We start from the raw sequence: 64,781 nt of genomic DNA, 5'->3' as shown, positions 1-64,781 counted from the left end.
TTAAGTGTTGCATTTAAATTGTTTAATAAATGCCTTTCATCTGTTACAGTTCTTCGAGTGACAAAAGTTTTGAAGTTGAAAGTATATTGTAGAAATATATTGTGCGTTCAAGTGAAAATGATAAATGGTGCCTGGGAGAGAGGCAGTAAAATAAATAAATAAATAAATAAATAAATAAATAAATAAATAAATAAATACAGACACATCTATCTATCTATCTATCTATCTATCTATCTATCTATCTATCTATCTATCTATCTATCTATCTATCTACAGTATCTATCTATCGCAATAATTGTGTGTCAAGTATAATGTATACAGTCATTTTAATAAAGGGGGCCAATAATTCTGAAAGGCACTCAAGCCATGAGACTTTTCCTAAACAACACTTCCATCTGCAGGAAATATACATGTCGTATCCATATGTTACACATCTACGGTCACGAGACCCGAGACAGGATTACAACATGGAACACGCTGTAACATCATGTGGCACAACATTACACAAGACATCATTATGGTGATGCATATAGATAACGATCTGAGTCTCAAGATACAATTCCACACTTCAACAGCTTCATTTACATTTATTCTCTCGGCAGATGATTTTATGTAAATATCTTTACAATTATGGCGATAACATATTTCATACTAGTATATACTGTTGGTTGCACGTAATTAGACTAATTAATGAGTTGAATATTTGTGTTTAAAGCAAAAACTGATTCGGGTAACATTTCAAATTACAGCTATACACAAGCGAAAAAAAGAGGTTCAAGCCTCAAGTCTAGGCTGTTAATGAAAAAAAAAGCAGAACTCGGTAAAATTGATGTTTTAATTAATACATCTTTTTGTTATACATACCACTGAACATAAAACTTCTTTCACATTCATTCGTGTGGATGATGTGTTTCAGCTGAAACTGTTGAAGCTTGTCAATCAATGGACTCTTTAACCTCGATGACCGGCTTTCTTTGGATGTCTGGCCTTTGGTAAGATCTGAAAAAAAGTCTGGATCATTCAGCAAACAAGTGTCAAAAGAAACTGTCTTAATAACTCACTTTTAGGTATTAAAAAAAACACACACACAAAAAAAAAGGAATAAATAAATAAATAAACAAACAAATAAATAAATAAATAGAAATAACTATTATTCTTATTATTCTTATTATTATTCTTCTTATTATTCTTATTCTTATTATTCTTATTCTTATTATTATTATTATTATTATTATTATTATTATTATTATTATTATTATTATTATTATTATTATTATGCACTATATTAGAGTTTTTTTGTCTATTTACAGAGAAAACACACCACATTAGCTGTAGGAAGATTATTAACTGTAGGACGTTTATATATATTTAGGAGTCACAAAATAAAGCAAAAAAAGTGTTAATGACACAAAATAACTACATAAAGTAGAGAATACAATCTCTCTGCAAAGCTTAAGGATGAAGCATGCTCTCTCTCTCTCTCTCTCTCTCTCTCTCTCTCTCTCTCTCTCTCTCTCTCTCTCTCTCTCTCCTTATCCTCCCTAATAAAGCTAAAAAATGTCCAAACTTAATATAAAACAAGGCCAAATCCCATCTCTGATGAATCGAAAGTAAATGATTTATCTGCGTGCCCTTCCTCCGCTCTATAAATGTAAATTTCCCTCCTCCCCAGATGAGGCACGAGGTCCTCATTACTTTTAAAGAAGGTTAATCCATTTAGCTTTTGCATATTGATATGCCAATTATATCTAATTGTAGAGAAGGCATCAGTCAAGGTAATAGTGCATAAACAGAGGGCTGCATTAAGAGCAGGGCATCGTGGGTAACAGCAGCGGTGTTAATTGGGGGAGAGGAACTCAGGGCAGTGAGGTGTGCAGTACCAACAGTGACACATCAGTCATCTGCGCCATCCACAATACCGTTCTCCGCCCCCATGCCGGGACGCCTAGGAGTCTGTCCAAAAAAATGAGACCGAGGATAAGTGATGGTGTGTGAAAGAAGGTAAATCATGTGTCACATGACTCACGCAATGAGTTGATGGCTTACCTCTGCATATCAATAGCTCATTTGCAAAGAGCAGGCCATTTTATAGGCATAATTATGTATCATTTACATACGGATTATATTTATTTTCCTTAGGTTGATGACTAATTGTTCATGGTTCCTGAAGTCTCGCATATAGAACGGTGGCTTGCTTGATTTTTTATTTAACCTTTAAACATGTACACCTAAAGAATTTTGTGTGTGTGCGCATATATATATATATATATATATATATATATATATATATATATATATATATATATATATATATATATATATACATATATATATATATGTATACATATATATATATATATGTATATATATATATATATATATATATATTTTTTTTTTTTCCCCGAGGTACTGAAGATTTATGGCTAGACCATTATTATTATTATTATTATTATTATTATTATTATTATTATTTTTTTTTTTTTTTTTTTTATTATTATTATTTTATCTATTATATTTTATTACATTTAAAGTGTATAGCTCAATTCAATTCTATTTATTTGCATTGCGCTCTTAACAATTCACATTGTCTCAAAACAGCTTAAAGTGAGAGATCAGAAAGTCCAAAGAGAACCGTTGAAGAGAGACTGAAGAGTCCATAAAGAAACGCTGAGCCAAATTGTGGAGACCACAGACTCCAGGAAGTCTAGAGAGAACCATTGAGGAGATACCAGAGAGTATTTATCTCTAACATCTATCCATAAAGAACAAGCCTGAGGTGACGGTGGAAAAACTTCCTGAGATGATATGAGGAAGAAACCTTGTGGTTTATTAAAAGCGCTATATATATATACAGTATATAGGATATAAAGGGACGTTTAAAATGTGAAATTAATCGATAAAACGATTGAATTGAAACGATAATGAAAACAATGTAAAGTGTAAGTATTTTACGTTCAAGTAAGTGCTTTACAAATTAAGAACTTTGTGGAACTTTAGTTCCACAATAGTCTAAAAATAATTCACACTAGGACATTGAAATGAAATGAAATGAAATGAAAATAATGTAAAGTGTAAGTATTTTACGTTCAAGTAAGTGCTTCACAAATTAAGAACTTTAGTCTTTTTATTATTATTTATTTTGTTGTACAACTTATATTCTTTGATATAATTTGAACAAATTTGAGCCAAACTCAGGATCATAGAATCTGGCTTATCTCAAATCTTCCATTTAAGGAGCCCAAGCCTGTTCAAGCACGACAATGCAGCCATGCACAAAGCAACAAATAATCATCTGTTAACTAGAACATCTCTAGCCTGCTTATAAAAGAATTACTCCATGCTCTCATGTTGTTTGATCAAAACATTTTGTCCACTCAGTTGAATATTTAAGCTACGTGAACTTTCTTTGCCGTTCGGGTTTAAGGTTCACTCTCGCCTTCTTCGCAGCCTGACCACGCTTTCTGGAGAATGTGGGATTTTTTATCAGGCACAGAGTCAGAGGTATTGGTAGGCTTACCATGATTGAAAAAAATTAATTGTCCTGTCTTGCTACTTTTTATATCATCCTGTAGGTCTATGTAATGTTTTTGTTCTGTGTTGTCTAAGTTTTATCTTGCTATGTACTGTGCCAGCTGTATATCTTTGAAATGACAAAAAGAACTTGAGTGTCCTGCTCAGATTCCTGACCTCAACTCTTTGCACTTTAGGCTCTGGGTTTGAAATTGGAAAATCAGCTGCTATGGTTGGGCTCTTGAGCGAGGCCCTTAACCTGCTCTGCTCTAGGTGTGCTGTATCATGGCTGACCCTTAGCTCTGACTCCAAAGTGATGAAAGAATCACAGTCAGAGAAGAGGATTTTATGACAACAAAGAAGGGATTCATTCTGTAAATGGGATGATAACATGGATGGTTTTAGTATTCAGTTGCAGTCTGGTGTCTGATGATACTGTATAACTTTGGCTTTACAGTCTGAGCTAAGAAGAAATCAGCCCCAGTCTGTTTTTTTTCCTCACTACACTAGTCTTGGTTCCACAATAGTCTAAAAATAATTCACCCTAGGACATTGAAAGGAAATGAAATGAAAACAATGTAAAGTGTAAGTATTTTACGTTCAAGTAAGTGCTTTACAAATTAAGAACTTTAGTCTTTTTTTTATTATTTATTTTGTTGTACAACTTATATTCTTTGATATAATTTGAACAAATTTGAGCCAAACTCAGGATCATAGAATCTGGCAAATCTCAAGTAGGTTTTAGGTATGAAATGACCATGGATAAAGATTCTTCAGCCCAAATATTAGCATCATCTCACTCACTTCCATGTTTTAAATAGTCTCGGACTAATTTTAAGGGATCGTTACTGATGTCAACAGGTTGAGAAACATCTCTTTGGTCAGACACCAGGAGCATTGTCAGAGATTAGAGCTGTCTGGGTTGTTTGCTAGCTTCCAGAGCTGCTCCTAGCACAGTGATGAAGCGATGTACATCAGCGAAGGAGTTGTAGAGAGGAACAGGAGCTACACGCAGCACATCCGGTTCCCTCATGTCACACTGCAGAATGTGAGAATTAGGTTATTATTTTGACAGATTGTATATTTCCGGTATATATGCATATTATAGTCTACACATACTGTAACTATTCAACATGTTACATGACATAGAACAAACATTTCATGAAGAAAAGTAGCTTAAACTTTATCTGGAATTAGGAGAGGCTACAAGGAGTTAAGAAATCACGCTCCTGCTAAGCACGCTCTTTCTTGTGAATTAGCATGCTAGCATACACAAAACCTGACCATCATACCCATATGTGGCTCTTCAACAGGTCTAAAGCACAAATGTGTATAGGATGGATTTTCATTCAAAAGCTTCCATTTAAGGAGCCCAAGCCTGTTCCAGCATGACAATGCAGCCATGCATAAAGCAACACATAATCATCTGTTAACTAAAACATCTCTAGCCTGCATATAAAAGAATTACTCCACGCTTTCATGTTGTTTGATCAAAACCTTTTGTCCACTCAGTTGAATATTTAAGCTACGTGAACTTTCTTTGCCGTTCGGGTTTAAGGTTCACTCTCGCCTTCTTCGCAGCCTGACCACGCTTTCTGGAGAATGTGGGATTTTTTATCAGGCACAGAGTCAGAGGTATTGGTAGGCTTACCATGATTGAAAAAAATTAATTGTCCTGTCTTGCTACTTTTTATATCACCATGTAGGTCTATGTAATGTTTTTGTTCTGTGTTGTCTAAGTTTTATCTTGCTGTGTACTGTGCCAGCTGTATATGTTTGAAGTGACAAAAAGAACTTGAGTGTCCTGCTCAGATTCCTGACCTCAACTCTTTGCACTTTAGGCTCTGGGTTTCAGATTGGAAAATCAGCTGCCGTGGTTGGGCTCTTGAGTGAGGCCTTTAACCTGTTCTGCTCTAGGTGTGCTGTATCATGGCTGACCCTGAGCTCTGACTCCAAAGTGATGAAAGAATCACAGTCAGAGAAGAGGATTTTATGACAACAAAGAAGGGATTCATTCTGTAAATGGGATGATAACATGGATGGTTTTAGTATTCAGTTGCAGAACCTGGAAGATTTCCTGCAAATCTTTAAAGTCTGGTGTCTGGTGATACTGTATAACTTTGGCTTTACAGTTTGAGCTAAGAAGAAATCAGCCCCAGTCTGTTTCTTTTTTCCTCACTAGTCTTGGTTCCACAATAGTATAAAAATAATTCACCCTAGGACATTTAACTCCTTCAGCAATTTTTAAAACCTAGTTTTCCAATTTAAACCCCACTCACTGCGACTCCTCTCTTCTCAAGCTCTTGAAAGACGGCTCTGATGGGGACCGAGAATGAGAGCGAGAGCTGGCAGCCTCTCTCTGCAGGGTTGCTGGGCGTAATGACACGGACGTAAGGTTTCCGTGGCTCCGACTTGTCCTCGCTGTAGTAGTGCTTCAGGAGGTGCTCCAGATATCCAGTCAACAAGATAGACTTCTTCCTCAGGTCACTCATGGTGGTTTTGTTAAAGATCTGATAAAGAAAAGCAGTGATGTTTTAGAGTAACAAAAGGACACATAACATTTTCTGAAAATTAAACAATATAAAGCATTTCTAGTAAAATTTAAGGCTTGATGGGGAAAAGCAGCAGTAAATATTATATATCAAGGTTCCTGTTAGGATCTTTTCTTGCAGGTCCAGTGTCCGTAGTAATAATAAATATGGTAAAGTGTGTAGCGTCGTGCACCAGTCATTTTAGATTTCATGTCCCAGGCACCCTAAATTTCAACATCTACTCCTCAATTAACCGATGAGCAACCCAGTTTTACACCCACACCTGGCTCCAGAATGTCTGGAGTCTCCACAAAGACCAGATAACCCCATGCGGCACATTGGGGCCTGCAAACAGAACTCTCTCTCACACACACACACACACACACACACACACACACACACACACACACACACACACACACACACACAACACAATGAGACATTCCGTTTACTAATAAAACCCAAGATAAGGTACTCTAAGGTTCTCATTCTTATAACCCTTTTTGTAATGTGTTTCTTCTTTTAAGGCTTGCCTGACTTAAAATTATTTGCTCCTTAATTTCCTGACAAGGGTGTATTTTATTCATGTGTCAGAAAACAACATTGTATTTTAACATCCGTTATACTCTATCATCATATCTTACTGATCATGGCATGTTAATGTATACCTGTTCTAATGCCGTATGCCCCTTTAAGGTCTGATGTCAGAATGTATACGAAGCTATCGTTTTCTTTTTACTTCCCTAATGAAAGTGCATCTTGTTCATGTTTCATTTTTGTTTCTTTGCCTTTATCTTTGTCTTGATTAATGATCTATGTATGTAATGTACCGCTGCCTTCATACTGTCATTACCCTTCATGTTTAGTATCCAAATGACCACAAAATTATCGGTTACTCATTTTTCAAGCACTGGTGTATTTTATTTGAGCACGAAAAGCGCCATAACATCTTAATACACCCTGGATCAAACTTTAAAGTCATCTAAAAGTTTGATAGCTAAACCACGCCCACAGACACCTGAAACAAAGGGAGTTTTTCCCTTCAAAATCCTGACCGAAGTATTGGTCATCTTCCCAAAGATGGGTGGAGTTCGTGACCTTTAAATTGTCACAAACACCACTAATCCGTGGTCAGACTTTCGGAACAGCTTCAAGACGACTCCATCTTCCTTCAACGAAGTTCCAGCAAGCTTCACTTCCAAGAACGACAACTGCTCTGATCTTCAGGGGAACTTGGAAGAACGTCTGACCCCACCCTAACTGACTTTTCAGAGATTTCTCTGTTGCATCCGGACTCTTGTGCAGTAAGCCAATGCAAGTAACCGTTTCCTCTACCAACCAATTTAGATGCGTAATTTTAAGTAGGAATCTTTCATTGAATCTTAAGGTGAATTTAAGTTTCTGTGACGATTTCCCAGTTAGGGTGTGATTTAATTTTGAAGTCTAAGCTTGCCATTCCTTTCCTTCCTTTCTCTAATTTCTTCTTTCCAGTTTCTTCCTCCCTTTCCCCAATTTTAATTTCTTTTGTTTTATTTTATTTTCATTTCCTTTTTCCCTATTTCTTTTGTTTGTTTGTGTAGTTAGTTTTATGTTGTGTTTGTCTCATTCATTAAATGTCATAATTTTGAGCCACAGGTGATTTGTCTCTGAGTCTCGCTCACAAATTAAGGTACCTGCAATATCTGGTCTGAACTACATGCTCTATTAAGTTAATTTAATTTAAATTACGGTATAAAGTAAAAGGGAAGCGAATCTTTCTTGGCCGGGAAGATACCGCCTTCATAGAATTAATAAAGGTTACACGGCCTGTTCGCCGGACGAACAGACCAAATAAGCGTAACGTTAATTCCAGTACCGTTAATTTCAACTTAGGTTAAAATATTTGGAAGTCACTATAACACGTTTTAGTTGCTTATAAATATTTACCTTGCTTCGCGAGCCAAAATCGCTACAAGTGTATGTAAAATCTCCTTGAGACGATATTAGGATGAAACTTTGTTAGAAATCAGGCTCAAAGAGAAGCCATACTCATCTGTGTGATACTGTATAGTGCAATTGTTAATAATTTCCCTTGTGTAACTGGACAAAAAAGCGCAACTACATTACCAGAAAATTCATTTTCTTCTAACAGTGAATACATACAGTATGTAATAAGTATATACAGTGAGTATCGCCTCACCTCTAGACTGGCCTGTAGGGGACACACCAGTAAAATGGGTTGATTTGAAAGTCTGAATCCATTAACTCCAGGCTGCAGGCTCATCACTGCACAAATGGTCATGTCATGGAACAGACACAAGAGACGGTCAGTAATCTTATATTGCAGTTACCATTTTTCACCACCAGGAGGAGCCTTTAAATTGTCAAATCAAAATTTTGAATACCATTGGTCATCTGGAATCTAGTGTCCAACTTGTGTCCCCACCAACCGAGAAGCCTAAAAAGAGACAGAAAAAGAGAGAGAGAGAGAGAGAGAGAGAGAGAGAGAGAGAGAGAGAGAGAGATAGAGAGAGAGAGAGATGAGTGATTTGACTCACACTCATTTTATTCTTTTACATGAAAGATATGTTACTGTATGTTTGATTCTCACGCCGGTTCGACCGTGGATGCATGTTTCTCGTGTATGTATGCTCCGGCTAAGCCACCGGCTCCAGAGTTCACGTACTGAGAAGAACACAAGACGAAAAAGATGTTAGACATTAGATATGACATTATTTGATTAAAGATGACATTATTTGTCTCATATACAGTATATTTCAGCACAGTGAAACACTTTTCCTCAGATATCCCAGCTTAGGAAGATGGAGTCAGAGCAGAGGGTCAACCATGATGCAGCAGCTCTGGAGCAGAGTTAGGGGCCTTGCACAAGGGCCCAACAGTGACAACCTCACAGTGCTGTGGCTCCAACCTTTATTTAATAACATATAAAAAATTACTAACTAAATACAGATGCTGTTGGGGAGAAACAGGTGTGAGTGATTAGTGGGACACGTGACATGGTCAAATGACATAATGGGGCTGATGAGTTCAGCACTCATTAGTACACAAACATAAAAAAATATGTGACAAGTGCAATATCTTTAGGTTTGTTTGTCTTTATTTTGATGGGTGGATTTCGGGTCCGAAGACACGCCCACTGCCAAAGTCGCCTGCTTTATTCTTTTTAGTTTTCAGTCGCGTAGCATGGTGTTAATAGTTCAACCTCGTTTGTGGGGTAAGAAACTTTATTGTGGGTTCTTTTTGAGGAGAGAAACTTTTTGAAATGTTTTATTTGTTTTTTTTCCAGGTGTGGCCAAAGAGCGCTAGCTGCTGTTTCGTTAGTTGCGGTTCTGCTTACTGCTGTTTTTCTGTTTTTGTTTTTTTATGTATATTTGTCGGAGCTGTTTTCTAAACTTGATTCATTACTGATTTACATTCTGGGCCGTGTGGAGGTGGCGGCGGCGGTGAACCGCTGATTTACAGAGTGTTTTTAAAGGTTGATCTGCCCCAATGACTTGTATGATACAGTATGTCAGTAAAGCATTGATGGATACTTATCCCTAGTACAAGTTAATCCAATTAACCGGTTTTGTATTCCTGCTCTGTTATGCAGCTTCGGTGCTTTTTAAATTAATCTGGCTTTGCCGGTTACGTTTGGACTTTTGTATTCTTTATTCCTTTTTTTTTGTTTCCTTTGTTTCTATAAGAGTATGTCCGCGTATACACTAAATATCCACCTGCGACTATCTGAGGATGAACTGATTTTTGAGGCTTAACAGAGGGAGAGCATTTGTGTCTTATGTTTGGTGTATCCCTTTTTTTGGTTTATCAATGTGTTGTAGACCCTGGTCTGAAGTTTGTTATTAATACTTTTCTAAGCGATCCGAGTTCCGGTACTTCCGGGACCGGGTCTCAAAGTGGCCACTTTCCCCCATAGACTCCCATTATAAACTTTGGAGGTTTATAACTCGGCAAGCTTTCAAACTATCTACACCAAACTTGGCCAGCTCCTTTAGGATGATACTCTGAAAAAAGTTTTAAATTGGTGTACCGACTGGCCTTCCGGTTGTTGTGGCATAGTCAGTTCTTTTTCATTCTTAATACTTTAACCAAAGGTTACACAATAAAAAAAATACAAAAATTATTGAAAAACGTTGTAGTAAAAATAAATTACTGAAGGACACAGTCAGTAATTTTTTAATTTTCATTTTGTATCATAGTATCAGGAAAAATGGAAACAAATTCTTCGGATCTAAACTCACTTTGTAGGTGCACCAGCAGGCGAAGTCGACACCCCAGTCATGTAGTCGCAGCTCAGCATTACCCACAGCATGTGCACAGTCGAACCCTACATAGCAACCCTAAACACACAAACAAGGCTGTTAGAACTGTAGTTCAAAGCCCATTACGGGATGTTTATGATGTAGTTTGTGCATTATTTCTTAGTTACTAAGAACATAAAGCTGCAGGAATGACAACATGACAGCTTTTATAACATAAGTACCAACTTGTTTAATGGATGTTCCAGAACATTAGATGTAACAATAAATGGCTTAAAAAAAATGAAATGCTTTCCTACCTATATCAGTAAATTCTATTTTTATTATATTTTGTCATGATATATATGACATGTACTCTTTAAACAATGCACATCATATTCTATATGGTTGTAGATGTGACCAACAAAATTTGTATTCTTTCTTTAAAAAAAAGTCATCATCAGAAAAAAGCTGTGGTACAATAGGAATAAAACACATCATGACACAATGTTACTATGAAAATCATTAACGTCCGAAGGGTTATCTAACCTGGGCCTGGCCTGCTTTAGTTATGACCTCCATATCGAACAGCTGGCCAGTGTAGTACTGGACTCCACCCAGCATCACCACGGCAACAGAGTCTCCCTCTCGCTGGATTGTGGAAACGATGTCCTCCGTCCTCAGGGTTTCCTCTCCCTGAACCAGACAAGGACGTGAATCTCAGATTTAGTACTTTAAATACACAGGTGGAGCCTGACATGACAGAGATTCAATACTGAACATGGACACATTCGAAAAAGGCAATTTTTTGGTGTCTGGTAATAAGAGTTAAGTGAGTGCATGTGTGTAGGAAGTGGTAAAGAGTTACCGCTCGGGGATTAAGAAGGACCATGCTCTCGCAAGGGTCAAATCCTCTGAGGCGTATTTGAGATTCCACAGCATACTGTATAACACACAGCAAAAATAAAAATGATGATTACTGAATGATTAAAAGGTAAAGAAGGATGATGTGTACGTAGGAAGAATGTGCAGATGTGACAGTTCTGCTTACATGGTCAGAAGGAAAGGCCATTGCCTCCAGAATGATTTTGTGGCGTTTTGCGGTAGGCTTGTAAAATGAAAGCTGTTAAGGATAAAAACACAGAACTAATTAAATGAGTAATAAAATGTTTGGATATTTTTCAGAGAATAGATTTACATAGATGCTTACCATCAGAAGGTGCAGATTGACAGTCAAACCGTTTAATAAGGCCACTTCCTCTGGTTTAGCACCTTATTTTACACACACACACACACACACACACACACACACACACACACACACACACACACACACACACACACACACACACACACACACACAATAAAAACAGCTGAAGCATTGCCCTACAGTTTCTTTAGTATACAATTGTTGTATAATATAATCATTAATATTTATTAATGAATAATTATTATTATAAAATATAAATTTTTAAATATATTTTTATAAATAAAAATAAAACAAAAAGAATTATAAAATATTCTACAATCATAACATAAAACACTCCATGACATGCAGTTCTTAGAAAAATTTCTTTTTAATATTGTAAATTATTTTTTTTATCAATTTACAAGATTGTCTCGACCAAATGGTTTATTGATTCACTGAATCGTTTGAGATTAACATTTAAGGTTTAAGTGACTCATAATCAGGTTACAAGTGGTGATTTACAGAATAATTACCTACAACATTTGCCATGAGAGCCTCCAGATTATTCTCGGCCCAGGCCCAAGGGCGCGACCCCATCACATGTCCATGGACCCCCCTGTGAACAAGCATTCACTTTAATCTCATTCGAGAGGTTGGATGATTTTATCAATAGGCTCCTTCCACCCTAGTCACAAACTGTTCAATTTCCTTTCATCCAAGAATAAATACAGGACCATCCGCACCAGAACCGACAGGTTCGGGTACGGTGTCCGAGAAATGCAAAACACATTAACAAATCCGAAAACACATTAACAAATCCCCAAAAAAAATTAACAAATCCGGAAACACATTATCAAATCCGAAAACACATTAACAAATCCCCCAAAAAATTAACAAATCCGGAAACACATTATCAAATCCGAAAACAAATTAACAAATCCAAAAACAAATTAACAAATCCGAAAACAAATTAACAAATCCGAAAACAAATTAACAAATCCGAAAACACAAAAAGTCAGACAACCCGGAAACGTTAGGTATCGTTTTTGAATAGAAACTTACCGATCATTGGACGAGACACCTGTCACTCAAGATATACAGCTATGGAATCTTATGTGTAATGTGTAAAGATCTCTGTTTAAATATAAGAAAATAAAATTAATCCACAGTAATCCATTCCATCCATCCATTCTAACTTTTCCCTGTGACAGACTGTTGAACTTCATGTATACCTTGAGTGACAGGTGTCTTGTCCAATGATCGGTACGTGTTCCAATCACAAACTATACCAACCTCTTTCGGGTTGTCTGAATTGTCATTGTGTTTTCGGATTTGTTAATGTGTTTTGCCAGTTTTTTCCCCACAACCGTAAACCTGCTGAACTCTACACTACACCGCTAGGACCTTGATGTTTCACGAATACTTCACTGCCTGTAATCACCTTACAGTTCTGCTCAACCCGCTACATCCTTTTACAAATTTCTGATTTAGCTATTCAGAAAGTGTTTGGCCATTCAGAACACTGCAAGCATGGAATCACCTCTAAATAGATACACAACTTACATTTTGGCCCATTTCTCCAACTCCTCATCAATGTATTTTTTGGCATTTTTGGGTTGTAATCCTAGAGAATTGCCTACAAAGTAAATGCAATCTTCTGAGCCATCTACGAGTGTCAGGTCAGCTGAAGGAAACAAAAAATATATAGCCACTAGTCCACCATTATGTACTAGATCATACTACTATTTTTTGGCAATGGAATGGTTTAAATATTATTTAAGGAAAAATATACCAAATTACATTGAGGAAGATCGGCTACTTTCGGAACCAGGAATTCCTGACGCAAATCCCGTAGCTTGTCATGTCGATCGAAGTATTCAGCCACGTCGCGGGAAGTCGTGCTGCATCCCAGCTTCTCAGAGACCCTCTCTATAACTTCTTGTGGGGAGCTGGCTGCAAAAGGATCCATGTATAACCTATACACAGCAATGAATTGAAATTAATTCCTTTTCAAAGGAATAGCTTATTGCTTGTCCAAGGGTCGGCAACCTTAAACACTCAAAGAGAAATTGGACCCGTTTCCCACAGAAAAAAAAACACAGGGAGCAACAAAACCCTTTTGACATCTAAAATGAAGATAACACCGCATATATCGTTTTGTACCTTTATGGAAAGTATAGAAAAATCTGTAGTGTGTTGCATTTATGAAAACAGTGAACTGCTACCGACTAAACGAAATTTTATTTCTGCAGGCAAACAAAAATATTTTGAACAGTTTGAACTAACCATAACAAAAAAGACGCTGGGTTGAAGGTTACTTTCAAATAAAATGTTCAATGTCTAATTGAGTCCTCTTCGTATTCATGACCAGGGCTCTCAAGTTTTGAAGACAGGCAAATGTGACATCTCCAACCCCCCCGCAGCCCCAATTTTTTTATTATTTGTTACGTTAAATCTTACACAGATAGTGCTGTTTTCTGATTGGCTATTGTGTAGCCTCTTTTTTTTTTTGATTGGCTGATAAGTGTCAGGCTCGACTAAGAATTGAGATGCGCTTGATTCCTGCCCGGTTCCATACAGACAGCAGTGCAGACAGATATATCGGTGCTGCGGCTTATTAAATATAGGGCTGCACGATTTAAGGAAAATGTCATAATTCGATAATTGAGGCCAATATTGTGATTGCGATATGCGATTGCGATATAATAAACAAATGGTATCATGAGTCAACTTGCTTGGTTCTCAAGGAAAATGCACACACAGATTACTGATAATGCTGAAATTTGTATTTCCAAACTCAAACTAGCAACAACGACAACAAACAAATGCAAAACGTTTGCAATTTAATATGTAAAATAACACATTAATGCTGATTAATGAAAAGCCTAAGATCAAAACTGTAGGTGTGTATATATATATATATATATATATATATATATATATATATATATATATATATATATATATATATATATATATATATTAAAGTATAAGTAATATACTTTATAAGTATTATAAGTTTAATAAGTAAATTTCCAACTTAATGCAAGTTATACATGGTATTGCACACATCATTATTGATGATATTTAGAGCAATATTACATGTAATTATTAAACTTGATTCCCTTACATATACATTTGCTTTTAAGCCTAATTATTAATTTTGATTATGATGCGATTGTGACAGGGGCGTGGGAAGAGGTTTCAGGTTGGGGGAAAAGAGTTTTTTCTGTCACCACTTTTGAATAAGAAACAATATCAAGGCTATAAAACCTGTCAAAACCCCACGAATCACAAAAGTATCAGTGCATATGTAGCCGGTCTGCCCTTCTGTGTCGTATCTGGCTACCGTTCTGCGTTGTGATCTTGTGAGATGTATAATAAGAGGCCAGAGTCATCTGCTGATTCAATGTGTGCTTTATCCAAAATTGCTGCATAAATCAGAAACATGCAGTTATAACCGTTGCACACTCGTCGCCTGCCCCTGCTCGCTCTGCTCAGGTCTCATTCAGACTGAAGCAAGAGCGCGCAACGCTGACGTCACAGACGAAACGCCCACAAAACTTAAAGAAATAAAATAACTTTACTGCTCCCTTTTCCCTTTTTATGTTTCGAATACCTCATTATTGATCCCAACCAAAAACAAGGATTTTGCGTGAATTAAAAATAAATGAATTAATGCACATCTCTTAACACCGGTTACACATACACTCGAACTTGACTGCACATCACATTTTTTACTTTATTGATACTTCATCGGGACATAAGCTGTCATGTACAATAAAAGCGCCTGCACAGCGACAGGAAATATAATTTAGCACAAAAAGCCGACCTAGACGGTGGCGCTCAGGATTTTTTTTATTTTTTATTTTTTGAGCGGCATGGAATTTTTTCTACGCACACACTATTTTAATTTCTTGGTAACAGACCACTGCTAACTATAACACACCGTTGCCATGAAAAACAGAGCGTTGGAATGGACACACAGGATTCTAACCGTAGAGACGGAGCGCACTATTTTCTTCAGCGGAAGCAATACAATTGTTCAGCAGTTTCGTGTTGCAGCCACAGGTATATGAGACCTGTAACAAGCAACAGCGCAAAGCCGCGAACTCGTTCTGAATATTTTAAAGGCGTAACAGCTGATGAAAAAGCAGAGACAGTAAAATGAAGAGAGATTTTATCTTAGTTTTTATTTTATACAAAACATTTTCGTCTCGTCTTTTTTCGTCAACAATAATGCATGTTAATTTATCTTAGTCAGCGTTTTTGGACAGTGGTGAAGTCTTGTCATCGTCTTGTCTTAGTCATGAAAAAAAAAGGTTGTTGACGAACATATTTCGTCGACAACTTTTTTTTCATGACTAAGACAAGACGATGACAAGACTTATAACCTCAAAGCAATAGTCTGCTCAGCATCCATCTTCACCCGTTCTGCGCTGCACACCGGAAAAAGTCAGGACATGACCATACACGCCACACGTGCCACTGCCTAAACTGAAACTCACTGGTCTTTTTGTTTTTAATTATTATTAGCAGATAGCGGTGTAGTGTATGAAATAGGCAAACAGCTTTCAGAGAGAATGGGTTGTCATGTCCACACATGCATTTATCTATTATTTATTTATTTCATGAAATCGCAGCATTTTGCGTCATATAATCGCACAGGCTTGATATCGCGATTGCGATATGATTAATCGTGCAGCACAATGATAAATACAAACAGTCAAACAGTTTTTCTGCATGAGAAATACGACATTGTGACATTTGACAGCCCTGCATGACATCAAAATGTTAACTTACCGTTTGCAGCAACCCAAAACATGCGTCTGCTTCTGTGTGTCGGATTTCGCAAGTCGGCAGTTATGACACATATTTTGAGCGACAAAAAAATTAACACGGTTTATTTTAATGTTACAAGAGCATCATAATCTTGCCACTTGCGGCTCCGGAGCCGCGGGTTATTGCCGATCCCTGGCTTAGGCAAAAATAAAATGCAAATAAGAAAGAGGTTTTTCTGGAATAACACAGTGGTCTTAGCCAAACTCATTATTAATCTTTTTTTTTTCTTTTTCATATTACTAATTATACAATGGCTGTACTGCTACTCTTTTATATGTTTTTGTAATATTGCAACCTGGATCTGGAACTTTTTCCAAATAGCCTATAATGCAAAAGGGCAAAATGATTTAAAAACAACAATAATTGAATTTATGGTTGTATAAGTAGTCTGTGAATTCCCTAAATTATTAGTATAACTAGTTGCTATCAGTAATGTCACCTGATTTCTATACACAGTGAATACCATTGTTTCTGTAAGCATCAATCTAAATACCAATCATTGTTTGTTTCCCTAACATGAACTTCCCACACAGCATAATTAAACATGTTCATTTTTAATGATAAGTTCAAAATACAGTATTTTCACATCACTTAGAGTCTAGAGTGGTGCCAGTGAAATATGGTGCTGGTACTGTAGCATTATATCCTAGGGCTTCACGGATCAGTACATCTCAGAGTAACAACAGGGTATGAGCTAAAACCCCAGGATTCCAATTTTCAAAACATTTGAGACATCGCTTCCACCACATGTGGAAAATGACACAAAGCCTTGTTTTAAGCTTTTGTGCTTTTGTCTTGTTTACAGTCAATATTTAAATATTTGAGAAAAAAATTGAAAATTTTGCAGATGGTGAAAAAATTTCAATATTTGAGAAAAAAAAATGAACATTTTGCAGATGGTAAAAAAAAATTAAATATTTGAGAAAAAAAAATTGAAAATTTTGCAGATGGTGAAAAAAATGGTCGTCACAAATCTAAATCATGTTTAAATACAACCCGAGACCAAATATCTTTACAATAAATGCAAATTGTCACTGCCCTCATAATCACCCTGTCTTTATATTTATTTATTTTGGTTTTCATTTAAAAAGAAAAAGTCCAATTATATCATATTCTTACATGTTAATGCTATGTGTTCTTGATGAATATTAAAGTACCTTCCAATAGACTATTTAAATATTATTATTATTATTATTATTATTATTATTATTATTATTATTATTATTATTATTATTATTATTATTATTTAAATACACTAAATGGTTTAAATATTGCACTTACTGTACCTTAGAGTAGAGTAGAAAATTCCTCAAAAATGTTCCTCAAAGATTTGAACGCTGCATAGCCCGGATGGTGTTTTTCTAAATGTGACCTTTCACTCTGTGTGTAGATATCATGTCAAGCTAATGATTGACAGTCAGGTCTATGTGAAGTGCATAATACAAAATATAGTGAATGCATTTCAAATTTCCCCAAAAGCTTCTCTTTTTTATTTTTCTTATATAATAGTATTACTGTATAATACATATCAGAACACACAGTACCTCAGCTAACAATTACAAGTACATTCATAAGGTTTGTTTTTAAGTTTAGTAAGAAAAGATTTCTTTACAGAAGCAGAACATTCTTTTTATGTTTGCAGAATGTGTTTTTAACTTTGCAGAACGATCCTTTAAATATTATCACATTATTACTAGCTTACCGTTAGAACCAAAAATCTAGATTAAAAAACTTTAGAGAACCTACTGTTTAGTTAGGTTAGGTAATATTCTGGTAATGTTAGTTTTTGCAACCACGAATATTCCCAGAACTCAAAATATTCAAATGATATTAAAGTTTTTTTTGGCTACCCAGAAACGTTTTCATTACAGAAAGTTCACCTAACATTCCCCTAATGTTTCTTTATATTCTTTTAACTTTCTCTCAACCTTAAATTTCATCATGTATTTATAGTTTAAAGGTTATAAAAAATAAAACCTGTGAGAATAATTGTCCAGAATTACTTATCCTTTTAATGTTGTTATGCTGTTAATGTTGAAGACTTTCTGTACAGAACACAATGTTCTTTTCTCACACACACTCAAATACACACACACAAGCTCCACACACACACATTACATCCTTGCCCTTCTTTGTACTACTATATATTCATGTTTGACATAATAAATTTTGGACTTCTCTTTGAAAGACTGACTGGCATGTTTCATTGAGACTTCCCCGAGTACTCACCAGAGAACCAGGGGCTCAGAAATCCTGCCCAGGCGGCAGACGATAGAGAAATAATTCCTTACAAAACCTAAAAATAGGCATTTATGCTAGAAATGAAAAGAAACTCTCTATATACACAGAAAATGTTCCTAGAACTTTATTATTAATAATACCTAAAATAGGAACCATATGCTAATATCATGTGAACCTTCTTTGTTTGCTGCACCAAGACTAATGACTGACTTTCATTTAACTTGAGATTTATGTTGGTAGTACTTAAGGATTATATTTCATATGATCTTAACCAATTCTAATCATCAACTACACTCATTCTGTGCTCATTCTGACTTTCCCTTTAACAGGTGGTGATCAACTTCAGCAATGAGCAGTTTCATATTAAACTCCCTGATGGCAAAATGATGAGCTTCCCAAACCGGTTTGGAGACGACAGCTTTGAACACCTCTTTGTGGATGGTGACGTCACAATAAGCAGCATCAAGATGAATTGACATGGTCCAGACCACTCCGATCACTCTCATAAAGACATGCATTAAAGAATAAATAATTATTCAATAAATAATCAAATGATATGATTTAAACCGAGCAAACTCTGTTTCAGGAATATTATTATACCTTTTCTGTATGTGTGTGGAGTGATTGTTTTTCTTATTCATATTTTTATAACCTTGAATGGACTTGAAATAAATATTACTATTTTAAAATGTGTAATTTTGATTGTCTTAATAAATAAATAAATAAATAAATAAATAAATAAATAAATAAATAAATAAATAGACACATACATACATACATACATACATACATAAATGAATGAATGAATCAATGAATAAATAAATACATAAATAAATAATAATATATTTCAGTATTATAACTAGACTTGTTATAATTGAATTTACATTAAAATAATCAAATTAATTCATGTCAATGTATTATTTTTATAATGCTCGTCTAATCACTTTATTTATTTATTTTAGTTATTTATATTCATTAATATATTCAAACAAAATAAAATTGCAGTGTCTCATCTTGAACACTAGATGGACACAAAAAAAAAACTCTATATTTTTGACTCCACTGATTTCAGCTTCTTGCTTCTGATCTCTTTAAGTTAGATAAGTCCTAAAATTAGAATGATGTGAATTAGCAATGTTCAAGTATGTTGCTGAATGAAAAACAAGAAGAGCAAAGAAGAGTTTGCTGCTAATACTCTGTATGGAGCCTGTTTTTATGAATTATTATAATTTAATTCTTTCTACATATGCAAACTATTCTGGGTTCCCCAAAGACTTCTAAGTAAATGATTAAAATAATATTTTCTTTCCATTAACCCTAAAACTAATCCTTCCATTTATGATAAAGGTTCTTCATATAACTATACAACCATTTAGGAAGCTTTTTTTTTTAAAGTGTGTCAATAAGACTCTTCGAAGAATCATTTCCTGGGATGGTTACTGGGAAGACCAAGATCCTAAAGGACACACTGCTTTTTTTTTTTTTTTCTCTCTCTCGCTGGATGAATCGCCGCTGTCATAGTCTGAGATCCTACCTCTGGTTGGTGTCTCGTCACCCGGTGGTCACCCTGCTGGGGATTGATCTGCATTGTCGGCCAGTGACTCATGGGATTGCTGTGGATGGCGCCTTTTCGAACCATTGTTGTATCAGTCAGCTGTATGGTCAGGTCTTTATCAGACTCTAGGAAGGAATTAACGTTGGGTCTATGGTGATCTCAGAGTTTGCGCTAACCCATGAGTTCCTCAGGAGCTCTCGGTTGCGCAACTACAAACTGTTGTAGAAAGGACGTTATTTACATTGACATTATTTCCTGCCCAGGTTCCCTTCTGAGTCTGGTTCTTCTCAAGATTTCTTCCTCATATCATCTCAGAGATTTTCATCACCAACCAGAACTCTGCCTCTGTCGAAAATAGTTCTGAATACAAATGTTTAAAGAAAAGAAATGACCGTAATGTGCATCATAACTGGGAAAAAAAGACTTTGTCTATTGGTGAAAACTGTGTCAGAAATTTCAGGAAATCTTAATCTCATGGGATTTTAACACATAGCAACTCATAAAGGTTACTTTAATAATGTTTCAGTCATTTTATCAATATTCACAGGTTGATAGCAGTTTTAATAATTAATTTCTTTTCTTATCAAGACTTGTGTTACACGGTACTCATTAAGGCTAGACTGTCCCTTTCCCCGTGTTCCCATTGGATAAAAGCTGACTTGCTCACACCTCTAGGTTTGTCATAGCATTATATATAAAGGACAGTTACAAGTTTACAACGTTCTCTGTTGAAACCCTCAGCACATCGGCGACAAGATGGTAAGTAGATGCAGCAAACTTATCACTAATTCATGGTTTATTAAAATAAAATTTGGAGTTCATATTAACTTTGTAATAATAGCGAATGGTGTAGAATAAATGTTCCCATGTGACCTCAGGTGTTTATAGGATTATTCTGAATGTAAACCTTTTAAAGCATTGAGTCAGATGTTATATGTAATATGTTATATGTGTAGTTCAGAATGCAGAATATCATGATAAGCAGATGTGGGCTGAATAAGAGAAAGAACAGGGATCTGAGACAGGACTATGACCGAGGCGTGGTTAAAAAACAAACAAAATCAGACGGATACTGATTAAACAATATAATCATACTTTAATTAAATATATATATATATATATATATATATATATATATATATATATATATATATATATATATATATATATATATATATATATATATTTATGAGATATTTTTAGATTTTTTTTTGGATTTATTTTCCATTTTCGAATTTATTTATTTATTTATTTATTTATTTATTGATTCACATGCACAATAGATCTGTGATATCAAAAATATTATCAGTTCAGTATTTGAACAGCATGTCTTCCTGTTCTCTGTAAAGTCACCTGACCCCATGCAGTAATTTATGTCGATCATTAACGCTGGGCTTGGCAGGATACAGATAACCCAGTGTCCTGTCTCACTACCGACCCCATATCACACACTCAATAAACCGTTCCAGAAACCCCTAGTAACAGCACAGTGATCCTTTTATGCTCTTACCCACCATCCTGGAGTAATACAGAATATCACGTTAACTTTTTGACCATGTTGTTACATCGTTTGTGATCTTTTGTGTTGTATTAAAGACGAGCTGCTCATTTTTTTTTTTACACTCTCATTTTCATGCTTATACCTGTGCAGGTGTTCACTGTTAAGGACATGACCTTCAAGGCTGGTCAGGAGCTGACCATCTCTGGCAAACCCAAATCTGATTGTAATTTGTAAGTGCACTTAACATTAAATCAATGAGTTATTCTATCTATCTATCTATCTATCTATCTATCTATCTATCTATCTATCTATCTATCTATCTATCTATCTATCTAATCATGATGAATCAGCTCAACGTTTGAAAAGGACAACAGCAAAAAGTTTGTCACAAGGAAAGTAAGCGATCGATCGTAAATATTACTGATATGATGTGAGGTGTAATAAACTAAACATAATAAATCTTCAGTTCCTTTGAACATAAATTAAGGTTAAAAAATGAAAAAAAAAACCCAGAGTTTTTAAAAACATGGAAGCATGCGGAATAATATGCATATTAGGAAGCACTAATACTACTGCATTAGACAGCTGCAGCTTTTACGCTCGAGATAATAGGAATGTTTGTGATATAAGGTTGTTGGTCGAGAAAATTATATCTGTAATGGGCCAAAAAGTAAAAGAGAGAGAGAAAAAAGTGTGTCTCCCCTCTTTTTTTTATTCAACTAGCAAAAATTGTTGGGCTACTTTCAAGTCTTTGGTTGTTTTTGAATGTAGTTGTACATTTATCAGATATCTGGCAACCCTGAAAAAGAGTGAATGATTAGCCAGAGAGTTACGTATTAATTTCTTTTTCTTTATTATTATTATTCAATATTAATGCACATCTATCTATCTATCTATCTATCTATCTATCTATCTATCTATCTATCTATCTATCTATCTATCTATCTATCTATCTATCTATCTATCTATCTATGTTCAACGTTCAACTTTAGTATCACTATTCAAACACGGCCACATTTACTCATCGAAGATGAAATCTTTGATAAAGAACAAACATCTCTAATCTCTGTGCAGATTCTCCATCAATATCGGTCATGACTCTGATAACATCGCCCTCCATTTCAACCCCCGCTTTAACCACGAGGGCGACAGCAACACCATTGTGTTTAACTCTAACCGAGGGGGATGGGGCGAGGAGGTGAGGGAACACAGCTTCCCCTTTGACCAGGGCGAGAGCTTCAAGGTGAATGAAACATTTCAAATTTATGAAATATGTTATATAAAATTAAACGCAACGCATCATACATACATGAAATGATTACATGCTTATACAAGAAATATATACAAATGAGCAAATGATGGTAAAGTCTATGATTATTTGAAGCTCCCAGTTTTTTTTACTGCTTTTCTTATCAGTGATGTCAATCAAGACATGTTTCATATAGCAAGACCTTGCTCGATGTACTTTTATAAACACTTCTCTTTTTTCTGTGAGATATTTATGACATGAAGTAAACCATGAACTCATGTTCGTTGCACTCTATAGTAGTAACCGGATTACGATTCTGATTGCATACTGTGAGGTCTGAGAGCATAAAGCTTTACAATCCATTTCAGATCAAATCATTCACAAAAATTAAATAAAGTAATCTTTTATGTAGCATGAAAATATATAAAATTTACAAAAATCTTCTATTTATGTCTAATTTATGCTCCAGTTTCACTTTTGGACCCCTTCTAGGTCAGAGATCCAGAGTCAAAAACAACAACCACACCCTGAATGTGTCCATCGCATGACACAACATACACACACATTCACACACTCATACACACCTAGGGACCTAGGGATTAGCATAGCTAATCTACCTACAGTACCAGGAAGTTTCTGGAAACCATGCTCTTGTTGATAGACGTTGATGGACAAAAAGAATTGTTTGCTTTAGAAAAATTGTCTTTGACCATTTTGTAGCAACATTGGAATCTGTCTTTGTCTGTCTCTCTACCAGGTGGTGTTTAGCTTCAACAATGAACAATTTTATATCAAACTCCCTAATGGCACAATGACGAGCTTCCCTAATCGCTTCGGCGATGACGCCTTCAAGCATATTGACGTGCAAGGTGATGTCAAGGTTCTGAGCATCAAGATAAAATAGTGCTCTGCAGTGATTTCACTCATGGAAGAACATCCAACCAATCCAGTGGGCCAGAAGACATCTGTCACCCATGTCTTTGTCACAATGTCTTGTGGGTTGAGGGTCACTGAGAAACCTTGTATGATGTACGTTCCAGTTGAACTGAACTGTGGTACAGAAAGCAATGTGTCTAATAGGATACCACAAACATGTATTAATAAAAACCCACACAAAGTGTTGTCTGGTTTCTTCTTCTAAAGTTGCCTTTACTGTCATTATTTAACGTATTAGTTGACATCAACAAACCATGAACTTTAGCATTAGCATTAACTAGCACATAAAATATACATTGTTGTGAAGATTACAGAATATACATTGTTATGAATTTTACAATTAAGATTACAGAAGAAAGGGGAGGCAAGTCACCAGTCCACATTTTATATCCCCTTATTATTTGAGGCTTAGTAAGAAAGTCTTTAAAGGTGGTGCCTTAGATGCTATTGAAAAAACTATAGTTATAAAACCTTCCACTCAAGAAAAATCTTGAGGGCATGAACCACACATGGATAATTATAATCACTTGCAGGGGACCCCAGAAAATGTACATAATCATACTGTACAGGTATGTGTACAATATTGGCACATCCAAGTCTCTTCTTACGTGTGATGTTTTAATGCCTATATAATACCATAACACCCATATGTTGTTCTTCATCTTACAAAATTGGATGTCCACGATGCTCCAGGATGTCACTGTATGCTATAACATTACAAATTCCCTTCACTGGAACTATGAGACCCAATCCTGTTCCCATGGAGACATGGTTTGGCAAGAACTTGAGTAGGCTGTAACAAGCTCTGACCTCAATCCCATTGAACACCTTTGGGATGAACTGGAACAACGACTGTGCCTTAAGTCTTGTTACCCGATTTCAGTGACTGACCTCATTGATGCTCTTGTGGCCGAATTAATGAATCCTTACAGCCACACTACAAAATCTAGTGGAAATTCCTGTCTAAAATGTAGAACAGAAACCTATATTATTGTCACATACAGTATACATTTAGCACAGTAATATTCTTTCTTCGCATATCCCAACTTCGGAGGTTGGGGTCAGAGCACAGAGTCAGCTGTGATACAGCGCCTCTTGAGCAGTGAGGGTTAGGCTGGGACTTGAGCCAGCAGAAGCATCTACATGAGTAATTTAAAGGGTATTCAATCAGGAATTATGGGTGGAACGGTCCCACTGTACATAAACGTATCCCCCCACACACAGATAGACACTGACTACTGCTGAGATCTGAAGTAAGGGATAGTGTGTGTCTAATGGAATGGACCATAAGTGTTAACCTCAAAGTTTGCCAAGTACTGAGTCTATAGTAATTCACAGTGCATCAAGCACTCAATCGTCCTCCTGACCTCACTAGCTCAGCACAGAGGCAGCATTAATGCTGACTGTGATTGTGGAGTGCACATTCGATCACTATGTTGCCTTCACACCTGTACTGTACAGCAAATGAAAATGATCTAGGGAAAGGAAAAGTAAAGTTCTGACATATTGACGTTAGTTCAGCTGCTTGGCTCAGCTGCTCAGACCTCTTGAATAATAAACAAACAGTTCAAATGGTCAATTTATCAGACGTTGATGTCTCAGGTACACATGAGACACGGTCCACCCACTTATGGAGAACTGAGGTCTGAGGGTGTCGTGTGTAGGCTACGCCATTCCCCTGACAGTTTGGATATTAAAACATTGTATAAAATTTTGTCCGCAACTGCCCAAAGCTGATTTTCTTTTGGTTTCATTAGGTACACAGGAAGAAAAGCCCCATACACCGTGGATAAATACACACCTATGATTCAAGTATGCAAAATTTTAAAGTAGAAGAGGGCTTTATTTAATTTGGTTTTAACAAATCAGTCAAAGGATTCAATATAAAAACCTAAGTTGTCTAGAAATTGCCCATTGGGTAAAAGAGTTCACCCTTAAAGTAAGTTTACATGTACATAAATTACAATATTCCATTCTTTAATACAAAGAAAAAGTCATGGTTGGCAAATTTCTGTGAAAGGAATAAAACACTTAAGGACATATCAACATATATAACATATCAAGTTATTCTATTGTTGATTTTTTTATTTTATTTTATTTATTTATTTATTTTAAATGGCACCCAAGTCATGTTTTATTCCTTACTTATCTTATAATTTCTTTGTTTATAAAAATATTGGGAACTTTAGGACTTTTAAGAAAGATCTAGGAATCTTTGTAACTTTGAAATCTTTGTAATCTTTGTAATGTAAATATGAGTTACAAACCAGAGCCATAATTTGCTTTGCACTTACAGATCAGGAAACAAACCTATGTACGTAACAGTAAAAGTTAGCAGAAAGTATAATTTGGCTTTTAAAAGTCTCTTCTCCAATAGTGACTTATCAGCGACGCTACTGTACCGCGATGATGTCACCAAGCCGAAGGTCACATGGTTCATGGTGCATTAATCAGGTCATCTGTATTGTCAGTATTATTATCTGCTCTAGCAGCTGAGTAAGAATAATTTGCATTGCTACTCGAAAAGCCCTGTGGTTTAAAGTGAGGAATTTATCGGCCTGGAGTAACATTCCAGAGTGTAAGGGAACAGTGTAGACATGTCCAACCTGGTTATCCATGCCTTTACGGTTAGATGGTTAGATACGTACACACATGCCTACAATTCAGTGTGTCCATCCCCATAACAATATCATTATTGAAAATACCACTGGTGATCTTAGTAATAAGAACTTGATATGTTTATTTTAACTTTAAAGGTTTTTAGAGAATTGCTAAACACAGCAAAACACACCTTTAGACATGCGCTAATGTAACTGGTGTAAAAAGGGAACTCGTTAATTTAACCTGACCAGTGTCTATTTCCTGCATTATTTTTTGTTGGAACAACTCATGAGTTGCAGCAAACACACAGCTTTACTCTGTTTTGGGAGCAGGTGCAGCTGGATTCTTGACCTTCTTAACCTTCCTCACCCTCTTTACCTTGGGCTTCAGCATTTTAGCCTTAATCCCAGGCTTGTGCTTCAGGATGGCATGACGGCGTGCTGTCTTGGCATAAGGATTCAGCTTCATCATTATTCTGGGATTCTTCAGTGGGTTCTTCTTGAGAACTCTACGCTGAATCTTTTTGTTGGGGGCACGAAGGGCTCTCTGGATTTCTTCACTCTGCAGGAGTCTTTTCAGATCTGTGTTGGTCATTTTGTGCATTGGCAAGCTGTAGTTCACCTTGATGGTGGCAGGTTTACGCCAAGTACCATAGAGGTCATCAAGCTTGTGGAAGGCAGCCTCAGTCCATCCTGAAGCACAAGCCTGATATTAAGGCTAAAATGCAGAAGCCCAAGGTAAAGAGGGTGAACTGAACATTATACAATAATGTGCTGTAGAAGAGAATGACAGATTTATATATTATAAGTTGTATACTTTATTTACCCTTATATCATCTATCTCTGGTATTGTATAACGTTCAGTCCGTCTTCCGTATGAGGCCGATGACGCATGTACTTCTCGCTTCTCCCCTCAATATACTATCATGTGTGTGCCGGTGAAGGAGAATCTGACACCCCGTGTCTCAACTTTTATTTCTTTTCTTACAGTAAAAAGAGCTGAGTTTCATTGAGTGGTCGTGTGGTCCTTGTGTGTGTGAGAGTGACCGGTCCAGACACATTACACTAACATTATCCAGCATATCAAACATAATGAAGATAATCTATCTTAAATATCAACAAAGCACTAACAATGGCCCATGTCACAAATTAAGATGAATCCATTGCAACCTTTAGGTTCAGAAAGTTGTGTCAAGCAGCTTATCTAAATCATCAGCTGTCCATTACATTGGATGTCGTTCGCATACCGGGCTTTTTTCCAAAATTCCAGATGAATTTAAAATTGATCTGGTAGTTGCCCGTGTTATTGCATAATCTATGAAACAGTGGTTTCCAATCATAGTTTTTGGTATCCTTGGCTTGTGTTGAACCCTGGTCCTGAGTGGGCATTATTTCATTGTTCTGTCTGCATAGAGGTGGATGGGATAACAACGAAAGTATTCCTGACATATGATTTGAACATACATATATATGAGATATAACCATTTGTTGCTGCGGTATAATACTAGGAATATGTTTTTCATGTCAGCCATTCCCCTTATAGATAATTGAATCTACAGATCATTGATGCCTGACCCTGAGCCATGGTCAATACGGCTGGAGCCTGAAGTCTGTCCTCTTTGTGCCAGGTAGTCTTTATAGTTGCGGGTGAGCAACGTGTAGAGCAGCGGGTTTATACAGCTGTTGCCGTATGTAAGGCATGTAACAAAGAAGTTGACATAGGTGTGTGTGGCAGGTGTCAGTGAGCGCAGGGATTCGGCTGAGAAAAGTTTGGCCATCTGCCAACCCCAAAAAGGCAGGAAGCATGCCCAATAAGCCACGACAATGCTGAAGATCATGCAGACCACCTTGTGCTTAAGCCTTTTTCGCCTAGACGAGCAAGGAGAGATGGAAAGGCGGATGCTGTTCTTGTTTTCTGCTCCTCCACGTGTGAGATTGGACTGCGCGGTCCAGTAGCGTCGAGCCAACCCTGTATAAAGGACCACCATGACTAGCCCTGGCACCAACATGCTAGTGAAAAACAGAACAGTGAGGTAGGCTTTGAAAGCCTCAGGTGTCCATGTGGGGAAGCAGATGCGCTTGACAAGACCGGAGGCTCCAGGACGCCCCTCCCGCAGTCTGATCATCACCATCATGGGTAATGTGAGTGCCAAGGCAGCACCCCAAATGGCAAGAGCTGCTAGCCAGTGATGTCGAGCAGAGTCAGTGGCTGAGCGACGGGCACGGAATGGTGATGCCACGGCACGATACCTTTCAAGGCTCATGGCCACAAGGGCAAAGACACTGGCATGCATGGTGAGCAGGTCAAGGCTAAGCAAGACCCGACAACCCGTCTCACCAAAGAACCAGTCATGGAAAAAATAGGTGCATACCACAAATGGGATTGTGCCCAGGTAGAGCAGGTCAGCTGCTGCCAGATTAACAATGAAGACATACATGGAACCAGAGCGCCGCAAAACTGCAGAGCGCATCACACCCAGTGTGTAAACATTTCCTACCATGCCAAGGATGCACATGGTGATCAGGGTTGCACCAAGAAGAGGAGTTACCCACACATTGCCTGTTCCACCTCCACTTGAGCCACTTCCAGATCCACTGGTGCCCGAGTTGGAAGGGATGGAGATGCTGGAATTGGGCACCAAGCTCATGATCCACAGAATGCCACTCAACTTAAAAACAAAAAAAAATTATTGGGTATTGGAGGGGACCATCTCTTTAAAATTCCAACAGATCTAAGGTACACTTGTAAATGAGTGAAAAGGCAATACTCCTCTTAAAACATCAACAAAGATATGATGGACCAGTCCTTAGAGATGTCAATTCATGAGTCTTAAACAATCCCATTATCGAAATCTCCACAGAAAAGAGCTTGAAGTGTCCCGTTGGTCTATCACCGATCAGCGTCCGTAAAACTAAGCAGAAGTTTCTTGAAACACAAACACAACTTTTTGGACTTCCTTCATCTGCAATGCAGAAAGCTTTTAATGTTTCCATCCAGGTTTTGGAATCCGTGTCCTTTATCCAAAGCGTTGTTGATAAGTATCAATAGTTGATATGTTTGAAACCAATTAGCTGTCTTGCTAAGTGCCTCTCTCTTCTCTCCTATCCAACTTTCTTTCTCTTTGTCCCTCTTTCTCTGTCACCCGCCTCTTAAAACTCTCACTCACACTTAAGTGCAACTGCACATGACATGTTAGATTTAGGAGAAGCTCACTTTGGGCTGCCCGAATACGTCTTTGAACACCAGGGTGCCATTTCACACATACACGCACACACAGATGCACACATTCTCCCTCGTGCTCAAACGTGATCATCCAGCACTAAGAATAATGAACTCCATCTCCATAAAGACGCTCGTCTATGTATTTATTCTGAAGATTTAGATTACAGTTATATATTTCCTTTGTATTAAACATCTGGTGGAAAGTTCAGTTTAAAAACCAATAATAGTACAAAAAGTAACAAGAACAAATTACACTGCATGTCCAAATTTGTTAAATTAAAGGAAAAATCCACCCTGAACGCCAAAAAAACTAGACTTGTTTTGGAAATATTTAAATGTCTGTTCTTGCTCATCATAAGTGGGCATCGCTAGGGCAGTTACGTTGATGTAGTGAATAATTTGTGCAGAGACCAAGCATGTGATCGGTTGTTATAAGTGACGTGCTATCACACGGCATTCACTAAATTCCAGGGGTTTCGTTACCATGACGTAAAGAGGGCGTGTTTCCGGAGGTCTTGGAAAAACGCCCTCTTTCAAAAAAAAAAAAAGAGCATACAGTACTACAAAGGACAAAACAGTCATACAGGTAGATTTATTTTAGAAAACAAATAAACAACCAAAAACTACAGTTAGGGTTGGTTTTATATTATCAAATAGGCCACGCCTACCCGATGACACAACATCTGTTACGCTGTTCTGAAATCCCTGGAAATACAGGAAGTGCATGCCGTATTCATACAGGTGTATTTTAAGATAGATGACACTGAGGTGCAGCAATTGTTATTGGAGATAATGCTAAATTTTCATATCGCCATCTGCAGTTCTGGAGTACAGCATAAAGTAAACTGCAGTGAGTTTGTGAGCCTGTAAGCTTTCTTCTTTGTTGAGTCCTTAAAGTTCTGCTGCATCACTGTCTCTAGAAGGTAAATTGTGGGAATCAATAGGTTTAAACCAAACAAGTCATAATATCGATACAAGATATTTATTTTTGCTGAACATAATTATAATATTGAATTGATATACAGGTCAAGGTGGATTTTTCCTTAAAAATAAAACCTCAGAGTTACATGGCATTTCCTCACCAGTAGAGGGCATCTCAGGACAAAACAAATCTCCTGCTGTGCAATTTAAACTAATGTTTAAAAATCAGTAGTTTGGTATATTATCAATAACTATTAAGGCACACCAACACAATCCAATATCGAATCCATACAGATAAACAATAAAGAAACAAAAAAACAAAACTTTTTAAAGTGACCGGTACTGAAAAGGATCCTGATCTTCTCGGCGTCTTGGCTTGGAAATTACGGTAAACACGCTAGGCCTAACAGTACTCAAGTTCTCCTGTGTATAAAAATAAACCAGTAGTGTTTCATTCTTGAGTATATCAAGAGGTGATAGGTCAGGCTGGGGCCGAGAAAAGTGCGTAAATCAGTCAGTGTTTATGTTTGAAGAGGGCTTCCACTGAAAAACAGAAGTCAGAAACAGAAAGTTTCAAGAACAAGAACACAACACATCCTGCATACTAGTAAGCTCGTAATTACATTCTAACTTTAAAATAACAATCAGTATTATATTATTAAAGCTATTCATAAACAATAACGAACAAACTGAAAAAAAACCCAGTATTTTCCAAAGTGTGACATGCATGCTGGCTCACTCACTGCTGTACTCCTGTGGTGACATCGGCAGGCTGAGGACCTGATTAAAGTGCTTCAGCCAATCCAGCTGCTCTGCCTCTGTCTCACAGGTGAACAGAAAACTGCGCTCGGGGGTCACTATGGTGACGCCATGTTGCCAGGCGCTGTTGCTTTGGCTGCTGGCTGGTAAGCCAGGACTGGCACTGTAACCCAGGTCTCTGTGACCCAGGTACACCTCACCTTTAGCAAATGCATCCTGCCAAACACACACACACACACACACACATGAACACACAAACATACACACACACACACCTCACAGCCAGGCTTTGTATCTTGAGGTATTCTAAAACTTACTTCCTGTTCAAGCTACAGGACGTCTAACAGCGAGTGAGTCACTAGATACAGAGGCCCAACCCTTGTTTTCTGGACATTATTTAGCAATTTTGTCTCACGGTTTCAGACGTTATAGCAATACCATTCCGTACACAATAAGCCATGTCTTCCGCTTCATTATAGGAATGTAAATACTATCTTTGGAGACACAATATGTAGGGATATGACATAATTATTAATCTCATCACATCTGATGGAATTACTAGTACTTGAATCATTTTAATCGGTTTATTTTTAAATAAAGTCTGTCCTTAAACTGTCCTTTCCACCGCTGCTAGCAGCAAAACAAGACCACAGCAGGTTTAACAATGTGAACGCGGAAAATTAAGGTTAAAACGGTATATCGTAGCAGCCTGTTTGTCAGATTTCTCCGCTTATAAGCCCACATTCCAGCAGACACATCTAATCAGGAAACCTTAACAAAGAAGGAAGCAAAAAGGAAACCAGTCCTACCAGAGGATCCTTGAAGTACATTAATCTCCTGTGGTCTAGCGTGAACCAGCGCTTCTTAAAACCCTCCGTTTGCTGTGGAAAAAAAAGTGATAGAGAGAAGCAAAAATACCATTTATTACCAATTCATTTAGCAAACCCTTTCCTGTCCTTAATGTCTAGTACAGTATATTCAGTATATTTTTGCGGCCATTATGTCATTGCCTGATTGGTTTCACTTATTCTGTGTTAGTCCTTGTTTACGCTCTCTAATAAACAGAATATATTCAAATCTTTTAAAAAAAAAACCTAATAGGTAAAAAAAAAAAAAAGTTTCAGGATTTTGTGATTTTGCGATAGCAGAAATTCCAATGCAAAAACTCACTAGGTTGCTCAGTAGGTTACAGACCTGCGATACCATCAACCTAAATATTTTAAATATACACATACAACAAACAGGGGAAATTTTCTAGTGTTTCAGGAAGAGGTAGGTCTTCACCCGTCATTTAAAGATAGCCGGTGACTCAGCTGTTCGGACATCTAGGGGAAGTTCATTCCACCACCTTGACGCCAGAACAGAAAAGAGTCTTGCTGTACACCTGCTTCTTACCCTGAGAGATGGTAAGACCAGTCGGGCAGTACTGGTAGCTCTGAGGGAGCGAGGTGCAGTGATAGGAATGACAATTGCAGCAGATTTTACTCAGATTTGAGCCGAGCTGTGTTGCATAAAGAAACTGTAAGTAACTGCTGGGACAATCCCCTACCAGACCACCAAAGTGGGTTACTGCCAGGTGCTTTGCTATAATTTGTTTAAAATCATGTGATTACGTCATGTGTTTCTTTACATGTGTATTGTTAATGAGTCGTCATTGTTTCATGTTGCGGTGTTTGGTTCCTCGTATTCGTGTATGTTTATTTTGTATCATGACCTATTTATGTCTTGTTAAGTGTTTTATGTGAATTAAAGCACTGAATGTTTTTTGGGTTTGGGTCGGAATGGGGGTTTCTATGAGAATGTGACTGTGACGTCATTGCAACACTTTGTACCAAGATGATTTGGTGCGGTGTTGGCTCGAGCGGTTAAGGTGCTGGCTTGTTGATCAGAGGATCAGGGTTCAAGCTGCCACTGTTGGGCCCTTAAACAAGGCCCTTAACCCGTATGACAAATATAAAGGTTTATATTGTTCTATTCTAACACGCATTTTGCTAAAGTCCTCTACGATTCAAATGTATTGAACATGAGTACAACTATTATAGAACCTCATTACATATTACATTTCATGACGCTAATGCTATGGGAGCTTCATGGCTGACACTATGGGAATGTCATGAGTAATGCTATGGGAACGTCATGGTTGACACTATGGGGATGTCATGGCTGACCCTATGGAAACGCCATGATTGACGCTATGGAAATGTCATGGCTGATGCTATGGAAACATCATGGTTGACGCTATGGAAATATCATGGATGACGCTATGAATACGTCATGGCTGATGCTATGGAAACGTCATGGCTGACACTATGGTAACGTCATGGCTGAAGCTATGGGAATGTCATGGTTGACGCTTTGGGAACTTCAAAACTGACGCAATGGCAACATCATGGCTGATGCTATGGGAACGTCATGGTTGACGCTATGGGAACGTCATGGCTGATGCTATGGGAACGTCATGGCTGAAGCTATGGGAACGTCATGATTGATGCTATGGGAACATCATGGCTGAAGCTATGGGAACGTCATGATTGATGCTATGGGAACGTCATGGCTGAAGCTATGGGAACGTCATGATTGATGCTATGGGAATGTCATGGTTGATGCTATGGGAATGTCATGGCTGAAGCTATGGGAACATCATGGCTGATGCTAATGGAACATCATGATTTATGCTATGGGAACATCGTGGCTGAAGCTATGGGGATTTCATGGTGGCGCTATGGGAACGTCATGGCTGATGCTAAGGGAACGTCATGGTTGGCGCTATTGGAACGACATGACTGATGCCGCGTCTCGATTCTTTCTCAGGAAACTGGGTTACATGCAGTATGTTACCTGCAGCAATTTCACATATACAAGATTGTTTCTTTGGTGTTTTGGTGTTTAGTAATGTAAATACAAAGAACCAATAAAAAAATATACAGATGATATAAATATGAAAAACCATTGACAATAAGCATAAGATAATCTAGAAAGAAAATCTAAGACATTTCAACAAAAATAATTATTAACAGTATAATTGTGCAGTAGTAATAATAGTAATAATAATAGTGTATAAAGTGAACATGTGTGTTTCGCACGATCTCAAATCTTAAGTTCAGCATGTCTACACTGCTCAAGTCCTGAATGCAGCTTTAGAATCTGGTTCCACAGGTTTGTTCAGTACTTCAGTACTGACATGCTGCCAGTTTGTGGGGCTAATCTACAAATCGGTAAAACAAAGCCCTCTCCTTCAGGTATGACTCTGTGTATGAAGATAAATGTCTGGTATGAGGATAAATGAGGCTCAGTTCACGGGATCATTATAAATCGTGATCTATTATAGTATGCGTTTAATGTTTTGAGGTAAATTCCACAGAATGTCCTTATCCTTATTTCCCTTTCCCACCTGTATAGTTCATTCTTATTGACATTCTATGCTATACAGTATATATATATATATATATATATATATATATATATATATATATATATATATATATATATATATATATATATATTCTTACTGATTCTATTTTTATGACAAGGACAGCCAAAAAATAATAATAGTAATAATAAAAATAAAGTTTCACTACATTGTCGTACCATGGATGTCCGATTATGTGGCAAATCAATAAATTAGACTTTGAGTATGCTAAAGAAATTAAATTAAAGGGTTTTCTCAGAGCAGCAAACGGGACATGTTTACCGGACGCAAGATTAAACATGTCCTGAACCTGAAGGTGTAATGAGCATGAGAAACTCCTCAGAGGATGAAACTGGAGCTCAGGTTTAAACCCTCGAGCTATGAGATGCTGACGTCCTGTACAGATGTCTGGCTCTGCCCTGAACGCGTCGAATAACACATGATGTAACAGTAATCAGTCTAAGATCTTACCCTTGGTCCTGTCTTCTCCATGTAGCCCTCTTTCAAGAAGTTTCTCGTCAGTTTGGGTTTTAACTGAAAAATAAATAAATAAATAAATTCAAGGGTGATTGCCAACATGAAAATAATAACAATAAAAAAATAGTTATAAAGATGAACAAAATCAATAAGAAGAAAATAAATTAAATGAATTTCAGGACACATTTAATTCCTTCCGCTGTAATCTGTCACTCAGAGCTGAATATATTCAGTATATAGTTTTTTAAATAGAATATTTTTGCCTGTTTTTTTGTTGACTTTCTTTAGGTGAAGTGTCATCATAAATAAATAAATAAATAAATAAATAAATAAATAAATATCCAAACAAACAAATAAATAACAAATTAATAAATATATAATAAATAACTAAATAAATAACATATAAATAAACATATAAATAACTAACAAATTAATAACTAAATATAAAAATAAATAAATAAATACTAATTTTACTAAATCTTGACCCACATAAGCAAGTTTTAAATACTCTTAATTTTTGTGTATGTTTTTTTTTTCTTTTTTTTTTTAAAGATTTTTAGCTTACCATGCATATTAAAAGCATGTGCTGAACCACACAATAGGACAGTAAAGAGCCAACATATGAACAGGAACTGAAAAGAAGAAGAGGAGTGTACGTGTTTGTGTGTGTGTGTGTGTGTGTGTGTGTGTGTGTGTGTGTGTGTGTGTGTGTGTGTGTGTGTGTGTGTGTGTGTGTGAGACAACACTAAGCATATTATTAACCCCATATCTGCCAGGATTCATCGGCAGATCCAGGTTTACATCCTTATCTCTCATAAATACATAAACACTGTTCCAGTTAGTTCATTTGTGGTGAATTATCTGACCAATAAGCAGAGCGTGTAAAAATATTTACTCACTTCGATGTCAGAAGACCCAGGGAAAGCTACTTTCAGGTAGTGAAGCTGGACGGCTCGAATCGCGTTAAACCAGTCCACTATTTCCTGATAGAGAGGGACAAATACAGACAGACAGACAGACAGACAGACAGACAGACAGAGAGCTGGATTGAATACAAGTGAAGAAAAAATTTCTCATAAGCACTTACAGTACAGTATGTTCTCTGTAAAGTGGAAAATATTAAATAAGAAAATAATTAACAACAGTGCGGAGTGACGCAGCTAGAGCTGGACTATATTCCTACAGCAGCATGTCCTGTAGTGTCTTTTTCCATAGCAATTTGTCAGTTATTCTAGTACAAGAATTGTATACACGATTACTTGGTTCTAATTATTTCTCTTCAAGTTAATTAGACCTCTAATGCCTCATAGGGTTACAGATACAGGTACAGGTGTTGGATTTCTGACCAGAAGTTTGTGAGTTCGAATCCCAGCTCCACCAAGCTGCCACTGCTGGGCCTATGAGCAGGGCCCTTAATCTTCAATTGCTCTGTTGTATTAAATGATTAAAAAAAATCTAAATGTCTCTAGATAAGGATGAATGGAAAGTAACTACATTTAGATCAATGACAGGAGTCTGGAGTCTATCCTAAAAGATCATTCCATTGCAGGGGACAATTCAGACACTAGGGACAACTTTAGTGATGCCTTCGATGCATGTCCTTAGACTGGGGGAAAAAACAGAGAACCAGAAGAAAACTCTTGAAGAACACGAAGAAGATGTAAACAACAGTTGTAAGAATCAACCGCAGAGGCTCGCTGTATAATTATATATAAGTATAAAAGGATAAAAAATATTATGTGTTATAATTTAATCTATAAATATAATAATAATGATAAAAAAAAAAACATTAAGAAATTGATCATATCGAACCCCACACATTCAACGATTATTTTGCAATGAAAGCATTTCCACATTTCGACCACTGACCTTGCTGTTTTCATGATAGAGGAAGATGTTGCGCGTGTTGTAGTCTTTAAGGTAAGTGATTTGGAGGCCGTTGGGGTTGCCGATCTTCTCCGGCTGAAATGAGGCGTTGATGGTGTCCACCTTTATTACAGCTTTAGGTTCTTTAGCCTGTGTGGGAGCACGAAAGGAAAGAAATCATCAGCATACATGCATACTCAAAGACAAAAATAATTCAAAAGACTTCATCAAAAAGGTTCTGTAATTGTTGCTATGTTTTTTTTTTGTTTTTTTTTTAGCTTTTACTGTATGGAATGAGTCTCCAGCGTTAGTGCTGTACTGTATCTTGACGCTTTCTGGCATATGAATTTGTTCTCATTACTCAGAGTCTATATAAATAAGTACTAAAGATTAAGCAAGAACAAGAACCAATTTGAGTTGCCAACGTTCATCGATATTAAATGTAACTATAAATGGATATAAATGTTTATTTAAACAATTAACTGGTAGAAGAGGAATAAAAACAGGTCAGAATAGGCTGGGATTGGAAAATGATCTGGATTTGATCTGGTTTTAACAGTAACTCATGTTTCTGTGACAGCTGATTATAAAATGCAGCTGATTTCATACACCAAGTTTTTTTTTAAATAAGGTTTATAAAGCCTGGAGAGTCATAATGACTTCAAATATCAAATATCAATCAAATATAAATAAATATAAATTATTTTATCCATAGCATCTATTTTTTGCTTTTTCATGACATTAATAAGAGAGTAATAATAGCTTGTCATGCTACAGAAAAAATATATTATTATTATTATTATTATTATTATTATTATTATTATTATTATTATTATTATCAATTTATTTATTATTCTTTCTCTCTTTTTTAAAATTACAGTGCTGTGCACATTGTAAAAAATTCGGTACACACAATAGTAATGCTTCAAATCATTACAGAACTCATTACAAATTGTTTTGTATTAAACACAAATAAACAGCCATTGAACAGTTTCAATAGTAACTGGGACTAAACCTTTTAAATGGCCCACAGTACCAGAATCCTAGTACTGTACTAATACGTTATGTAATACGCTGGGTATTTATAGTTTATAGCACACAGTATTGTGTTGAACATCGTATTTGTGTCTGAAACTCCAAAGCTGTTTAGACATGTAATCGTGTTTGACTTGTTTGACATGTTTGACCAGCACAAATGACCCACGGGAGCAGTGGTCTGAAAAGAACAAACTGTGTTTAACCTGTCGGCACCATCACACACACACACACACACACACACACACACACACACACACACACACACACACACACACACACACACACACACACCATTCTTCTTCAACACACATGAATATTTTAAACACTATTACAGCAGAGAGCTCCATCCAGTTCACCCCAATCTATATTCCCAGCACTCGCAGCTGCGTGTGGAGGAAAATGTGCACATTTACAATCTTACTGCCGACCTATACCACTCACAGCATCGCAATATTCATGGCGTGTCCCAATTTCAGATATGACCAGAATATAAAATAGCCAGTCTTTCATTTATAAAGTCTCAAATCATTTTTAAAAATAAATAAATAAATAAACAAACAAACAAACAAACAAATAATATATATATATATATATATATATATATATATATATATATATATATATATATATATGTGTGTGTGTGTGTGTGTGTGTGTGTGTGTTCTGTAGATTTCCAATACTGTATTTATTTTAGAAAAATGTATAATGCCTTGGTTGCCAGGTCTGCAAAAAATGTATTAATTAATTAAAAAATATCTTCTGGATGTACTATAACGTTAGATGTAAAAGTGAATAAATAATGAATGTTTTAAATGGCATTTTTTCTATTGATTTTAATAGTCACTCCCACCCATCGCTGATTAGTTTCCAACAGAAGCCTGCTCATTTTTGCTTTGGTCTTTCAATAAGGCGAACTATTTTGCTTAACTAATTAAGAAAGATTCAAGTGTGACTATGGGATGCGTCTCAATCAGCTCCATACATGGTGAATTAATCAATCCTACACTGTTAAAGACTCTGACTCTGGCAGTGATGCGGGGATAAAAACAGTCCCAAATGCAGGATAGCTAAAATAAACTGGATTTATTAACTAAAAAACACAAAGACACGACAACCAAAGACATGACTAGACTTGACACAAGACGAAAACAAGGTCGAGGATTGTCATGTCTATTTAGCATGGCTAAATAGACATAACAATTAACACATGAGGAACAGGTGTGCAGAGGTGGGAAGGAAGAGACACGGATCGGGGCAGACACGTGAATAGCGAACATAAACAAACGCATATGGTCAAGTTCCTGGCTGGATCCTGACAGACTCACTAAACATTAGGACACTGATGACTTTCTAATGGCTGGTGAAACCTAATTTCCTCATCGGTCACCAGTGTAAAAACTCAAACAGATAAATATTTTATATAAAATATATCGTATAAATATTTGTTAACATAATCACACGGGTTTCTGTCATGATACTTGAAGCAAACTCAAACAAACAATATATAGAAGGTCAAATCTTAAACATTTAAGCAAGTACTGTAAGTAAGCATTTAAGAGCCACAGAGAGTTTGTATGAACTTTTCATTTGAGATGAGTGGCTTCAGAAAAAAATCATTTCATATACATAGCATAGTGCTTCGATGCTCTATGGTTTTCGTGATGCATTGTGGGACTTTTTAGAGAGTAAGCGTTCCAGTGCACTGGGGAGAGAGAGAGAGAGAGAGAGAGAGAGAGAGAGAGAGAGAGAGATTAAAATAGCCGATTACCTGATCAGCGGCCTAAATAGTGAACTAGGGACTCTGATTGAGATGCACCAATGGGTTGGAATACAAACATTACAGCCCTGCTACAGTGTTGTGTTGTATATGAACGGTGTGTAAAGCTCACATCAAACTTTATGTAGTACTTAAGTGTCCCTTCCCTTTCAGACAGGACGAATCGTCTGCTGAAGAACTGTCCGTTGTCTCGCCCTCTCTTCATTAGCATCCCATCTCTGGTTCCTGTCATCAAGAAAATCATGACTCATACAGTGTTAGTGAAGTTTCTGCTGGTAAATCAACACGTTTTTCGACAACATGTCGAGTTGTCGTTACAGTGGTTAACGCTCACCCTGTTCGTACACCAGAGTCTTCGCGTCTTGGGTAAATTCCTGCCGCTCGTACTTAGCTCTGATCCACTGCTCTTTCAGGACTCTATGAACGCACATGGATACTTGTTAAAATATACACACATGAATGCACATTTATATTTTAAAGCATTTTCCAAGTAGCTACAAATTTTTTCATGTTGAGCTTTATGAGTGCAGAAGCTGTTACATGTGAATTTTTTTCATTTTTAGCACAAGACACAAGATTTTTTTGCGGCTTATATATATTTAAGGGGCCAAGCACCAAAGGTCCATAGGTACAATATTATAATATTATTATTAGTAAATTAACCTACTTATTTTTTATTTTTACACATCCACATGTAAGTCTATAGCAGCACATAGGGATGTGGTAGCCTAGTGGCTAAGGTGTTGTGCTATCAATCGGAAGGTTGTGAGTTCGATTCCTATGTCCACCAAACTGCCACTGCTGGGCCCCTGAGCAAGGCCCTTAACCCTCAATTGCTCAGCTGTATAAAAAATATAGATAAAATGTAAGTCGCTCTGGATAAGGGCGTCTGCTAAATGCTGTGAATGTAATGTAACATGGAACACGTGCACAATATTTGGACCAATCACAGCTCAGCCTCAGCTACTTACACACAACTCAAATAGGGCAAATCTGGACATACGCACAGAAAAATACCCCTGCAACACAATGTCCTAGAAATGTTTTTCCCTCTTTCCCTAAGAGGTGCATTGAAGTGCTTGGCCCCCTAAATCGCTGCTTGCAGCTATATGTACAATATATATATTTTCTTGTGTTTCTTTTTCCATTCAGGCATCATGGAATATTCCAGGTTGACTCAGTATGTAAGCAGACCTCAGGTACCTCATGCAGAGTTCTTACTCTTACAACTGTGCAGGTTTAATGCATATGCACTGGTGCAGGTTAGATTGCATGTTAATGTCAGATGGTTACCTTAAATCCAACTTAACCCACAATCAGCACTCAAATGTTGTGCTACTTATGTCAACTTTTCTAGAAAAGAAAAAAATAAAGATCGGTCGAGTCTATAAGATTGGGCGGACTTACTGGCAGTCTTTGTGAGTGGGTTTGTAGTAGTACACTGGCACATAAGCCTCGAATTTACTTTTGGCCACATCGTTTCCGTTCTCCGCCAAGAACTGAGAAACAGATAAGAAAACACACAAAACAAAGGCTTTATCGTCAATACACACACAACTTCTCCGCTGGACTACACTGATGAAGTCAGCGGCGTGAAAACAGACGCAAGGCTAACTGAGGCTAGAAGATGACTACAGTAACACCCTCTAAGTAGAAGAAGGTGTGGGGATGTAGTAGCTTGGGGGTAAGCTTTTGGACTACCGATCAGAAGGTTGTGAGTTCAAATCCCAGGTCCACCAAGCTGTCCTTGCTGGTCCCCCTAACCCTCAATTGCTCAGTCGTGTAACATGAGTCTGTCATAAATGTAAGGCAAGTTATAGTCTGTAAACTAACTGGGTATGTAGGATGTGGTAGCTTGGTGGTTAAAGTGTTGTACTGTGAATCGGAAGGTTGTGAGTTTGAATCCTACTTGGCCCTTGAGCAAGACCCTTAACCCATTGTTGTATGAAAATTGAGATAAAATTATAAAGTAATTATAGATGTGGCACTAATGTCAAGTGGAAGTGAACTAAATTGTTTTCTTAGTCTTCCACCATTTACATTTTGGCAGACGCCCTTCTGTAAGTACAACAGTGATTTATCGCCTCTATTAGTGAATATATTGACAATGGTTCACTAGGTTACAAACGTAGGATACCATCAACCTAGATTTCTTTTTAAATATACATGTACAATAAACAAAAAAAGGGTGGAAGTGCTAGTTCAAGTATTTCAGGAAGAGGCAAATTGCCAACAAAATTTTATATGAAGTGATGATGTCATGATGTTGTCATATGCTATTGTCTCTACAGTTTAGTTGACTTTGATGCTCATGTTTACTTATAAATGATGACTCGGGATCTGCTACAGAGCTCATTATATTACAACATTAAAAAACGGTACCACGAATATATCGAATATATCGAAAAGTGTTTGATTTGATTACAATTTTGTGCAAAAAGAAACAAAATTGAATCAAATTGTGAATTTGCTCTCGCTTTAGCTAATGAGCTAATGAAAAAAAAAAAAGGAAACATCTTAGTGGGTAAACGTTCCTGAAGCAAAAATACTGTTAAAAATTGGAGAATCAAATCAACCACATGAATAATATATATTTAGCAAGATAATAGAAACATAATCAACAACTTCTGACCAATCAGAATCAAGAATTCGACATTGCTGTGGTATAAGCTAGGTAAGATAAAGACATAGCGGTGTTTTCCAGTCACCTGAACTTCCAAGTCCTCCCAGTTTGACAGTAGGACAGATTTGACCTTTCCGATGTTGGGAATGTTACGGTGGATGCCGGAACAAACGAGGCATATAAACACTCCCAAGGAACAGGATCCCCATTCTGGGTCTGAAACATAACAATGAGAAGAAGGAAAGCGTTTAATGAGACATTGTTTTAAAATCATGTGGTTTGTTATATGGCAGGTTTTGTGTTGTTTTTGTGTGGGTTTTTTTTTCAGTACTTAATAAACTAATGCCAACAATGCTAATCACCCATCCATCCATGTATCCATCCAGCTATTTTCTGTAGCGATTATCCTATACAGGTTCCCTGAGAACCTTGAGCCTAATGCAGTTACTGAAGACAAGCAAACGGACACTTTAATGAATTTTGTTTAGCCTACAGTATATATGTGCTACCCACTTAGCCACCATGTCTCCAATGCTAAATAGAAAACTATATTTAGCATTGGTCTAATTATATTCACATATGTGTATGTGTGTGTGTGTGTGTGTGTGTGTGTGTGTGTGTGTGTGTGTGTGTGTGTGTGTGTGTGTGTGTGTACACCCTGACAAGGATAAATCACTTACTGAAGATGAACAAATGAATGAATCAATGACTCAATGTTTTATGTGATATACAGTATATAAAATTCAAAAATCCAAAGATCATACTTTAACACTCATTCAATTGGAATTGAATCGTAAGGTGCCTAGAGATAGATAAAACGTGAAAGCCACGTTTATACGAGCCAAAGGTGTTTCCCAAAATCTCTAAAAGTCTTAATGCAATCTTCAGAGCCACAAAACAAGGAATAGAAACAGAAGTGAGTCTTCTGACATCATGTCTATTACAGTAGTTAATAAGAAAAGGAAAAAGGAATGAGACTTTTTGCAAACTTGAAGCTTGGAAAGTACCATTTAGAGCTAGAGAGAGAGAGAGAGAGAGAGAGAGAGAGAGAAAGAGAGAGTGAGAGAGAGAGAATTTCAGCAATGTGACACACAACAATGTTCAGACTTTCACCAAGGTGAATGTCCACTCCTTTACAGTCATACAATCACTCTGTGCTTATCTCCGTTTGGCCGCACCTGTGTGTTTTATCTTACACACTCACTGGTGTGAAAATAAGCCACTGAATTGCTCTTATTCTCTCTCTCTCTCTCTCTCTCTCTCTCTCTCTCTCTCTCTCTCTCTCTCTCTCTCTCTCTCTGTCACACACACAGACACACACACACACTTCTTAAGTTTCTTCTTAATTTTGACTTTCATAAATTCTCCAATTTGCTTTTTCACTCTTTTTGGCTTTTACTTACTCAAAAGACAAAACTAAATTAGCAGGAAACTTTATTTCTGAACTGTTTGTACTAGAGGAAGCTGAAAAAAGAAAAAGAGAAAGAAAAAAAAAAGCCAGCATGGAACTCTGAAAGTGAAACGAATCTTGCAACTGATTCCTGATTCTTGTTGGAACGACTCGTTTAGAATCAAAATCAAGAGTCAAATATAAAATTGGAGCTTTATATTATCCCCTGGCTGTAATAACTGTTTAATACGTCGTTATTATAGAAAGCAAACGCGTTAGGACAAGAGCATTACACAAACCCGTGGCTTGCGTTACAGCTGACACGAGAATCGCAAGAAATTCTGACCAAACAACCAGGGTCGAGAATTTTACAGCGCTGTGGTGTATAAAGCATTAATAAGCATTAAATAGCGCAACTTTAATTTAATGCCAAGTAGCAAGCCTTAACTTTGTAGTTTTAAAGAACTTGTGGCTTTATCAGACTTATCAGGTATTTTCTCTTTGGACATGTACGATCTTGTACCCGGGAACCGCCTGGATCTCAGTGCTAGAGAGATCTGAGGGGAAAATGCCAAAATATTGAGCAGAAAACTTTTTCTTCTTCAAATTTCAGACTTTGTGCTTCTAATATAAAATAATACACCATGTTGTCCACTACCACAGGACATGGAACGGCTAAACGCTTAGTGCGTTGTGTTTGTTTTTTTAAGAAGTTTAGAACTAGCTATATTAATCAGCTCAGTCATCTATTCTGGTCATACATGCTTTAATTTCCTGTGTTAATAATGGCTGAGTGGGAGACAGGAAGTGAGATATGATGTACAGAAACAGATCATAAGCCTCGATATACACACAAGTGTGAAAAAAACAAACAAAAAAAATTGTCAGGAGACATTCGTTTAATTTAGTCAACACATTTTCACGACAGTAAAGTTTTCACGATGGAGAACTCGATGTCCACTTTCGTCCTATCGGTCGATATATTTGGGTTATGTTAGTTTTGTTTATTTGTTTGTCTATGACAGGAAAATAAAGAGCTGTTAACAGGAACTAGCTTTTCTTATACGTTACACAATATTGTAATTATATCTACAATAAAAAAACAGCAACATTGCACCGTTAAATCATCGTTTACAAACTAAACATTCAAAATCGAATGCAATTTTGTGGTGGTATTAACTATAATAATGCTGTTATTGTAAAATATTCCAGTTGGGAATGTTCTGGTTTAATATTCCACAATATTCTGTGGTAAAATTAAATGTCTACAGGAAGAGAAAATAATATTATATCACAAGATTTTGGCTTATAAACTTATAGTCTGTTTCTGTAAAAATGTGTTCAATAGTTCATTAGTTAATACACGTGTTTTATTATATAGGTGATTTCTCAAGCACTTATTCATCTTTAAATTATTCTTTATAATAACCTTTAGTTCTGTGTTTATGTTCTGTAAAGCTGCTTTGAGACATTTACATCTATCTTTACAAAGACAAAATCTTTGTAAAAAAAAAAAAGTACTAGACAAATAAAATAAATGTGAAAAATTCGAATATTATAAAGTTTTAAAAATAAAAAAATAAACTAAAAATAAAAACCATACTATGACACAAAATAGTGCGTATTATTTTTAGTGATTTAGTTTATAAGCTAGCAAGTTCCCTCAGCTGGGTTACCTTGGTAACCTTTTTTTTTTTTTCAATTAAACTCGGTCCAACTCGGTAGATGACCACGTGACCAATCATGCAGGTCCAGTTTTAGGGCACCCTGTTGCACGCATGCACACACACACACACACACACACACACACACACACACACACACACACACACACACACACACACACACAAAGTTAACAGGGGATCAAACACTCCACGCGGAACCGAACTCACCGGGAGCTCCGCAGTCCGCACACGTTCCGTTGCCTTGACGCTTGATGATTTCCCTCAGAGCTCGCGCGGCCCTTTCGTTCATGGCCATGGCGCTCGCGACACTTCGCTTTTTTTGCGCTGAGGCCGCGCCCGATCTGCACCTGGGAGCGCGCGTGCGCACGCACGCACGCACACACACACACACACACACACACACACACACACACACACACGCACGCACGCCCTTACAAGTCGTAACAGGTACAAAGCGGCGAACCAGACATCACTCAGTTATCCAAACAGTGTCTCTGAACAACAAACTAACGCAAAAAATCTCAGGTTAAAAAAAAAAAAAAAAAAAACACTGTGAAAAATACCTGAGTAAAAAAAGGTTACTAACGCGCAGGTGGGGGAAAGTGCGCGAGATGTGCGCGAGCCCCGCCAAATAGGGAGTGTTTGTTTGAAGAGGGAGTGTTTTTGGGAGATTCAAACATTCGGAAGTGACACACACACACACACACACACACACACACACACACACACACACACACACACACACACACACACACACACACACACACACTGACAGACAGACAGAGCTACCGGGTTGTGTTGTAACTTGCTCGTAAACAGAAACGTGCATGCAGAACCGAGAAGCGCTCATTACAGCAGTGCAGTTAGTTGCATGTTGTTTACACTAACACAAGTCCTACAGCGCAAAAGGGTGCACATCCGGTGGGGGGGGGGTGTTTGGGGGCAGAAGACATTCGATTAAATACCGTAGAAACCGCGTACCTCCAAGTTCACAATTTAGAAACTAGTGGGAATGCAAACTTTTGCATTCAAGTATACTTACGTAACTGGTACTCTGTATCCAGTCCTCTACAGCTATTATTATTATTATTATTATTATTATTATTATTATTATTATTATTATTATTAATAATAATAATAATAATAATAATAATAATAATAATAATAATAATAATAGAGAATAGAAGTTGTAGTGTTAGTACTTACCACTAGATGGCAGCAGATCACCAGGTGAACACACCATTGTTGCTTTTCTCTACTTTACAGTGAAGTCTGACTTCGATATCATTACTAAACAAAGCGTTATAGTTCTCACTAACTAAACAGCACCCACTCCAAAAATAAAATAAAATAAACATTCATATTTTTTACTCTGTACAAAATAAACGTGAGAGTGGAGACAGTTTCTTTTCCCTCTGCATGACTTTGTAATAGCATCAGTTCATTATTTTTTTGTGGTTATGTTTTCTTTCATCAGCATCTTGGTTTATTTTCACGTTGGTTGATCTGACCAAATATATCAGATCAGCCAATGATATCTGATCTGATATCTGTTGATATCAGGTCACCAGTGGAATTTACACATCTAAAAATATGAACATATTAAATGTGTTTCAGAGAATTTTAACCTGTATATGTACCTAATATAATGTCACGTTAGTGTGTATTGTGTGTGCAAAAAACAAACAACGAACAACCGCATCCTTATCTGAGTACTTTATATTTATAGTTGTTGGTTTGTACTTCCATAGATAAAAGTAGGCATCTCCTCTCTGGAGTATGAAGAACAGTGTTAACTTTGAATAAAGTATGAAATAACTCACTGAAAAACACTTCTAGCCACAGGGCATCATTACAAATAAACATACCTGTATTAATTTTGAAAACATGAAAGCTACACTGACAGTCAGTGCCATTTGGTCGTGCAGAGACCAAAACTACAAGGAATTGATGCAGGAACCCCGGTAACGGCGTCTCCATAGCAACTCTAAATGATGCAGCCTCCCTTGGCAGCATCAGTGCAGTCGCTCTCCAAAAGGAACCGAGAGGAAAACAATTCTCAATTGCAATTATTCGTGTGCAATAAGCAATGAGAGAATTGGGAAGGATGTAGTGCTTTCATTTGTGCATCTCAGTGTGTGTGTGTTTGTGAGAAAGAGAGGAGAGGGGGTGAGAGCAGAAAGAGTGTAGTAATGCTATTGGCCATTGTTCAACGTCAGCCAGAGGAGTTGATCCTGACTGACTGAAATGCACTGAACGAGCGAATAAATAATGAAATGTCGGCATCAGCTCCGCGTGTCATTTGTATGCAAATAGACGGTGACATTTTAAAGCTCTGCAGGCATGGCAGATATATAATGGCGCTTAGGATGGCCATTAGTGGAAATGGCCTTTTAGGATGCTTATGTCACGTACGCCTTCCTTCATGCTCAACCTTCCGTTGAATTCAGCAAATATTTGTGGAAGACTAAATGTAAAGCTCTTGTGTGGACTAAAATTAAATGTACATCATTTCCCACTTACTCTAAATGTATTCGATCAGCCGACAAGGGGAATGATTATGTGGTCTAAAAATATGAATCCTCCATTTAATAACACAATCACACAGTGGTGAAAAAGAAAATAATAACTTCTTTGTACAAGAGAGTCTTTGTATATGACATTGAGCAAAATGACACCAATTAATTCAGTGACTTAATTCTGCTTTTTTTTTAGAAAGATATTTTTTGGAACTCAAAGCTCTAAAATCTCTAGCGTTGTCAGTGTTTATCATGTTGTTAAAGACAGAGTGGCTGTGAAGTAAAGCAAAACAAAACAAAAAAAAAAAACACCATCAACCACACCAATGTGGATGATAAAGACACCGGAGTTAAGTTTTCTCTGCAGTCTGGATCACCTGAGCAAAGTAGAATCATTTTTAAAGTGAATCCAGAGGTCAAATTGAGTTTTCCTGCATTTGCACTTCTCTAGCTAACGATACTTGAATAATGATTAATTATATGATTTTATACTAGCAATTAAAACAAATGAAACAAATCTGATGTATATTATCTTCTAGAGAACTTTTGTTCAGACCACTAAGCTGAGAAGGACAAAAAAAATACAGTATATAACAATTTTGATGCCAATAATTTATTCCACTTTACTAGGAACACTGTTACATACCTTTGCTAATTCAAGTTGTTATCCAAATAATCAAAGATGTGGCAGATATGTCAAGCAGATACACATCTATCCATCTGTCCATCAATCCATCCTTCCATCCATCCATCCATCCATCCATGCTTTGAAAACCTGGAGTCTTTCCCAAGGGATTCAAGACACAAGGCATGGCACACCCTGGACCCATCATACACCCATTCACACATTAGGGACAGTTTAGAGATCCCAGTCAGTTACAACAGATGTCTTTGGACTGAAAGTAGAAAGTGGAGAACCCGGAGTAAATCCCCAAAGCTCAGGGAGAACATGCAAACTTCAAGGATGACAAAATGTTTTTACACACAACAGTCTCTGGACTGACAAAATGGTGTGAAAAACCCCCAAAGCCTTGCTGATGACAGAAGAACAACGGTAACTCAGATAACTACTCTTTGCACCCGTAAAAAAAAAAAAGCATCTCAGAATATGCTGAATCTTGAGGCAGATGGGCTAAAAAACAAAAAAACAAAACAAAAAAAATAAAAAACACCTCAGTTCCCACTTTTAATACATGTTTATTTAATACATTACATCCTACTTAAGTGAGAAAATTGTGTACAGTTTATTTTTGGCTGAACTATTTCTCAAACTGTGCCTCACTGTTAATCATGCCAACACCATGCCCATTCCTAATGCCACACTGACGTTAAGTGAGCACAAAATGAAGAGGGCAGCCAGGAGCTAAGCATCCATCTCCTTTCCTCACTAAAAGTGCACTCGGAGATTGACCGCTCTCTCATCATAATCCGTTTTCAGCTGCAGTTGGCCGCTGAATACAAAACCATAATTAATGGCCTTTCCTCGCTTTGTCGGTGAGGTCCTTCGAATCAAATACGAGGACACTAACAGGTCAGACCACAAGGATCGCACGTATGCCGACAGGTCGAAGCGAAAAGCGAGAGATAGCAGGCCTCCTTTGTCGACGTATTATAAATCACCTCAATTATTCCATGTAATTTTCAGATAATCTACAAGATTACAGGAAATAATTGGCCAAACATAAAAGTTTACTTAATTGCCTCATTAACCTCTGGTAAGAGTGTGGACAAGATACGTGTCCAGACGGAGAAGTCAAAATTTAAATGCTTGAGATACAAACCAAAATTACATTGACCTAAGAATACCTTTTAAGACATAATTGTTATAGAGTTTTTTTAAATCAGATTCACAATGCAAAACAAAAAAGTGCGAAAGTGAAATGTCATTTATTTTAACCTTCACATTCTGTTTCCAACTTAGCAACAGAAAACACTCCAAAAACTAACTATAACTTATTTCCCTGATTTAAAGTGCATGATATACAGTCTGCATATTATGTTCAGTTTAAAACACATGGATGATATCTTTCACTAGCTACTGTATAATCACTTTTTCATGTTTGTTTATTATCATAAATATTATCAGTAAAATGCTAATGGCTTCTGAAAGGTTAGCTCAGGTAAGCTACAGTAGCTAGCTAACAAATACTGTGAAAATAGATGTGTTTATGTGTTGCTTTTTTAAATAAGCATTTATTTTGTCACATATACAGTACATTACAGCACAGTGAACTACTGAGCACAGGGTCAGCCATGATACAGCACCACTGGAGCAGTGAGGGTTAAGGGCCTTGCTCAAGGGCCCAACAGTGGCATCTTGGCAGTGCTGAGGCTTTAACCCTGACACATGAGCCACCACTGACACTTAATACGTTAATGTGCAAAAATGGCGAAGTTTATAATATTCAGGGGCTCCATGGATTGACTTTTAACGGAGACACTAAAGACAAGGACTTTTGTTATTATCATACCAAGTATAAATGTGAGAATTTCATAAATTATATTAAATCAAACACACATATTCGCACGAATGGCCTCTGAAGCGACTGAGCACATAAATATTTTCTAAAAGGGTGTTATATAATGTGCTCAGCTATCATTTAGTGTGGATATATTCATTACAGATTAAAAGTCATGGTCCAGAATTGTGATGATGATGATGATGATGATGATGATGGCATCATCGTTCCCATTGAGCTTTACGGTCTGGAGGGATTTGGTGCCCGGGCTGTTAAATTGAAGCGTAAAACTGGCATGTCAGACAGAGACTCCCAGGACAAGAAGCATGGATTAGCATCACGCAGACTGAGACATAGCGGATTAGCTGTGTGAGATCACACTCTGAAGTCATTCTAACTGTCATATGCTTTTCTTCTAGACTGACACTAAAGGAAAGAGCTGTCGGAGGGCAGTGTCTTGGTTCTGAGATTTTGGAAAAAAGGCTTTTTCATGCTAAATTGCTAAATCTTTCAACCTTCACATGTATTTGAAATCTCGGTGAGGAATTATACATACAGTACAGCATTCAATGGCCACATCAGGTTAATCCCCCATGGTTTATTTTTTGTGCAATACAAGAGTTCACCTGGTTCATTTTGGTCATGTTATTCAACAGATTATTTAACTGTAACTACTGAAAATGAATGATTTAATGAATGCAACACAATTTTTTAAAACACAAGCATTTCTTATCAAACCCGACACTGTACCACACTCCGACCGATCTTCTAGCACTCCTCCACTAATCCCACCGTCTCTCAGGGTACAAGCAAGGCACCCATCAAGACCTTTCAATGTTATGGCACCTACTGTAGGTGGTGGACCTCCTCAATATGTCCGAAAATCTCATTCACTGACTGTCTTCGAATGATATCTAATGAGCTAAATACGTAACTTACAAAAAACGTCCTTGTCTGTGAGCTGATGTTATATTTTCAACCGAACAGACTTTTTAGACTGATGGTATTCTTAGTCCTATTGAACCGGTATCGATGTGTTTATTGACAGAAACTTCAAAGTCCTTATTTTGGTCACTCTAGGTTAAGCCATCTGCCAAATGCAGTTGTTATAAACCTAAAATGTAAAGAACAGCCAACAGCTACGCTAATTCTGATGGGTTTTAAAGCCATGTGTGAAAGTTTGCACTTACCGATACTCAGTGGCGGTTCTAGGATTTTTCTGTAACAGGGGCCATTAAGGGGCCACATGTTACATTCAGGGGCCAAGTACAGGGTACATTCAAGCACACAAAATAATTTATTCAGTCCGGTGCAAATACATTTCGGCAGACAAACGCTCGAGTGCCGTCAATTGTTTGGGAGTGGAATTGCATTTGTGATCGTTGTGAAAAATACTCCGGTTGCTTTTCTCGTCGATGATCGATGGAACGGGGGCCAATCAGGGGCCAATCAGATTTCAGCAGGGGTCAGGGCCCCTGTGGCCCCGCCTCTAGAACCGCCCCTGCCGATACTCTATTAAAAGTCAATTGAAAAGTTTTCCAATGAATATTTCCTGAGTCGCCAATAGAATTACATCCATTCAGCTTATAATAACAGGGTCGATTTTATCGAGGAACTTTATATCCACATGATTTGTAGGGAAATTGTAGTGTTTGTGGAGATAAGTTCACTTCACCTGTGATTTACTGTATGAGCAAGGTTATCAGAGAGTCCTACAGTACCACTTTTATCAACTATGAAACACAGGCTGAGATGAGATAAGATTTCAGGTGTGTGTTCTGGTTGCTCTTTCCAAGGTCATCAGTAATTCTTATATACGTACATGTGCGTGAAAGAGAGAGAGTATCACTGATGAGAGATTTTTGGAATAAGTAGATGTGCATACTGATGACTGTTTATCATATATTACCCTTTTTCAGGTTATTCGGCATCCTTCACAGAAAGATTTTTGAAGGTCTCAGTAAGCACACACACACACTTATTAAGTAATTAAGTAGTAGGAAAAAATGTGTGTGGTACGTTTTAATTCCAGTGTCAGTGTGATTTGCATTTGTTGTCTACATCATTTTCTTCCTGGTATCTTGGCACCGTATTTTTTCCTGGCTATAATACATTGATGATATACCGCTCTATTATCTAAAGGTCAAAGAATCAAACTGGTGGGATAGGTTTTAATTTGCTTCAGGTTGTCTCTCACTCTCTCTGATTCGTTCTCCATGTCCATAATTTATGAACATTTCTAAAGATTTACGATGGATTGCTGCAGGCTTGGGTATTATGGCTTATCATGTTGCCACTTAACATTTAAATTTTAAACTTTCCCACACCTGGGGATGTCGGTGCAGTGGTGTGGACCAATCCAAATCAAATGAAGTGAATGAAATGAAGTGACACCATTTGGCAAACTGTCTAAACATTATCTAACCAATTTGAATAGAAGCATGTTGCCCCATTTTGGCTTCCTGTTGTTGGTGTTTGATTGAAGAAAGTCAATTCGGTTCGAGGACTTCAGTGAGCTTTCTATTCCTGTAGGGAAATATATGACCAGGAAATGTCAACACATTTATTTACAATACACATTTACTTTGGCTCACTGAGTAGATGCTGACCAAGACATGACCCACTTTTGGCAGACTTGTCAGATGTTTTAATCATGTTAGATTGTCATTTGTCACTCTGTCCTGGATAAAATGGACTTTAGTGGTTATCATTTGGAAAATTTACAGTTTAGGCAGACTACTGGTAAAATCAAGTGATTTATAATGCTTGAACAGGGCAGAAATAGTCAGTCTTCATGAAGCATGATTGGTCAGCAAGGTTAGAGCCCTTGGACGACTTTCAGGATCAACACAGTTCCTAGATATTAGATGCAAAGCAGAGAAGAATTGTTTCATTCATTCATTCATTCATTCATTTTCTACCGCTTATCCGAACTTCTCGGGTCACGGGAAGCCTCAGTCTCAGGCGTCATCGGGCATCGAGGCAGGATACACCCTGGACGGAGTGCCAACCCATCACAGGGCACACACACACTCTCATTCACTCACATACACACACACTACGGACAATTTTCCAGAGATGCCAATCAACCTACCATGCATGTCTTTGGACCGGGGGAGGAAACCGGAGTACCTGGAGGAAACCCCCGAGGCACGGGGAGAACATGCAAACTCCACACACACAAGGTGGAGGCAGGATTCGAACCCCCAACCCTGGAGGTGTGAGGCAAACGTGCTAACCACTAAGCCACCGTGCCCCCCACACCCTTCTCAATCTGTAAAATTTTAAACTTTATGTTTTCATATCTGACAGAAAATCTGCTGTAGTAACGATAACGCTAAACCCACGCCAGTTTCGTATGTAGTGTATTCTTCGCATGCTCTGAAATCTTTGACCTTGTATTAACTGGATCAGGATGTTAAAGGTTTTGGTTAAGGCTCCGTAAGCCAGGAAATCTGCAGAAGCTGCACCCTAAGCAGACTGTGCACTAAAATATTCAAAAGTTAATGCCACAATCAATTCTCTACAAATGTCAGACCAGGTACACCGCCGAATGTGTTAGCGAGGTCAGCATGAGAGAAACCAGAACGTCGTTCCTGAATAGAATTTTAAGCCCCAAGATTGTCTGATTTTCACCACGACAGCTGCACAAGCAACTTAATGAGTCACTGGAATTTGTAATGTATAATTTTGTACATTCATTGTAGCCTCTTGGTTATAGGTTTAGGTGATGGGCTGGATTATAAAGATGAAAACCCACTCAGTACAGATACATGAGCGAATAAATGGTGTTGTCCTGACCTACATTATAAGCCTATAAATATCTTCACAACAATCCATTTTGAAGGTAAAATGAAAGCAAAATATCTGATATGTTTAGCTTGTTTGGGATTTGGGTCGATTTAGGTTTCTGCATGTAAACAATCCAAATGCAAAAAAGTGGAAAGCAGGATTGGTGAGTCGGGGAAAAGAAAAAAAGGAAAACAAGCCTTTACAAATGTGAGCAAAAAATCCAATTTTTTTTTATCAGTAAAATATCCAGAATGTGTTATATTTGTGTAGTACTACAGCTCTGTCCTTTGGGTCAGTATGTGCCTCATGGTCATTCTTGCAGCTCTGAAAGATAAATAAATGAAAAACAAACAAACAAAAACATTGACAATTTCTTACACAAGTGGAAAAAACACACCATGGTTGGAATCAAATTCATTCATTCATTCATTCATTCTCTACCTCTTATCCAAACTTCTCGGGTCACGGGGAGCCTGTGCCTATCTCTGGGGGCATCGGACATCAAGGCAGGATACACGCTGGACGGACTGCCAACCATCGCAGGGCACACACACACTCTCATTCACTCACACACTACGGACAATTTTCCAGAGATGCCAATCAACCTACCATGCATGTCTTTGGACCGGGGCAGGAAACCGGAGTACCCGGAGGAAACCCCAGAGGCACGGGGAGAACATGCAAACTCCGCACACACAAGGCGGAGGCGGGAATCGAACCCCCAACCCTTGAGGTGTGAGGAGAACGTGCTAACCACAAAGCCACCGTGTCCCCCTGGAATCAAATTGAATAATTATTTTTATTCATGTATATTACTCTTTTTATATGGACTATTTTTTGCTGATTTTTATTTATTTATTTATTTTACCCAGCTAGCCTTCAAAACAAAATCGAGTCTAGTTTTTTGATTCGTTCCAAATAATAACAATCAAAATGAATGCAAATCAGGTCTACGACCACGATCGGAGTTCATAAGAGACAAAGTTCCCAACAGTCCATATATTTAACACTGTCGGTACCAATCAGCACGGTAAGAGTTGCCGCAGTTGGGGTTAATTTAACTGTGCAGAAATTTGCTCAGTAACGGAAACAGTAATTCAGTGCTGGAGTTCATACAGTACTGCAAGCATTAATTAAACACCGCAAGAACTAATTCAACACTGCAGGATTTCATTCGGCATGGGGACGAGTTCAAATTATTACCTGTCATTTTAAATAGGTAAATTGTTGCTCATTATCACTAGAAGGTAATTAGTACACAGAGCTTTGGGAAAATCCCCGTCACGATTTTATGATATCCCAATAGCTCACATGACAAGACTGTTACTCATAAAGACCAGAGGGATCGACTCGACATAACTACGGTCTTTAGCTGTGAGCTTCAGAAGCAGAACCTGAGAGAGCACTTAGGATGTATTAGTTGTCACTTTACACAATTTTCACTAATTAACACCACATTATTTATGCCCCTTAGTGTGCTATAAAAAAAACAAACAAAAAAAAAACATTTCTACATGTGGATTAACTGTCACTGTTACGAACTTTGACCGCTGGACGGTACAGAATTATAGGAGACGTCTGAAAACCAGAGCTGATGGTGATTGATAGATGAATTACAGAGGAACCAGACTCAGTTTTTTTTCTACAGTACAGACCAAAAGTTTGGACACACCTTCTCATTCAAAGAGTTTTCTTTATTTTCATGACTATGAAAATTGTAGCTTCACACTGAAGGCATCAAAACTATGAATTAAAACATGTGGAATTATATACGTACATAACAAAAAAGTGTGAAACAACTGAAAATATGTCATATTCTAGGTTCTTTAAAGTAGCCACCTTTTGCTTTGATTACTGCTTTGCACACTCTTGGCAATCTCTTGAAGAGCTTCAAGAGGTCGTCGTCACCTGAAATGGTCTTCCAACTGTCTTGAAGGAGTTCCCAACGATGCTTAGCACTTGTTGGCCCTTTTGCCTTCACTCTGAGGTCCAGCTCACCCCAAACCATCTCGATCGGGTTCAGGTCCGGTGACTGTGGAGGCCAGGTCATCTGGTGCAGCACCCCATCACTCTCCTTCATGGTCAAATAGCCCTTTCACAGCCTGGAGGTGTGTTTGGGGTAATTGTCCTGTTGAAAAGGTGGTGTGTCCAAACTTTTGGAAGGTGTGTCCAAACTTTTGGTCTGTACTGTATATAAGTGTGAACTATATGACCAAAAAAAAAAACATGCAATTATCAAGAAATTCATTCTAGTTTAAATATAAAAGTAAAAACTTTATTGAGGTAAAACTCAGTATCACAAGACAGCCTGCTGTCTTTTTTTGTCGTTAAAAAATGAAGCAGTTCTCGAAAGCTTCTTCTTCTTCTTCTTCTTCTTCTTCTTCTTCTTCTTCTTCTTCTTCTTCTTCTTACTATTATATCAGTCACAATTGCTTGGTGCATTTGGGGTTAAAAAATATGAAAATAACCAAGGTGAATATTTAATATTTGTATTTAAATTCAGCACATAAATATTAAATTAAAATGACCTCATTTGCATAAATGAATGGAGACGTTCCAGCTCATCTGTAGCACCTTTCGTTATACAGTACAGCACGATTCTGGTGAACTGAGTGATACAATATGTGCTGTGTTATGATTTGATAGATAATGTGGGTGCTTGTAATGGCCCTAAGGTCTCATTTTTCCTGTATGGTATTGTGATTATGTGATTTCACCAGAAGGCTGAGATGAAAAGCAGGAGAAACAGCAGGACTGATGGTGTCAGCTTTGGGTCAATATCAGAATTTATACAGAGAGTAAAGTAAGACAAACGATATGAGTGTGTGTGTGTGTGTGTGTGTGTGTGTGTGTGTGTGTGTGTGTGTGTGTGTGTGTGTGTGTGTATACCACAAGCAAATGAAAGCCGTGATGCATTACGGACTAAATCTTTAACAGCATTTGGAATCCGTTTTCTATTCATAGGGAATGATTTGAACGATCGCAGAGCGTAAAATAAAAATAACAGCATATTTTACACTTTTACTTCAATTCAGCAGTGAGTCAAGGTGTGTGTGGAAAAAAAACGTCGGGACAGAAAAAAAGGTAAGATTTACAAGAAAAGAAAAATAATCACTGTGAAACTAATACTTTTTTTTTTTTTTTTGGAGTATAAAAGTCCCTCGGCGGAGGAGGATGGGATCATTTTTTATATAATCTTCCACCTCAGCCTGACACGTTCACATAATGACTCATCATGCCAACACTAACTGCAAGCTACATTTATATTGCCACCAGGCTCAATGTTTTAAATCTATTTCCAATTACTGTGTATTTTCTCAGCGTTCTCATCATTTCTTAATAATTTTGGTTAAAAAAAAAGAAAGAAAGAAATAACAGGTAAGAGAAAACGAATAATAAACAAATGATTCAGAATTGAAATATATTATATACTGAGTATGTACTTTGGTTCATGTTTATTCTCCAAGACAAGAGCAAGACATACACTTTGTTCTTGTAAACAAATTTGGTATCATTTAGAATTTATTTTCCACCATTTGGCACCATTTTTTATTCACAACTAATAAATCTATCCTCTAAAATGTTTTCGTCATTTTTTTAAACTCAAGCTTCTTTATTAGCAGCTTTGCTCAAATGAATGCAAACAACGTCAATGTTTTTATTGCTAGCATAGAAATAGCAAATACACATTGTGTGCCTAGCATCCATGCTAATTAATTAAAGACTTTTACAGAAGTCAATTTAGAAATTTAGATGTATTTTTTGTACATCTACAATTTAATATAGGTCTATAATTTGGGGAACAGTGGGATGTCTTCTCTCCAGGATTGTCAGGAAATCTGGATGATGTTGTTGAACTTCCTGTTGTTGATTATTCCATATATTTAGATGGAAATTCGTGGTGAATGTTTTTCAGGTTGAGTGAATGAACTATCGTGGAAATTTTTATACAAATTGTGGGTCATTAGAAATATATATGTAAGAACGTTAAGCCAGGGATGATATTCTGAGATGATATTCTGCTCAACACGGTTGTAAAGAGTAATCGTTTGAGTTAACCCAGCCGCTGGTGAGGAAAAAAAAAAACAAGAGATAATCAGTTTCTGATAAACTTAATCCAGATTATCTGGCATCAACAACAATTGGCCAAAGTTACTATTTTTTTTTCTAGAATTTATTCGACTCTCTTTCAGCATGGAGTGAAATTCTTTTTAGGTCTGTCCAGACATTTTATTACATAAGAACAGTATTTACTCCCATTAAATATATCTAAAATAAATAAACAGTAGATGGCAAAAAACTATGAACTCTATGTGGAATAAAGTATGGAACCCCGACCTGTATCTACATGACTTTACGTGTTTCACTGCTGCCACATGATCGGACGAACAGAAGACAACGTGAACGAGCAGCCGTCCGTGTTTCTATTAAAGTGGCCGTATCTGGATGCAGTATTTAAGCATGTTAATGCCGTAACACTTTCCATAGAAAGCCTGTTTCAATGCTGGGAAGATTCCGGAGCTCTAGAAATTACTCAACAACAGAAGACACTGACTGGATAAATATATATTTAAAAAAATAAAATAAAATCGAAGGGCTAAGCATGACTTTTCATTTAAAAGTAATAAATAAAGCAGATCCAGACCAAAATAAAATCAAATTACCTTCAAATTAGCCATGAAAACTGTTTTTCAGTAAGAGGTTTGGAGACGATAATGTAGTTTTTAATTACATGTCATAAATTAGCCCCGAAAGCAAGTCTATCCGTGTATCGCGTTATCAAAGAATGCTTGGAAATTGAGTGGCTCCTATTGGGTTCATTTTTGGAAGACAAATAAAATTCAAGAGCTGGCCTGCCTGTCGTAATGCAACAGTAATGCAAAGTCGCGGTCTCTATTAACCACGCTGAAATTGGCTTTAAGAAATTGGATTTCCTCCTCCAGAACAAACAGGGTTGAGCTCTCCAGCTCAAATTCCTTCTCCTAACACAAACCCTGAATCAATACTTATCCAATCACGGTTGTCCCATTGACTTTTTAAGTAGGTAAAGAAATGTAAATGAGACAAGACTATTATTAGACAGGAAGAGACTGAACACCTCCCACCCCCCCCCCCCCTTTTTTTTTCCTCATACAAATAAAACCATAATCCAACAGTTCGCTTTAAAGACTGGAACACAACGAGCATGCGAACGGCTCCCAGGAATAGAGCCGTACCTCTACAGACAACCTGCGATCTGACAAACGAAACAAAACATATTCACGCTATTCCTGGCTAACCTAGTGAGAATTCTACCTTAAATTCAAAGGCATACAGACAATACAGTGGATCATTATAATTTTGCTTAACTAATCTCCTGAGCCTGTCCAGGCACACGGGTCAATTCAATTATACTTTGGCGAATTAAGAGAGAGATTGAATTAAGCAAATGAAGTCATTCATCTTAAAAAAAGTGTCATGGATGATTTCAGATGAGAAATTGGTTTAGCGCTTCGCTATGCAATAAAAAGTAACCTTTCGATTTTGACGAAGGGTAAAAATATAACTTAGTGCTCTAATGGGCGATCTCTGATGCCCGGACTTGACACTAGACACATATATAACAATAAATGATTCATATTTGGATGTATCAAGACTGCAAATTACCTGTTCAGGCTGAATTGGCACATTTGACGATGCATAATCGACAAGGATTCGTGTGAAACCTCAGAATATCCTTCAGGTGATGAGCTGGAAATCGTTCAAAGTTCACTGTTGTTAAGGATGTAAGATTAAAGAAATGAGAGAGAACATGCTTCCAGTGAGAAGATAAACTGTGTATGATGTGGAGGGTTTTGTTTTATTTATTCATTCATTCATTCATTTTCTACCGCTTTATCCGAACTACCTCGGGTCACGGGGAGCCTGTGCCTATCTCAGGCGTCATCGGGCGTTGAGGCAGGATACACCCTGGACGGAGTGCCAACCCATCGCAGGGTAAACACACACTCTCTTTGACTCACACACTCACACACTACAGACAATTTTCCAGAGATGCCAATTATTTATTTATTTGTTTGTTTGTTTGTTTGTTATTTGTATGTCAGCTTATTAGTTCTCACAAAATCGTAAATCTCGTAGACTCTAAGGCTATATGTTTGCAGACACTTGATTATCACCCATATAGAAGAAAAAATCTTTATTTTTGTCACATATACATTACAGTGATTTTTTTCCACATATCCCAACTTTGGATACAGTTCCCCTGGAGCAAAGAAGGTTAAGGGCATTGCTCAAGGGCCCAAAAGCGGCAGCTTGGCAGTGCTGGAGCTTCAACCCCCGATCCTCAACCCAGAGACTTAACCATCCCCAAACTGTTGCCACAAAATTGTAATCACACAACTATCCCGAATGTCTCTGAACACGATCGCTTAAATAGAACCACAAATCTGTTCCAGTATGACAGAGTAAACAGAGTCAGCTTGTATACGAATGATAACAAATCCCCACAGCCACAATCCAACATGTTGTGGAGATCCTTCCAGAAGAGAAGAGCCGATAATTGCAGTAAAGGAGACTAAATCTGGAATGATACTGTATTCTGAAAGGTATGGGTGTGATGGTTGGGGTGCACAAACTTTTGGCCATATAGTGTATGAATTATGTACCACTGAGCTGACAATGTCCTTACTGCGTGGTTTTGTATCAATTGTAATTTGCACCGTATACATACAGTACCTGAGTGTTATATTAAATGTCCAGACATGTTATATTAAATGCACAGGCATGTTAAGGCATAATAATGCAGCTATTTTATTTGCCAGCATCAGCTATACTTGTTATATGGTTTGAGGCTTTTTTGACAACTGGAACACTCCCACTTCTCCCTCAGCAGCTGGCATCGTGGCTCATTAGTGTCCAGGATAGTGATGATGAGGCAGAGGACAGATGTTCGGGTCACAGCGTGTATCTGTGTCCAAGCCGTAATGCCGCACGGAGACAACTGCTGAGAAACTTGCTTACCAAAACGATATGTAAGGAATAAGGAATAAACCACAGCAGACATACTGTTATAGGGAATCGATCAGTCAAGAAGGTAGTGTGATGTGACCTCAGTTACAAAATGGCATTTAACACTTGATATAGTCGGTTATAACAGTATAAACCCCAGGTAAACAAATCCTGGGTTATCTTGTATACCGTTCCAGGTCTCATATTAAAGTTACCTGGTTACTAATCCTGGTTAAAAAAAAAAAAAAAAAAAAAACATCCTCGGTCTAAACAAACCGAATATAAAGCTCTAACTACTGTTCCGTCAGAACTGATTTTATAGAAAATCAATCAGCACCTTCTATCTAATCAGAATTAAGCATCCAACAGCAGTGTGATATCAATTTCTTTAATATTAACAGATGCACGCTGTCTGTGTTTCATTCAGGCTTTGTGTCTAAATGAGCAATGAGCAATTAGAATCAGAATAATTGACTAACGTGTAAAGACTGACGGTTGGATCTCACAGCTCGACTGCTGCACATACTGTACAGTAAATAGAAGACTAAAAAAGTGTGGAACATTTGTTGGTGAATTAGAATGTATCACGGTGTGTTTGTGGAACATAAGAAACTCGCTCACGTGAGCCGGTGCCAAGAACGCGTGTGAAGAACGCTTGTTCTCACTGGTTCAGCTCTCGACTGCTGGCACCGGGTTCGCCCACACCTTAAACAACAAAGAATAGAGAATACAAGCTCATGGCAGCGAGAAAGAGAGAAGAGAGAGAGAGAAATGGAAAGAAATGAAACAGGCTGTCAGTGCTGTGTGCCACATACATCAAACTAACAGGAAGACAGTGTGTGCCTGTTGTTGTCTTGGCTCCGGTATACTCACGGGCGCTTTCATGTGTGCTTGTGCGTATGTTAGGGCACAAATCGGTGCTCACGCTTGTACTCAAAGTTCAGATTGAGAAACTGCTTGGCAGGTGAAGACAGGAGGAGTCGTGATCAAAGCTTTCTTTCCCTCCCTTTCTACCCAGAAACCTAGGTCTTATACATAGACACCAGTGCTCACTCTGCTCTCATACAGTATATAGCTGCAAGCTAGCAGTCTGAATTGGAAGACACAGCCTGGTGTGCTCGGGGCAAGTGGTTAGTTTTTTTCTTCTTCTTTTTTTTTTCAGATGGTGGTGAAGAGGCATTACAGTAACGAACTCGGTATCAAAGTGTGTCGTTTTTTAAAATGGAAACAAATGGAGAAAAGAAAAACAAATGTTAAGAGCTCTATTTTCCATTAGTGACAATGTATTGCAAATGTCATAAAAGCATTAGGATTCTTTTTCTCAAACTCCAAACTTTGGACATCTTTATCACCATGAAAATGCCTATACTGTTTATGTAATTCAAAGCACCATCTACCTAAGAGTCTTTAGTTTTGAATCTGATTAGTTACCATACCAAGCACCATCTACCTAAGAGACTTTAGTTGGGGACCTGACTAGTTTCCATACCAAGCACCATCTACCTAAGAGACTTTAGTTGGGGACCTGACTAGTTTCCATACCAAGCACCATCTACCTAAGAGACTTTAGTAGGGGACCTGACTAGTTTCCATACCAAGCACCATCTACCTAAGAGACTTTAGTTGGGGGCCTGACTATTCCCATACTAAGCACCTTCTACCCAAGAGTATTTAAAGAGGGGCCTGGATATTTTTCATACCCAGCACCTTCTACCCAAAGGTCTTTATAGAAGGGCCTGACTAGTTTCCATTCCAAGCACCTTCTACCTAAGAGACGTAAGTGGAGGCCTGACTAGTTTCCATTCCATGCACCTTCTACCTAAGAGACGTAAGTGGGGGCCTGACTAGTTTCCATTCCATGCACCTTCTACCTAAGAGACGTAAGTGGGGGCCTGACTAGTTTCCATTCCATGCACCTTCTACCTAAGAGACGTAAGTGGGGGCCTGACTAGTTTCCATTCCAAGCACCTTCTACCTAAGAGACATAAGTGGGTAACTGGTAGCCTCTCTAAAGAGAATATAAATAAATAAATAAATAAATAAATAAATAAATAAATAAATAAATAAATAAATAGAAAGAAGAATCCAAGCAAGCAAAAAAGAGACAGCTTGGACGCACGGGTGTTAATACGGTAAAAGTAGAGAGCGCATTCTCTTGACCCCATTTTCTTATTTGGCTCCAAAACATGGCCGACGTCAGATTGATGTTCTTGTCCTTTAAGGAACCCTGAACATCGAGGTCAACAGGAACGCGACCCACTCTCTAATTCTGACCTCAATTAGCCTGTGTGGTAATTATAGATGATGACAGTGGCCAGAAATTAAATTTAATTTTCTCTGACATGTTCTCCACCTCCTGAAACTTCCTGAAAGCACCTCTTCTGGAGTTTGAAGTGTGTATTTGAACCCAGAGATGCTTCAGTGTCAGAGGATGATGTGATACCGGTAGCACCTGATTTGCCTCTACTTTTGTGCTCGTTTGTATAATAATAACTCTAAAAGTGTATCGAGTGAACAACAAGCAATTACAGCCACATCCAACCTCTCCAACCAGTATATTAGTCACATGCCTTGAATAAGCTTGTGATAGTGATACTTTTTGATATCGATGGCCACCTTTTTAACTCTAGCTCAAAGCACAGGTGCAAATTGATGGCAATGAGGGCAATTTTGTAATTTTGGGGTCATATTTTTAGATAGGTGCAGGGAAGTATATATGTAGTTTATGATGATATTTAAAGATATCATTTATAGTCACACAACCTTGAATAATCACATTAATATTTTGTTATTATTTATTTAATTGTTTTTTATTATTCCACAGCCTTTATTTTGGACATGTGATTATTTTTTGTCAATTATATATTTATATATATTTATTTATTGTGCACACATTTTTTTTTTTTGAAAGTATTTTTTTTTAATTATCTTTTTTAATCTAAATCTTTTAAAATAATGGGTTCAGGGGGGCACGGTGGCTTAGTGGTTAGCACGTTTGCCTCACACCTCCAGGGTTGGGGGTTTGATTCCCGCCTCCGCCTTGTGTGTGTGGAGTTTGCATGTTCTCCCCGTGCCTCGGGGGTTTCCTCCAGGTACTCCGGTTTCCTCCCCCGGTCCAAAGTCATGCATGGTAGGTTGATTGGCATCTCTGGAAAATTGTCCGTAGTGTGTGATTGCATGAGTGAATGAGAGTGTGTGTGTGCCCTGTGATGGGTTGGCACTCCATCCAGGGTGTATCTTGCCTTGATGCCCAATGATGCCTGAGATAAGCACAGGCTCCCCGTGACCCGAGAAGTTCGGATAAGTGGTAGAAAATTAATGAATGAATGAATAAATAAATAATGGGTTCAATGATGCAGCATGGATGTTCAGCCAAACCCTGACTGCTACTATTCCAGAACTTATTCCAGATTATTTTGCCAAAATCTTGGTCCTTATCACGTTCTTAGTTTAGATACATT

At 37.4% G+C, this 64,781-nt stretch overlaps 5 protein-coding genes across 7 annotated transcripts; 1 reads left to right on the top strand and 4 right to left on the bottom strand.

Annotated features, from left to right (window-relative positions):
* Positions 1–4,130: 4,130 nt before the first annotated feature.
* Positions 4,131–17,695, bottom strand: kynu (kynureninase). 2 transcript variants are annotated; one of them, XM_027160122.2, is made up of 14 exons: positions 17,597–17,695; positions 13,269–13,444; positions 13,032–13,152; positions 12,002–12,084; positions 11,490–11,551; positions 11,331–11,402; positions 11,148–11,222; positions 10,829–10,975; positions 10,283–10,381; positions 8,632–8,705; positions 8,426–8,478; positions 8,221–8,306; positions 5,790–6,020; positions 4,131–4,549 (listed from the first exon to the last, which is right to left on the bottom strand). In XM_027160122.2, the coding sequence occupies exons 2-14, from the start codon at positions 13,435–13,437 to the stop codon at positions 4,418–4,420; spliced, it is 1,404 nt and encodes a 467-aa protein (XP_027015923.1). In that variant the 5' UTR covers positions 13,438–13,444; positions 17,597–17,695; the 3' UTR covers positions 4,131–4,417. The 2 variants fall into 2 exon arrangements, with proteins under 2 accessions (XP_027015923.1, XP_047670358.1); XM_047814402.1 differs by lacking the exon at positions 17,597–17,695 and adding an exon at positions 16,272–16,294.
* A 3,090-nt stretch (positions 17,696–20,785) lies between these two features.
* Positions 20,786–23,998, top strand: lgals2b (lectin, galactoside-binding, soluble, 2b). The gene is made up of 4 exons (XM_027159697.2): positions 20,786–20,865; positions 21,758–21,837; positions 22,682–22,850; positions 23,614–23,998. Exons 1-4 carry the CDS (start codon positions 20,863–20,865, stop codon positions 23,758–23,760), a joined length of 399 nt encoding a protein of 132 aa, XP_027015498.1. The 5' UTR covers positions 20,786–20,862; the 3' UTR covers positions 23,761–23,998.
* A 2,659-nt stretch (positions 23,999–26,657) lies between these two features.
* Positions 26,658–27,483, bottom strand: LOC113651269 (60S ribosomal protein L4-like). Its single transcript, XM_047814119.1, has 2 exons — positions 27,463–27,483; positions 26,658–27,098 (listed from the first exon to the last, which is right to left on the bottom strand). Exons 1-2 carry the CDS (start codon positions 27,481–27,483, stop codon positions 26,706–26,708), a joined length of 414 nt encoding a protein of 137 aa, XP_047670075.1. The 3' UTR covers positions 26,658–26,705.
* uts2r4 (urotensin-2 receptor 4) lies at positions 27,358–29,108 on the bottom strand. Its single transcript, XM_027160083.2, has one exon. The coding sequence runs from the start codon at positions 29,038–29,040 to the stop codon at positions 27,946–27,948; it is 1,095 nt and encodes a 364-aa protein (XP_027015884.1). The 5' UTR covers positions 29,041–29,108; the 3' UTR covers positions 27,358–27,945.
* Positions 29,109–29,741: 633 nt separating this feature from the next.
* zgc:92360 (uncharacterized protein LOC436988 homolog) lies at positions 29,742–46,226 on the bottom strand. Of its 2 annotated transcripts, XM_027160082.2 has the most exons (12): positions 46,124–46,226; positions 45,768–45,907; positions 42,571–42,701; positions 41,270–41,361; positions 40,197–40,279; positions 39,975–40,087; positions 37,051–37,197; positions 36,081–36,164; positions 35,176–35,238; positions 32,105–32,176; positions 31,280–31,511; positions 29,742–31,079 (listed from the first exon to the last, which is right to left on the bottom strand). In XM_027160082.2, the coding sequence occupies exons 2-12, from the start codon at positions 45,853–45,855 to the stop codon at positions 31,051–31,053; spliced, it is 1,134 nt and encodes a 377-aa protein (XP_027015883.1). In that variant the 5' UTR covers positions 45,856–45,907; positions 46,124–46,226; the 3' UTR covers positions 29,742–31,050. The 2 variants fall into 2 exon arrangements, with proteins under 2 accessions (XP_027015883.1, XP_047670255.1); XM_047814299.1 differs by lacking the exon at positions 46,124–46,226 and having other exon boundaries at positions 45,768–46,062.
* Positions 46,227–64,781: the final 18,555 nt, after the last annotated feature.

The sequence above is a fragment of the Tachysurus fulvidraco genome, chromosome 5 (assembly GCF_022655615.1).
Source record: "Tachysurus fulvidraco isolate hzauxx_2018 chromosome 5, HZAU_PFXX_2.0, whole genome shotgun sequence".
Taxonomy (NCBI): domain Eukaryota; kingdom Metazoa; phylum Chordata; class Actinopteri; order Siluriformes; family Bagridae; genus Tachysurus; species Tachysurus fulvidraco.
Note: the sequence above shows the minus strand (reverse complement) of the source record. Positions and strands in the feature narration are given on the sequence as shown.

Coding starts and splice junctions, on each gene's coding strand:
- kynu (XM_027160122.2), bottom strand. CDS start 13,437: ATGGATCCTTTTGCAGCCAGCTCCCCACAAGAAGTTATAGAGAGGGTC. Junction 10,382..10,828: donor CTAAAGCAGGCCAGGCCCAG/GTTAGATAACCC, acceptor TTGTGTGTTTAG/GGTTGCTATGTAGGGTTCGA. Junction 4,550..5,789: donor TTGAGAAGAGAGGAGTCGCA/GTGAGTGGGGTT, acceptor CACATTCTGCAG/TGTGACATGAGGGAACCGGA.
- lgals2b (XM_027159697.2), top strand. Junction 21,838..22,681: donor CCCAAATCTGATTGTAATTT/GTAAGTGCACTT, acceptor ATCTCTGTGCAG/ATTCTCCATCAATATCGGTC. Junction 22,851..23,613: donor ACCAGGGCGAGAGCTTCAAG/GTGAATGAAACA, acceptor TCTCTCTACCAG/GTGGTGTTTAGCTTCAACAA.
- LOC113651269 (XM_047814119.1), bottom strand. CDS start 27,483: ATGTTTGATATGCTGGATAAT. Junction 27,099..27,462: donor TGTTTGATATGCTGGATAAT/GTTAGTGTAATG, acceptor CCTTAATATCAG/GCTTGTGCTTCAGGATGGAC.
- uts2r4 (XM_027160083.2), bottom strand. CDS start 29,040: ATGAGCTTGGTGCCCAATTCCAGCATCTCCATCCCTTCCAACTCGGGC.
- zgc:92360 (XM_027160082.2), bottom strand. CDS start 45,855: ATGGCCATGAACGAAAGGGCCGCGCGAGCTCTGAGGGAAATCATCAAG. Junction 42,702..45,767: donor TGCGGACTGCGGAGCTCCCG/GTGAGTTCGGTT, acceptor GTTATGTTTCAG/ACCCAGAATGGGGATCCTGT. Junction 31,080..31,279: donor GTCACCACAGGAGTACAGCA/GTGAGTGAGCCA, acceptor TCTGTTTTTCAG/TGGAAGCCCTCTTCAAACAT.